General features: G+C 48.9%; 1 protein-coding gene across 1 annotated transcript; it reads right to left on the bottom strand.

The window, feature by feature from the left end:
* Nucleotides 1–31,300: 31,300 nt before the first annotated feature.
* On the bottom strand, nt 31,301–61,560 carry SLC27A5 (solute carrier family 27 member 5). Its single transcript, XM_074937135.1, has 10 exons — nt 60,971–61,560; nt 53,122–53,331; nt 50,449–50,607; nt 47,248–47,372; nt 44,477–44,671; nt 43,773–43,863; nt 36,926–37,124; nt 35,290–35,387; nt 33,756–33,886; nt 31,301–32,946 (listed from the first exon to the last, which is right to left on the bottom strand). Exons 1-10 carry the CDS (start codon nt 61,446–61,448, stop codon nt 32,770–32,772), a joined length of 1,863 nt encoding a protein of 620 aa, XP_074793236.1. The 5' UTR covers nt 61,449–61,560; the 3' UTR covers nt 31,301–32,769.
* Between the last annotated feature and the right edge of the window lie 10,230 nt (nt 61,561–71,790).

The raw sequence follows: 71,790 nt of genomic DNA, 5'->3' as shown, positions 1-71,790 counted from the left end.
ACTATATCCAAATAACCACACACAATCATATGCTCCTACTCAAATACACAGTCAAACACACAGAGAGATGTATGTACTCCCACATGTAGAAACAAAGGCCTGCTTCCTACATAAGGAAATTGACTGGCAGAACATAAAAGGTTGTTACAAGGAGGAGGGAGAAAAAATGTTCTTCTTAACCTCTTAGGATAGGACAAGAAACAATGGGCTTAAATTGCAGCAAGGACAGTTTAGGTTGGACATTAGGAAAAACTTCCTAACAGTCAGGGTTGTTAAAAACAGGAATAAGTTGCCTAGGAAGGTTGTGGAATCTCCATCACTGGAGATTTTTAAGAGCAGGTTAGATAAAACACCCCCTCAGGGATGCTCTAGATAATACTTAGTGCTGCCATGAGTGCAGGGGACTGGACTAGATGACCTCTCGAGGTCCCTTCCAGTCCTATGATGCTATGATACTATAACTATAGTGGTAATATAATATTGTTATGGCTCAATGTTATGGTCCAGAAGTACTCACTGTATAGCTATGATGTCATAACAGCCATGTGGACCCTCTATTCTGGAACAAAAGTGAAGCAAAGTAATTATTTCAGGATGAAGTCCTTTTATTCAGGAATAGTGTGTCCATGTGGGGAGTTACACCAGCATAATAATTATTCTGCTTTAGTTCTGCTGGCCAATTTTCCTTTTTAGACAGGCCCTTAGACTCCTTAGGCCTAGTCTACACTGCAGAGTTAGGTCGATGCAAGGCAACTTACATTGTCCTAACTATGGAAGTGTCTACACTTAAATTTTGCTCCTGCTGATGTAACTGCCCAGCTACACCAACTTAATAACTCTTCCTCCAAGGGTGAAGCTGGATGTAGTTAGGTCGATGCAGTATCAATGTAGACACTACATTAACTTATATTGACTGTTACTGGCTTTCAGAAGCCTTCCCACAGTGACCCACACTGACAGTACAATCGATACAACAGCATCTGGTGAGGACACACACCTCCGACATAAGAAGCAAAGTGTGGACCTGTAGAAATGATGTAATTACTGAGGCAGATGTATGCCGATGTATGTTAGGTCAACTTAATTTTGTGGTGTAGACATGGCGTTGGTCCCTTTGGAGTGTTTGAAAAGAGCTCTTCTTCCAGCCTGGTGTTTATCCCTTTGATGTATTTACAGAGAAGAATCAGATCCCCTCTTAGCTTTCTGCAAAGATTATAAAATATTATTATTTTTAACACACATATACATGCATCATTCATTGCTGAACTCTAATTTGAAATCCATGATCTAGATAATAATAAAGTTCTCTTTCTGTCATGAGTAAACATGTGTATAAATACAGGAGCTGTCATTTTTGCATTTGTCTGTATTTCTTTATAAGTAACATATTTTATTATAATTTTGTAGAAAACTAGGTCAATGAAAACTGCAAGTTTCTTTGGCATTTGGCTTTCATCTTCACACATCAATATAAAATCTACATATACAGAAAAGACTTGCTGTAGACAGTGTGCTATTGAGATGGGTTTTTCCTTATGCCATCACATTTTGCCTTATGCTTCCCCATCTCAAGATCTAAAATGAATTTGCATCTAGGTCTAACATGGATTGGAGCCTAATCTCCAGTGATTGAATGAGCTGTCGGGGGGGTGGGGGTGGGGGGTTGAGGGAGTTAGCACCGCATTGAAGGTTAACCAGCAGTTCAGTTTCACGCCCCTGTGACCTGGCTGGCTATGCCAGGCAATGAAGTGCATGTGGCTATTTCCTTTGCTGAATAAAGACCTAAATGGAGAGATATTGACCAGGACTGGTCTACACACAGATTTTGTACAGTTGAAGATCAGAAGATGATATCAGTCTCCTGGTGCAAACCAAGAGATTCCCAGGAACTATACCCAAACAACAGTGTGCACACATGCACAAACAAATTTATATAATCATTCACACATAAACTCCACAAACCACACACTCATAGACCCTAACAAGCCCCATGTGAGTGTCTGACTAATACAGGTGTGACACTCTGTACTTCAGAGTATAACCCTGGCACTCCCATATTCACCACTATGATATGATTATGATGTTTTGTACAATGCATGCCTTGTGAGGTATTATTTGAAGTCTTGATCTGTGGAATGATAATAACATGTTGGATTGTATGTGCTAACACTGTATGTAAAGTTATGAAGCGTTACTTTATGTGTTACTGAAATATGTTGTGAGGGTGGGAATACCCACAGCCAGCCTTTCAGTTACACAAAGGAGTAGTCATCAATATCCAGACAGGAATTAATGGCTCATCAACACACAATCCACTGCTCTAGAGACTTCTGGGTGAAGACATGTAACCCATGGGGATGGACTAACCCACATCACAGGAAAGATCTTTCCAGGAAACTGGAAGAAAGTATAAAAGAAAGACAGTGGCATAATCTCTTGGCCTCTCTTCTCTCCCTCCTCCCACAACTCAACACCTGGAAGAACATCTGGAGGAAAAAGACTTTGAACTTGGGAAGGGTGGTCCTAGCCTGGAAGGCAGTCCCAGCCTGTATATTGAGAAACTGTCACCTGCTTGAACCATCTGTCAGGGTGAGACATTGTTTGATTCAACACTTCCTTAGGCTAAAAGTTTAGGCTTTAGAATGCATGTTTAGTTTTCATTTTCTTAAGGTCACCACCTCTGACCATTCTGCCTACCACTTATATCACTTAAAATCTTTCTGGAATTAATAAATCTGTTTTATATTTTACCTAAAGCTGTGTATTTTGGTTGAAGTGCCTGGGAAATCTCAGCTCAGGTTAACAAGGGCTGTTGCAGGTCCACTACCCTTTTGTCAGAGTGGCAAACTAGGTAATGAGCTTACATGTGGAAGTCTGTGGACGTGCCTGTCAGAGGCTTGTAGCTTGACATCAGCAACACAGTGGCAACCAAGGTTGGGACCCCTGAGAGGGGTGTGTGAATTAGTCACTGTAGCCTATATCTCTTCAGTAACTGGTCTAAACTGGGCCAGAAGAGTAACTGTAATGCCCTTACAAGTTGCATCAACATTATGAGTATTTGCTTGAATAGCTGTACCAGCAAACTTTCCTAGCGCAGACAAGTCCTCAATCTGTAAAATGCATCCTTTTCAAGTATGGGGTTCAGTCTAAACCAGCAGTGATGGAATGGGGGAGCTGGCGAGGGGTTGACACCCCAGTGAAGTGTTTGGGGTGTTAGAAGGGTCAGTGCTCTTATTCCTGCTGTTTTCCGGTGGAGAACATTATTGCATATGCAGAACAGAGCAGCCCCATGTTGAAGGCTGGTAGATGTGTAAACGTACAGCAATCTATATACAGAGTGCAGAACAGGACCCCAAATTCCTGGTCACATGGCTTCTTTCTCTGCTGACTTTGCAACCAAGCTGATAACCCTGTACAACAATATCCCAGCGGATGAGGCTAATATCATATAGGCTTAAATCAAATGTATCTCAGTTACTCTTGCACCATCATACTCTGGTGCCACATGGCCTATAGATGCACAGAGTGCGGCACGCCCACACACAAACATGAACACAATCGCACATACACCTTTTCCCCAACAGACAAACGAATGAACCAGAAAACCACCCGAGTCCAGCAGGCAGATACAGTCACACAAAAATGTGCTTGGTTGTGCATGATGCTCTAGTGCGGAAACATATACACTCCCACATGAAATCAATGACACACTTGCATGAATAGACACTAAAATACCACCCAGAGATGTGTATGGCCTTGTGCCATCACATTTTTGGACTCTTAACCCCCTTCCCCAGCTCAGCAGCTAAACTATATTAAGTTCTAGCATGGATATGAGTCTACAACCTCACGGCCAGACTGGGAGAGTGGGAGGCTAAAAACCCCGTGAGCTGGAATAGCCCCTGTTGGAGTCTGGTTTATGTCAAAAAGTCCAGAATTGTGTGCCAAGAGCACAGAACAGGACCCCAAATTCCTATCCACATGGCTTCTCTTTCTGCTGGCTTTGGAAACCATTTGCTAGCCCCAACAAATAAGGTTTTCTGTGGGTGAGGCTTGTGTCCATGCAAAGTGGGGGTTTTCTTGGACATTTGCAACATCAGCTGATTTAATCAGCAGCTCAACCTGATGCTCCTTTGATCTGCAAATCCATGAAGACCATGTGGCAACTCCCTCTGTTGATTAAAGGGTGGAGGGGACTTGGGAGGGAGACACTGAGCAGGGACCTTAGTATATAAGAGAGGCTGGAAAGGCTGCTGGGCCAGGACACCACAAGACCTGGGAGAGACCATGCTGCCTCTGAGGCCCAGCTTTGCCAGAGCCCCTGACAAGATGATACTTTGCATGGAGACATCCCAGCCAGCCTGGACGTGGGGAGAATGAGACACACACTGACAGGTAAGTCCTGCTCTGCTTTGCAGACCTGACACTTGATTATTTGAACCTTAGCAGCATAGTTTGGAACACTGGTGCTTCTCCTGGGAAAAGGAAGCCACAGGATAGATCTATTTACCTGATGCTGGCCACTGTAAGCAGGCAATTAGACTAGATGGACTATAGATTTGTTTGTGTATGGTAATTTCCATTTGTTTGTTCTCCATCTTTTTTCTCAGCATCTCTCTCCTTATATCTCACTCATGTCTTTCTTTGTCTTTTGCTTTCTCTCCATCTAGCCTTCTGCCTGCCTTCCTTTCACTCTTTCCCTGTCTGTTTCTCTGACTATTCTGCTGTATGTGTTTAGCAATAGTTTTTAAATGGAAGGTGCTGCTTAGTTTGGATCTTGTTGAAAGAGACAAACTTCAAAGCACATTGCTCGGTTTTCCTGGTGAGATCCTCCTGTTAGTGGCTTCTACTCAAAATTGCCTTGGCAAATCACTTTTCTACATTTGATAGAAAAGCCAGTACAGGAGGTCACCTTTCCCCAAAGAAGCATGTTTAAACCAGACTGGAAGTACATTAGTTGTATACTTATGTCTGTGTGTAGAATATTTTCTTCTTGGGTTTCCTTTGAAAATCAGAGACATTCTCTCTCTCTCTCTTTCTTTTCACTCTCTCACTCTCCCTCTGCCCTCATGCCCCAGGAGGCACCCTGGTTTCAGAGAACTTTTCCCATTCATGAGAAGTCAAATACAAAGCATCCAAATGATTCATCACTGTCCTACTGCCCCAACGGGAGCACTTGCTGGAATATTGAGAAAGGTAAGTGCTCCTCTGTTGAGGCATAGGACAAGTGAAAACCTACAGACACCATTTCCCCTGCAAATTCCCAAGAACAATCTCCAAACACAGCTGGCACTCTCTGAAGAGGTAAAGCAGAAAGTGCTGCTCTGTCTGGGCATTTTTCTGCAGTGGAGTCCATCAGATGCTTCATACCTCCAAGAGAGTCCCTGGTTCCTGTGAGCATTTCCCCGTGGTCAGAAGAGGAACCCACAGAATCACAATGGAGCTTCACTGACTTTGCACCCTACAGGAGCACTGGCTGGAATATTGACAAGGGTACGTGCTCTCCTGTTGAGGCCTAGGTTAAGTGAAAAAATTACAGCATTTTCTCTGCACAGCATAAAATGGAGACTCTAATTCATATGTTTCCTCTCTCTCGAATGTTTTTTCTCTCACTGTTCCCTTTTCCATCAACTGTATGTTTAAATTCAGTGACCATTGTGAATTGCAGGGAGTCTTATCCAAAGACAAGTCTGAAGAACTGCACCTGAACTCCAGCGTAGAATGATCAGCAACCTCCACTGGGGAAATTCCCACCAATCATATCTAAACCACTGCACTGTCTGTTTTTTTCTGTAGGATAGTGCTGCCTGGTTTGGGTCTGGTTTCTTGAGAGAACAAGCACATTGCTGGGTTTCAAGGCAGAACTCCAATTTGTTGGTTTTGGGGTTTTTGCACAAATTATGCTCTTTTTCTCCAGAGAATGATTTCCCAGGCAGGGGCTGGCGGGCTCCCAACATTTACCCCAAACATTCCCTGGAACAATAGCCAAACACAGCTGGAGTTTCCTGAATAACTAAGTAAGAAAGTGTCAGTGTGTTTGGATGTTGTTTCTGGAGTTGACTTCTTCAGGGATTCCACCCCTTGCCCCCCTCCAACCTCCAGGAGAATCTCTGGTCTCTGAGAACTTTTCCTGTTGATGAGAAGTTAAATCCAAACCATCCAAATGGACCATCACTGACCACCACCCAAATGGGAGCACTTGCTGGAACACTGAGAAAGGTAAGTGCTCCCCTTCTGAGGCATTGGTCACATGAAAAACTGCAGCATTGTCCTCACACAGCACCAATCCACAATGTTTTAATCCTCCAGTGCTGAATTCGGAGCAACCACAAAATGGGAAATCCTAGCCAGTCATAACCACAGCACTCTTTGCTCGCTCTGTAGGGTGGTGCCACCTAGTTTGGATGTGGTTTTTGTGAAACACAAGCACATTGCTGGGTCTCCCTGGAGAACTTTTGTTTTGCACAGGCTAGAGTTTTCTCTTCCTAGAAGAATACTCTCCTGGATGTGGCTGGCTGGCTGCCAGCCACCATTTCCCCCCAAAATTCCCAGGAACAATATCCAAACACAGCTGGCACTCTCTGAAGAGCTATAGAAGAAAGTGCAGCTCTGTCTGGGCATTGTTTCTGCTTTGAAGTCTGTCAGATGCTTCCAACCTCTGTGAAAGTAGAATGAATTATATTGAAATTATAATTCAATAAAGAAATGCTACTTGAAGGGTTTGTTGAAATATAGTTGTCAGGAAGAGAAACATTAAGGAGTGTGAGAAAATGGGTCCTCAAACTAATTAACTTAGAGCTCCTACTGAGCTAGGAGATTGGTAAATGTTAGTATGCAAATAAGATATGTATGTATATTTGTCAGTTTCTGCTTTCTTTTGTCTCTTATGTTAAACTGGCTTTGGCTTAGCTGTATAAATAATGACAGGTTTCAGAGTAACAGCCGTGTTACTCTGTATCGCAAAAAGAAAAGGGGTACTTGTGGCACCTTAGAGACTAACCAATTTATTTGAGCATAAGCTTTCGTGAGCTATAGCTAGCTCACGAAAGCTTATGCTCAAATAAATTGGTTAGTCTCTAAGGTGCCACAAGTACTCCTTTTCTTTTTTTCTGCATAAATAAGTTATCTTGAGCCTCAGAGAGGGGCTCACATCTGGGTGCATTAGCAAAGCACTTTGCTAATAAACAGAGTGGTCTGACAAATTATGTGAGTCCTGAATCTGACTTTGACAATTTGGAGGTTCCACCAAGATGGCAACCGTCTTCTCTGGGGCTGTGCGACTCCTGACTGTTCTTAGGACGGCCGTGGCAAGCCGGCACCTGGGCATTTGGCCCGAGCAGTCCTCCGCCAGAACGGAAGGGTGCATGACCACAGTGAAGTCTACGCCATCGAACCTGTTGGTTCCCACTCTGTTCTGGTAGGGATCCCGGGATCTGACATCAGGAATCTGGTCAGGTAATTATTTCTGTGTTTTGTCCGGACTGAGGACTGTCTTGTCTCTGTGTCTATCCGTCCTCCCTGTGGTGTGTTTGAGTCTGGGCGCCGTCTCCGTCCGGGGAGCAGCTGACCAAAGGGTTCCTGTCCCCACGGTCTGAGTGAGTAAAATCGCAGCCGCACCGCACCTTGAGTAAACCCTTGGTGTGAAAGCAAGGGCGACTGAGGCAGTAGCCTGTGGCCTCCTTTTGTGTGTTGCACCGGGCATCACTCTGACAAACCCGACTTTCCTTCTTGTGTGATTGATGTGTAAAGTCCTCCTGTATGGGTAATCAGACATCTAAGTCAGGACAGTTCCCTAAAGGAACGCCGGCTCAGTTTATGTATTTTAGGAAGAGTCCGGACTCCTGTAAATTTCTGGAAAAACGGTCTAGGCGAAGGGGGTCAGGTCGAGTGGCTACTACCACCACTATGCTTCTGTCCCCAGAAGCCTTTGCAGCTATTCTGAGGGAAAATGGGCCCTTTTCCCACAGAAATGGTCTATAGGGGACTGCTGCAGGCAGAGAGAGAATCTGATCAAAATTGTCTGACTATTGGGTAATATAATCAAAATCACTAAAGGATGTAAGGGGTTTCTATTGGAACTTAACTTGGCTGCTTCTGGTTGTGTCTAGTTGTACAAGATGGAAGTGTAATCGGGGTACAGTTGTGTAAAAGAGTAATCACAGTGCAAGAGATGTTAGGCAAAAGAGAATTTTGTGTGCGTGTGTAGTGCTAAAATCTGAAGCTGTGTCTCAGCTATTATCTGAGAATAAACTTATAGCTTGGTACAGCAGAGAAACTATTGCAAACATGGTCTGTTGCACAAGAAGGGAAACTGAGGTACACCACCTCATGAATTTTATAAATGATCAGTGAGTGGGGTAATTCACCAGCCTGACTATAGAACAAAATAAGTACAGCCTGGAGGTAATTCTTCTGTTTTTCCTGCAATTAGCAAGGAAATTTGTAAAAGAAAGTGGTATTATTATGAAGCAATAATCTGTTCCCACCAGGGGGGTGGAAATTCTTTCTTTTGTTTTTAGACTCTACAAGCAAGCTGGTTCCAGTGGAAGAATAACTCAGAATACCATGGATCTATGTTTTGTGTTGTTTGTCTGTGGTGTTTGTCTTGTTGCTAGTATTGTTGTGTTTTAATGAACAGAAAACCTCATGACATGGGTGGGGGATGGCTTCAAAAGGCTGACCTTGGGGCGGGGGAAGATGTGTATGGGAATGCAAAAGGCTAACTCAGGAGAATCCCAAAATTCAGTGACCACTGTTAGGATCTTGGGACAAAGACCAAGTAGACGTCTTAAAAGACAAACTCGGCCAACCTAAAACTAAATTGGCAAAAGGAGAGGTTGATTGTTTCATGCAGTGGTGGGAAGAGGCAAATCAAAGGTGGACAGAATCAAAACTTGCCTCTCTCAAAGATTCTGGCTTCTATCCCACCAGATGCAACTCATTTTACTGTTGTTGATTTGTGCTCTGCCACAGGGGTATACTGAAAGCCTGTCACACTTTTCCCAAGCATTAGCCCGAGACCTTGCTGACCTTGTTTTCCCATCCAGGTCCACACTAGTCCAATATGTAGATGATCTACTCCTCTGTTCCCCTTCATTGTCTGCCTCTGAAACTGACTCTTTAGTGCTCCTTACTGCCCTAGCAAATAAGGGTCACAAAGCTTCTCGCTCTAAACTACAACTCTGCCAAGCTTCTGTCACATACCTTGGCTTTCTCCTCTCCCAGGGTTCCTGTGCACTTTCTCTCACCCACATTCAAGCTATCCTTAGCTTTCTCCGACCCCGCTCCCCACGCCAGGTCCGTAAGTTTTTAGGCATGGCTGGATTTTGCAGACAATGGATTCCCCAATATGCCTCCTTTGCAAAACCTCTCCAGGAACTCACTCGATTCTCTGTGCCTGACCCCATGCTGTGGCCCCCTGAGGCCAATTCTGCCTTTGTTTCCCTCAAACAGGGTTTGGCTTCTGCCCCTGCCTTAGGGCTGCCTGACTATTCTAAGCCTTTTACCCTTTTCTGCCACGAACAATCTGGGTGTGCACTTGGAGTTCTCACTCAGATGCACGGAGAAAAGAACCGCCCAGTGGCTTATTTCTCCGCCACTTTAGACCCTGTTGCCCAAAGCTTACCCCCCTGCCTGCGTGCTGTGGCTGCTGCAGGGCGCCTAGTCAAAATGTCTGATTCCCTTGTTCTCCACTCTCCTCTTATCCTCCTGGTCCCTCACTGACCTCACCCTGCTCCAAGACTCTGCCCCAGAAACCGAGAGAGTATCCTGGGTTGCCCAGGGTTGCTCTCTACATCCCGATTCCTTTTGGTGCTCGCCTACTGGCACCTATGTAGCCCCCTTTTCACTCTACCCATCTCTGGCTGCCCTGCTACACGGTGTTTCGCATGTTGGAAAGGAGGGGATGGTCTCTGCTGTAACTAAGACAGGATGGTGGGCCCCCCTGTTTTAGCTCTTTTGCAGCCCGCCACTGTGCAGCCTGTACCATTTGCCAAAGCCAGAATATTGGTAAACCTGTAAAAGTGGCCCAGGGGTTCCAGGGCCTGCCTCAAGCACTGTTCTTGCACAAATGCCTAAGTGTCAACAATATGAATTTATATTGTTTTATGGTATGTTTATTCTCCGGTTGGATTGAAGCCTTTCCTTGTCACAAGGCTGACTCACTGTCTGTTGCCAAATGTTTGTCAAATCATATTATGCCTGCCAAGGGAATTCCTGCTACTCTGTCCAGTGATCGGGGTACACATTTTACTGGACAACTTGTTCAACACCTGGACCGTATATTGCATATCAAACACCTATTGCACTGTCCCTACCACCCACAGAGTGCAGGTGCAGTTGAAAGACGAAATGGTGTACTTATAAGCTTGCTAAAATTTGTGACGCTATAGGATTAAGCTGGCCAGTAGCCCTTATGGACATGAGATCCACTCCATCCCAAAGGCATAAATTAAGTCCCTTTGAAATTGTTATGGGACGCCCTATGTGAGCTATGACTACCATTACTCCCGTTCCAGATTGGAACTTGACTCACAGTGCGCTCCTTCAGTATTGCAAGGGACTAATTCAAGCTGTAAGTCACTTCCATTCACAGGTTCGAGCCGCCTGGCCCACGGAACCCACTTCCGACGCTTGCCACAACCTCGAGCCAGGTGATTGGGTCTACATACGGCGCCATCATCGAGAGCACGCCTTGGAGCCCCGGTGGAAGGGTCCTCATCAGATACTGCTTACTACACAGACGGCTGTTAAACTATCTGGCATCGCAGCGTGGATACATGCTTCACAGTGTAAGAAGGCCCCATCCCCAGAGAACCAATCATCACCTCAGGACAACGCAGAGTCAATTTTGACTCCAGAAGAAGACGTAGAGGAACAGTCTGCAACACCTTACAATCTACGCTCTCGTAAGGGTTGCCAGAAGCAGACAACGAACAAAAAAAAGCAGTAGCGAGCCTAGCGCCTACTGCCTGGTGGGCGTAAAACCGTGACTGTGGTTCCCTCAGTTGAGGTTGTCAGAACCAGAAGAGCCTTGCCTCCAACACGCGCCTCTGCCTGTTCCTCGGCTGCTGGTGTCTTACGGTCTGGGGAGAACACGATGACAATTCTTTTATTGTCAGCAGGTGTGGATAGCTCAGACCCTGAATATTTCTAATTGCTGGGTCTGCAGCCACATCCCAGCCCACTCTCAAACTGGTGTTCCTGTCCTGGCTATCGCACTCAAGTCCCCAGACCTCACTGGAGGGCCTCGTCCGTTTAACAAAATATGGAACAGCAATGACACTTGGGAAGCGGTGGGAATAAATGCATCTAAATGGATAAGTGTGGTGGAGGGAAAAGGTCATTGGTGTTGGACGTGTAATGGGACAGGGCTGAATCTGGGGAAAAGCCGTTGCCTTCAGCATATTGTGGAGAATCTGTGGCCACCGAGAACTTTTCCTATTGGTGAAAAGTCAAATCCAAACCATCCCAATGGACCATCACTGCCCTACCGCCCCAATGGGAGCACTTGCTGGAATATTGAGAAAGGTAAATTCTCCTGGAGGCTGGAGGAAGTGAGAGGTGGAAACCCATAAGAAGTCTCTAATGGTAAGAGTACCTGCAGTTCACAATCATCATTGAACTTAAACTGTTGATGGAAAAGTAATACAGTGAGGAAAGAGTTGAGAGAGAGGAAACATATGAGTGAGAGTCACCATTGTGCTGTGTGGAGAAAATGCTGTATTTTTTCACTTGACCTAGGCCTCAGCAGGGGAGCACTTACTCCTGTAAATATTCCAGCAAGTGCTCCTGTTGGGGTGCAAGTCAGTGAAGCTGCATTGTGATTCTGTGGCTTCCTCTTCTGACCATAGCAAAATGTTCTCCAAAATAAGGGTCTCTCTTGGAGGTGTCAAAGTCAGATTCAGGACTCACATAATTTGTCAGACCACTCTGTTTATTAGCAAAGCGCTTTGCTAATGCACCCAGATGTGAGCCCCTCTCTGAGGGTCAAGGTAACTTATTTATACAGCTAAGCCAATTGAGGCATAGGTCAAGTGAAAAAGTACAGTGTGTCTCCCCCACCACCCCCCCACTCCCCGGCACCCAGCTCAAATCCACAAAACTAATTTTGTTTTCAGCCTCTGTCTCACTCTCAATATTCTCTTCTCCATGTCACTGATTGTTTCAAGGCAGTGATCCTTGTGAATGGCAGGCTGTCTCACTCTAAGATATGACAAAGAGCTGCACCTGCCCCCCAGTGCTGAATGCAGAATAACTTCAAAACAGGAAATTCTGACCAGTCCTGTCTTAACCACAGCACTCTGGTCATTCTGTAGGATAGCGCTGCCTGGTTTGGATCTGGTTTCTTGAGAGAACAAGCACATTGCTGGGTGTCCCTGGAGAACTCCTCACTTAGGTTTGCAAAGACTAATAGTTTCCTTTTTCTACAAGAACATTGACCTGTACGTGGCTGGCTGACAGCCACCATTTCCCCCCCAAATTCTCAGGAACAGTCTCCAGACACAGCTGGCACTCTCTGAAGAGCTAAATAAGGAAGTGCTGCTCTGTCTGGGCATTGTTTCTGCAGTGGAGTCCATACAGGGTCCTCTCTGTCGGATTCTTTGAACCTCCAAGAGAGTCCCTGATTTCTGAGAACATTTCCCAGTGGTCAGAAGAGAAAAGCACAGAACCGCAATGCAGCTTCACTGACTTTGCACCCCAACAGGAGCACCGGCTGGAATGTTGACGAGGATGAGTGCCCCCCGTTGAGGCCTAGGTTTAGTGAAAAAAACAAAGCACTTTTCTCCGCACAGCACAAAAAGGTGACTCTCAGTCAGATGTTTCCCCTCTCCCTAGTGTTGTCTCGCTGAATTTCCTTTTCCATCAACTGTTTAAATTCAAGATCACTGATCTGCAGGGAGTCTTATCCTAAGACAGGATAAAAAACTGCAACTCAGCATTGAATGATTTGCAACCTCCACTGGGGAAATTCCAACCAATCATATCTAAACCACGGCACCCTCCGGTTGTTCTGTAGGATAGTGCTGCTTGGTTTGGGTCTGGTTTCTTGAGAGAAACAGGCACACTGCTGGGTTACCATCTTTAACTCTTTTTTTAAAAAAAAACAACCCCACAAGCTTATTCTTTCTTTCCCTAGAGGAATATTTGTCAGGAAATTGCTGGTTCTCTGCACCCATTTCCCCAGAGAGTCTCAGGAACAGTAGCCAAACACAGCTGGCACTCTCTGAAGAACTAAATAAGAAAGTGCTGCTCTGTTTGGATCGTGTTGGCTCCCTTAGGGTCCCACCTGTCGAATTCTTCAGATCTCCAATAGTTTTCTGGAGAGCATTTCTCATCGATGGAGAGAGGAATCCAACTCAACCGAATGGCGCAGCACTCACCTACCTCCCCAATGGGAGCACTTGCTGGCTAAGTGCTGCTGAGGCAACAGGTAACTCCTTTCGAGGCATAGGTTAAGGGAAAAAATACAGCATGTTTTCTACACAGCAGAAATCCATAATGCTTATTCTGATGTTCTCTCTCTCTCTTGATTTCCTCTTCTCCATCCATTGAATCTTTATATTCAATTATCATAATGAACTGCAGGTAAAGTGACCCTGAGACAGGGGAAAGAACTGCACCCGCACTTCACAAGTGACAAGCGACCTCTACCCATGATATTTTGGCCTTTTCATATAAAATGTTCTGTCTGCCTAAGACATGGGCACCAAAAGCCTGCTCCATCTAAGTCTTCCCTTTTCCTCATCAATAAGGGGCAGGGCATGCCGGATGACCTCAGCAGCATCACCCAAGGCCAACATCAGGGCATCTACCTCGTATTCCCGTGCTTTCTCTGTTAAACCTTACAGAATTATTCATATAACGAACGCTGGGGCGTGGCTGCACCCTTCGCTTTCTTTTCTCCTCAGGGGTCCTGGTCCTGGGTTCATTCATAAAGGCCGCTGGGGCCTCCACCCAAGCAAACCTTTCCTAATGCTGAGAACCCAGAGGGCCTGTGACAGGGATGCTCCATTCACTGCTAAAATGGCACCTCCTCTGGTCACTCTGGGGAATACGCACAAGGTCAATGCTCCCTTCTCGCAGTTGCATGCTATCTCTCCACCTTTCTCTCTGGGTCTACCGCCCCATTCTTGCCCCAGGAGCTGCTGCTGCCTCTTCGTGACTTAGCCCTCTGGGCAGGTCATCAAATGTCTTCCCCTTCTGAGGCAGAAAAGTATCTTCCCACAAACAGGCTCCTATTCACTCCCCACTGTCACTCTACTCCAGGTTCTGGCTCAGGGACCCTCTAGCCAGCAGTCAAGGACTATTCCTTTCTAGACCTTGCTGCCTTTCCTTGAGCCCTGTCCTACCTTCCTGGCTTTGCCAGCCCAAACGCACCTCCCTTCTCCCAGGGAGTGACTGTAGACTTTCCCAGCAGCCCCCTTCTGCAGCCAATTTCCTGCCTTTTATAGCCTTAGCCCAGCTTGTTCCCCCTCAGCTGGGCCCCTTCACTCAGGCAGGGGGTTACTTCTTCACCTGATTCCCCTCAGTTGTGGCTTGTTGGGTCAATTAGCCCCCTTCTCAGTCTGCCTTAACCCTTTCAGGGAAAGTGTGGGGTGAACACCCCATTACAGGGCCTTATCCCTTTGGAAAATATTCAACACCCCATCTCCTTGCACAGAGGAATGAAAGTGAGAGCACACAAAAGTAAAATAGATATCACAATTCCCAGAGGAATAACCCAGCAACTGAAGCTCTATTAGATATGGGGAACTGTGATGGTGGTGTACTCTTACTCACCTGGGTGACGCCCCCTTCTGGTGATTCTGCGGATTAGCCCAGCATGGTTCAATGCTGCCTTGTACCTTTCCTCCCACTAACAGAGGCATCGTACAGCCTCTCATGACTCGGTACTCCAGCCAGGTCTCTTCTGTGTTTTCCCTTCCCTTCAAGCTCTCAAAGTCTCTCTCAGGGGTGGGGCAGTCCTCACACCCACTGCCCTGATTATTTCACTCCTGCAGTGACTCAGGCGGTCTTCCCGTTCACTGCCACTCTGCAGTGTATGGAAGGGGAACCCAGGCCCATCCTCTACTCTGGGTTCCAGTCCAGAGCTCTACTGTGGGCAGATAAGATCTGGTTCTTCCCGAAAAAGAACATAAGAATGGCCCTACTGGGTCAGACCAAAGGTCCATCTAGCCCAGTATCCTGTCTTCCAACAGTGGACAGTGCCAGGTGCCCCAGAGGGAATGAACAGAACAGGTAATTCAAGTGATCCAACCCCTGTTGCTCGTTCCCAGCTTCTGGGAAACAGAGGCTTGGGACACCCATTCCTGCCCATCCTGGCTAATAGCCATTGATGGACATATCCTCCATGAATTTATCTAGTTCTTTTTTGAACCCTGTTTTGGTCTTGGCCTTCACAACATCCTGTGGCAAGGAGTTCCACAGGACTGTGCATTGTGTGAAGAAATACTTCCTTTTGTTTGTTTTAAACCTGATGCCTATTAATTTCATTTGGTGACCCCTAGTTCTTGGGTTATGAGAAGCAGTAAACAACACTTCCTAATCTACTTTCTCTACCCCAGTCGTGATTTTATAGACCTCAACCATATCCCCCCATAGCCGTCTCTTTTCCAAGCTGAAAAGTCCCAGTTTTATTAATCTCTCCTTGTACAGAAGCTGTTCCATACCCCTCATCATTTTTGTTGCCCTTTTCTGAATCTTACTGCTCTCTTCCCTGGACTACTTCCCACCATACTTCTTTGAGCGTCTCCTTCACCAGCCTTCCTAATCGGGCTCCTCTCTCTGAATCCTTCCTCATGGATTCCTATCCCCCCTTCCTTCTCCCTTACCTCATAGACTGCAGGCTTCCTCCCTGCTTCCCCCCCCCCCCCCCCGCACGACAGTGTCACCAGCCTCCTGGTTTTATAGAATCCTTCCTGTCCCCTCACAGGCGAGTGCTTCTCTTTAGCGCTGTCCACACATCACCTCCGATGGCAGCTTTGTTCGGCTGATTTGGCCCACCTGGCCTCATTCTACTTGTTCAGGGCTGGGGTGGTGACTACATCCCATCACAGGAACTCAGGGGTAAAGGACAATGTGAAAAGGGGTCAGAATAATAGAAGACAAGACGAACAATACATGAACTCACCCCCCTCCCAACATTGACAGCAAATAGATATCACCTGGTTCCCTCCCAACACCTGCCTAGGCAAATGCTGGTTTAGACTCAAACTTGATCTATGCTACCAATTTATATTGGTATAACCATGTCTCTCAAGGGTGTGGAAAATCCACTTCCCCAGCAATGTTCTTATACTGACCTGACCCGCAGTGTAGCCAGCACTCTGTTGACACCAGGGCTCCTCCTAATCTTCTCCCTTGTGTTCTTCCGTCAACGTAGTTTCCGCCTCTTAGGGAGAAGCTGTCCTGTCAGCATAGGGAGTGTTTTCACTGAGCACTACAGTGGTTCTGCTGCAGGCTCGGATGGGTGGTACAGACCTGAACTCGGTGGCGGGAATAAAACACAATAATCAAATGAATAAGCAGGTGTGTTCTTACCAATTATCTACACCCTAGGATAGTAAGAGCATCCTCGTGGCTCCCTGGTCTGGAGTCAGCTGTGCAGTTAGCCTGGCTCTCGGTAGCCAAACCTTCACGCTCTCCTCAGTCTCCTGGCTGTCTGGTCTCTGCTGAGATGACACTGTTCAAGGTCCCAGAAATCCCTAAAGATTTTCCTAGGGTGGGAATGTGGAGAGTAGAAGGCTCCTCTCCGTCTGGGATGTTTCTCTCTCTGCTACGTTCCAAAAAGCAGCCAAAACCCAAAGTAAAACTAAACCCTTTGTCTCTGAGTTCTGGCTTACGACTGATTCCTGCAGTAGCTTCCAGCTTGTTCAGTCTCTGCCCTGGACTCTAGACAACCTGGGAATTGTAGTCCTGATCCTCTGCCACCATTACTGCTGTCGTCCAGGGTTCAGGCTTCACTTCAGGTATTTCAGGAGCACCCTCTGCAAGATGACAGTCACCAGCGTAGAAATGCAGCCTCGGCTCTACAGGAAGGGCTTCTGGTTTTAATCAACAAAAATCAATCATTGTTTATCCAATAAATGCTGGAAATGGTTACTCCATTCGTGCTGACTTCATCCCTTTCCCAGTGCAGTTTGTTAATAGGTCAGGTGTGGCCAAACCAAGGATCAAGAGCTGCATGTGGCTCTTTTACAGTTAAAGTGCGACTCGCGGATTACCCCCCCCCCATGGTCCCCAATTCTCTGCCTATTAGATTGGGGGGGGGGGGCGCCACACGGCTGCCATCCCCCCTCCAAGCCCTGGACCACTGGAGCGGGGGAGCGGGTGGCATGCCCTGGAGCGCCGGGTGGCCGGGCAATGTGGGCCCACCCTCCTCAGCCCCGGAGCGCAGGCCAGCCCCCTTTAGCTCCGTCCTTGGGCCCTGGCCACGGGGGGAAGAACCCCCCTGCCTCGCAGCACAGCGCCGAGAAGCAGGAATGGGTCTGCGGACAGAGTCTCAATGGAGCCATCCAAGGCTGTTTGGGGAGGCTCGGCCTTCCCTTCCCTTCGATACCCATTGCCCATGCATCCAGTGTTTACTGACAAAACAGTACCCAATTCCTTCCTGGCCTTGTTTCAATTTAAAACTGATCTGTTTTCAGACTCTAATCCAGAGCCAGTTTATTTCCTTAGGGAAACACTGTCCACCAGGGAGTAAAAATCCCAGCAACAATTATCAGTTGAAGTCTCTGGGGTCATTTGGAAGAAATTAGATTCCTCCTTCCTTGGCAATGTCATTGATTTCTTTTCAAGAGGTTGGAGAGACAAGTAGCCCCATCTGATTTCAGGTATGTACCGGCACGTATGAGAACTTGGCATCTTTATTAGTGTGGTAGGGTTTCTCTTCCTTTCTATTCAAGTTTTCTTTACTGGTAACATAGGATACATCTACACTGCAACTAGACACCCATGGCTGGCCCACGCCAGCTGACTTGGGTTCATGGGGCTCAAACTGCAGGGCTGTTTCATTACTGTGTAGATTTCTGGATTTGGGCTGGAGCCTGAGCTCTGGGAACCTCCCCCTCGGCAGGGTCCTACAGCCCAGGCTCCAGCCTGAGCCTGGAAGTCTACACAGCAATAAAACAGTCCCACAGCCCAAGCCCTGCAACCCCGAGTTGGCTGGCATGGGCTAGCCGTGGCTTTTCCTTTGCTATGCAGACACACCCATAGGGACTACATGCTGGTACAAACCCGGTCCTATGCCCAGGTGCATTAGAAGAGGGTGAAAACACAGAACCTTTTGGGGCCCTTGGTGATAGTTCGTTTATGGCCTGAGACTGAGTGTCATTAACATAAACATTTTTATCAATGACGGGGAAGAATCCATAAAATCATCGCTGAAAAAGTCTGCGGATGACACATGACTTGGGGGAGTGGTAAATAATGAAGTGGACGCGTCACTGATTCAGAGTGATCCGGATCACTTGGTAAACTGGGAGCAAGCAAATGATGTGCGTTTTAATCTGGCTAAATGCAAATCTATACATCTAGGAACCCAGAATGCTGTCCATAGGTACAGCATGGGGGACTTCACCCTGGGGAGCAGCGACTCTGAAAAAGTTTGGAGGCTCGTGGTGGATAATCAGCTGAACACAAGCTCCCAGTGCAACACTGTGGCCAAAAGAGGGAATACGATCCTGGGATGCATGAGCAGGGGAATCTGGAGTAGGCACAGAGAGGTTATTTTACCTCTGCATTTGTCACTCGTGTGACTGCTGCTGGAATCCTGTGTCCAGTTCTGGGGCCCACCATTCAAGAAGGATGTCGATAAATTAGAGAAGGTTCAGAGAAGAGCCACAAGAATGATTAAAGGGTTAGAAAACCTGCCTGAGAGTGACAGACTCACGGAGCTCCATCTATTTAGCTTAACAAAGCAAAGGTGACTTCATCCCAGTCTCTCACTACCTCCGCGGGGAACAAATATTTAACAATGGGCTCTTCAATCTAGCAGAGAAAGGTTGAACCCAATCCAATGGCTGAAAGTTGAAGCTAGACAAATTCAGACTGGAAATAAAGCACACATTTTTCACTGTGAGAGTAATTAACAATTGGGACAACTTACCAAGGGTCATGGTGGATTCTTCATCCCTGATCATTTTAAAATCAAGATGGGATGTTTTTCTGCTCGAGGGATTATCATGGGGCAGTTCCACCGGGGGTGAGTCTATATGACCACAATGGTCCTTTCTGGCCTTGGAATCTATGAATAACTGTGGGGCATCTGGCTCCTCTGCTTTGCACTTTGTGTGATCATTTGCACTCGTGTAAAATGCCACCCCTTTGCACACATGTAAAGACTACAGAAGGTGAAGAGCAGGAAAAAAATGCAGTCCCCTAATTCCTTTTTTCCCCTTCTAAATTATTAGATTTATTTTACATGGTGTTAAAAATCTAGACTGGACTGATGCTAATAATATACAGCTCTTTCATCCACAGATCTCAAAGCGCTTGACCAAGGAGGTGAGTATCATATTGCCCTTTATACAGATGGGAAACTGAGGCACAACTAGGGGAAGTGACTGTCCCAAGAGCACCAGAATAGACCCCAGGTCTGCTGCGTCCCACTTCAGTACATTATCCACTAGTCCACACTGCTTCCCTGGACACTAACTCATCTGCACAGCTGACTTCAGTGCAGGGTGAACAGCCCTGGCCTGCTTTATGTGGGTTAGTGTGCGGGAGGCACGTAGTAGTGAGGGCCCAAACCAAGGGTTCTGGGTTTAAGTCACTGCTCTGACACAGACTTCGTGTATGACCGGTCACTTAAGGCTGGATTCACCAAAGGATTTAGGCACCTAGCTGCCCACTTGAAACACCTAAATCCCAGACTCAGGCCCCAATGTAATTCACAAAGCCCCCGCACAGTAGCCACTGAACTTCGCAGGTGCTAAAACTTTCCTGACACCAAAATTCTTGAAGTCAGACCTCCCTGCCCCTGCCTTCGAGCCTACGCATGGCAGCCCCATGCCAGGTGTCCAGCTGCCTAGGCCCCAGAGCGATTCACAAACTGGGGGCAGACTGGCATTCCTCCTCCTAACACAGTGGAGGGGCACAACCCTGTAAGTGTGCACTGAGCTCACCTACCAGATCAGGCCCCCATGGGCAAGCCTACACAAAATGCAGGGCTGGGGAGGGGAGTCCCTGCCTCATAACTTGCAGCCCAATGGTTAGGGCTGGCTCAAGTCCCCGCTCCACCTGAGGGGAGAAGAAAGGGTTTGAATGCAAGGGGCTGGACTAGAGGACCTCTCGAGGTCCCTTCAAATCCTACACTTCTGTGATTCTGTGAAATGCCCTTTTATAACACTGTTGCATGGGCACCAGCTATATAGCACCCATGGGAAAAAAATAGTGGGTGCTCAGCACCCACCGGCAGCCAGCTCCCCATCTTCCCACCCCAGCTCCTCCCATCTGCCAGCAGCCCTGCCAATCAGCTCCTCCCTGTCCCTCCCAGCGCTTCCTGCCTGCCGCGATCAGCTGTTCCCTGGCCTGCAGGAGGCGCTGGGGGGGGGCAGGGAGAGGAGCGGGGACGCTCGGGGGAGGGGGCAGAAATGGGCAGGAAGAGGTGGGGCAGGGGTGGGGGTTTGGGAGAAGCAGGGGTCTGGGGCCAAGATGGGGTGGGAAGAGGCGGGGGGAGCTTGGGGGAAGGGGGTGGGTGGGGAACAGGAAAATAGGATCTGGGGAAGGCAGGGGATAAGGTTCATGAATCATTATTGATAAAGAAGCCAGTCACCTACCATCTAACACACACAAACTCCTCCCATCCCAGCTTCCTCCCCATCGCTTTCCCGAGGCAGATGGTATGCTGACGCTGCGTGTCCTGAGATGGTGTGTTGTGGTGCCAGCCGGCTTAAACAAAAGTCTCCTTGTCACGGATCCACAGGATTTGGGTTACCTCCCAGCTTTTCCAAAGTTCCTTCAGTGGGCCAGCCCCAATAGGGGTCCCACTCTTCCTTCAGGGCAGGACTCGTGGCCTCAAGGCCTCCGAGACTGAGCCCCATGGCTCCTACCCTCCAGCTCAGCAAATCCTCCTGAGATAGACGGCTGGTCAGAGACTTGTTCCCTCTTCAGGGCTCGTTGCACCTCCATAGGGTGACCAGATGTCCCAATTTTATAGGGACAGTCCTGATTTTGGCGTCTTTTTCTTATATAGGCTCCTATTACCTTCCACCCCCTGACCGGATTTTTCACATTTGCTGTCTGGTCACCCTACTCCATGAGTATTTGCAGAGACACCAAGCAGCTCTGCCAAGCAGAGCGGGCTTTGTTACTCAGCCGGGACCCAGCACAGGGAAGTCCGTAATTTAGCACAGAGGAGCTTAAGCTATCATCCACATCAGCCAAGTCAGGGTTCCCTTGAGCCGTGCCACTGATGAAACTGTCTTGGCTTCCTCCCTTGGTCGCCCAATCCCAGGGGAGCTCCCCAGTCTCTACAAAAGCCAGGTCTTATTCTAGCCTCCTGTCACCCTTTGGTCCATTGTCCTCCTCCTGCAGACCCCTGCTGAGTTCACACGCTCCGCCTGCCTGGAGCATCCCATCGCTAGGTGTCAATTGTGCAGTCACTGTGGCTTCTATTGTCTTCATCGGACTTTTAGCCAGTCCTTTAACGACCCGCTCATTCCACCCCAGACAGTCTTGTGACCTGCACATCCTCAAACCTCCCACTCTGCCCCATGAGCAGCTCTTTAATCCTTTAGCACCCCATTTTGTAGCAATTCCTTGTCAAGTCCATCCCTGCCATGCATATCGCGCATTAAAATACTACAGAAAATTCCCACTTCCTCACCCGCCTTTCTTTATCTTCACGCTGGGGTGAGGTCCTCTTCTGACTCCAGCCAGGCTCACTGGTTCCCCCAATCTGGACTCCTCCTGGGGTCTCAGTGGGCTCTCAGTAGACAGTGCCGGTCGGATGCTGGATGCTGGTGACGGCGGTGCTGGAGCTGCCGGATCTGTGCATCTAGAATCTCAGAGCAGGGCAACCTCACTTCGGGGAGAAGGGGGAATTCAGCAGGGACTCGCCGAGCTGTGCTGTCACTCTCCCAGCATCCACACTCAACCCTTCGTGCTGGGAACTGGAATGAGTTGGGAAGGGGGGGCATCTGAATTGTCGTCCTTTTTTGGCGGGACCTCTTAGAAGCCCAGACCAGGGAAAGAGCAATGAGAACTGAGACAGTGGAGACCTTGTTTGCTGACTATAGGGTCCCTGGGCTGGAACATAAAAGCAGCCAGACTGGGTCAGACCAATGGTCCCTCCAGCCCAGTTTCCTGTCTTCCGACAGTGGCCACTGTCAGGTGCTTCAGAGGGAATGAACAGAACAGGGCGACTATCGAGTGATCTATCCCCTGTCGTCCAGTCCCAGCCTCTGGCAGTCAGAGATTTAGGGACACCCAGAGCATGGGGTTGGTCCTAGATCATCTTGGCTAATATCTATTGATGGACCGATCCTCCAGGAACTTATCTCGTTCTTTTCTGAACCCAGTTATAGTTTTGGCCTTCCCATCGTCCCCTCGCAAGGAGTTCCACAGGTTGATTGGATCCTGGGGTAGTGGAAGGACCCGGGTTTCACTACCAGCCATTGGGAAGTGCTGCAGGACTCATGAAAGTCACCCAGAAAGCTGGTCCAGTGAGACTTTGATATCCCAGAAAGGGAAAACTACATAGTGACCAGGCCGGAGGGCTAAGTCACAAAGAGAGAACACCCTGAGTCCCAGAGAGCAAGAGGAGCCATGGGGGGAGTGAGCAAAGGCAGGGGTTGCTAGACCAGGCAAGAGCTGATCCCCAGACCCAGCCACAAGGGGGCATCCCCAATGGTGAGTGAGTGAACCCTGTTACTGGTGGTCACAAGACATGTGGGCCCCGCCCCTGCGCCTGCCACCACCTCACTGCACAGCATCTGCCATGCAGCGCTGTGACCTGTCAGCACGTTCTCACCACAGTACAGGAGAAAGGGGGCTGACCCAAGCCAAAACCAGCCCATGTACTCAGGTCCCACTGGGCTGCAGGGCTGTAGTACCCCCGGGGGTTGTGTGAACAGAGGTGAGCACAGCATGAAGGCATTTGGGAGCCACTGGTTTACAAAAGAGGAAGTTCCTTGCCCTGGGGACTGCAGAGAAAACCATGAAACTGTGACCTAAGCGAGCACCTGAAACTCAGAAACCAGGAAGGTGAAGAAATCTATTTATTTATTTATTTATTAATCTCACGATGGTTTTAGCCAGTCTTGTGGGGTTTTTTTGCCCGCCTCACACATTGTTGAGCTTATGCGCAAATAAATTGGTTAGTCTCTAAGGTGCCACAAGTCCTCCTTTTCACATTGTTTTTGAACATTCAGAGTTGGCAGTACTAGGGAGAGGGGAGACAGTGCAGCCTAGTGGCGAGCACAGCATCCCGGGACTCAGCAGACCTGGGACCTAGTCCCTAATAGGTTTTATTTATTTCAGTCCCTAATAGGTTTTAAGTATACTTATGGTTTAAGTTACATTTGTATTGAATTATAATGTTAGCTGCGTATTAATGTATAATTAGTGTGTGATGGGGGGTTCTTAATTTTCAATAGTGTTCACCCCATCAAAGCCAATAATTTCATTTAATGGATTTATTGTTTTGGTTAGGTATAATCAATTAATGAGTGATGATGTTAAGTATATAAACCAAGTAATGTTGTCGTTCAAGGCCTACAGGCTAAGGCCTGTAAGATTTCAGCTTAGCCACACTAGGCCTCAGGCCTACGGCGGGTTGACATAAGTAGGTGACCCAGGAATAACCCTGTATGAGTAAAGTTACAAGATGGCTGTAAAGAATGTGCCAATAGGTGATGTCTGGGAAGGTACGTCACAATGTATCCGTCTAGTCCACAAGACGCCTGATTATACCATCATGGGAAATTCCGCTCTCACCGCAGATTACCATGGGGATGTGTGTACATAGATGCTAATGAGACTAAGGGGAACGAAGAGGACAACCTATGAAAAACGGGGCACCCTGAAGTTGATGGGTGTAGAAGTACAGGGGGGGGGGTGGAACTGTCATGCATATGTATAAATAGGGCCCTACCAATTTCACAGCCATGAAAAATGTGTCACAGACCGTGAAATAAGCCCTTCCCCATGAAATCTGATCTCCCCCATATTGCTGGGAGCACCCCAGTCAGGGGCTCCTAGCTGCGAGTCCCTGCCAAGATGGGGAGGGACAGGACTTGTCCTTCCCCTGCATGGTCGCTCTCAGAGGGAGATCAGACCCATCTCCGGGTGCCTCCCCCTGCTGCAGGAAGCTCTGAAGGCAGCACAGAAGTGATGGTGGCAATCCCATGACCCCCATACAACAGATTTGCGGGGAAAAATCCCCACCCCGTCCCCTTTTGGGTCGGGACCCCCACAGTTACATCACCATGAAATTTCAGATTTAAACATCTGAAAACGTGAAATTTGCCAATTTTCAAATCCTATGGCAGTGAAATTGACCAGAATGGACTGTGAATTTGGTAGGGCCCTATGTATAAGTATGGTAGAAGTAAAAAGAAAAGGAGTACTTGTGGCACCTTAGAGACTAACCAATTTATTTGAGCATAAGCTTTCGTGAGCTACAGCTCACTTCATCAGATGCATGCATCCGATGAAGTGAGCTGTAGCTCACGAAAGCTGATGCTCAAATAAATTGGTTAGTCTCTAAGGTGCCACAAGTACTCCTTTTCTTTTTGCGAATACAGACTAACACGGCTGTTACTCTGAAACCTATGGTAGGAGTGGGCATAACACAGGATAAAAACATTTCCCTGATCCAGATAGGGTAGGAAGACCCCATCAGGAGACTCACACACACACTTCCACTGATGACAACCTGTTGAGAGATCCACCTGACTCTATAATATCTTTGGGGATGTGAGTATGAATACACTGCTGGCTATTGTATGGGCCCTCTCAGGTTTTGTATATGTGTTTGTGATTGTAACCTGAATTATCTGCACAATGAAGCTTATAATACAGAGAAAATTCCCTAAATTCAATGTAAATAAAGGCCACATGTGAAACCTGTGCTAACAGCCCCAGGCTACTCATGATGGCTTGTTTCCATGGCTAGTAAAATCTCAGGCTCCACTTCTGGTGAAAAATTCTTCCATGCTAACCACACAGTCGGAAAACAGCATCCTTTTGGGTGGAGAGTGACCACCTTTCCTGAACGGAAAGAGGGGAAAGCCACATGAGAAACAAGGGACAATGCTTTATTTGAAGGGATGTCTTAGGGAAACACCGTTTCTCTTGGCATATCATATTTTTTCTCTCACACATACATTTCTACTGTCCAATGCAATTAGCATAAGCTTCAATTTAATGTTTAAATGGTATTTTATCGTATTTAATACATTTTAATACATCTTATCATAAAGGACAGGTGGTGTCTCTAAGAGACAAATCAATTAAACCAGGGACGGTCCCTTAAAATAAAGGACATGTGGTCACCCTACTTGGGTGCATACTATTACCGGATATCACCGTTGCAGTTCATTTCTTACATTAGCAAGGATTCATGTATTCCACGCCGAGCAGCATCCCGATTCTGCCGCATAGTCGCATGGCTTCTGTAGCCTGGCCGCCTGGATTCTGCAGCAATCCGGTGTGCCAGGCTGGAAATTTTACATCAGCTTTGCCGTTGTGCTGGAGGGAGCTAGTGGCTGCCAATAGGTGGGTCTCCGGTCCAAGAACAATCACAGCCCATCAGAAGGCTCAATCTAGTCCCTTTATGTGGTTAAAAACAGCTGGGGTGGCAGGGGAAAGAGGTGGGTAGCGACCACCCAAGGCACCAGGCCGTATGGCCGGGCGGAGCTAGGTCGTGCAGATGGAGGGCTGTCCCTGCTTACAGATATGGGGCCTGGGATATGGGGCACAGGCTGTGGGGCTTGGGGGCAGGAAGCCGGGAGGGGGAGTGTGACTCTGAGAGGAAGCAGGGACGGAGCTTCTTGGGGACAGAGCTTGCTGGAGGGGGCAGACATGGGGATTTCGCAGCCAGGAAGCTGCCTGCTGCAGTTTGTTTCTACTCTCTTCAAGGACACCGGACTTTTTTTTTCAGTAAATAGAGATTACACCAAGAATATCCCTGACTCGTCTCATCCATTTCTCTCCCTGATGGAAACAAGGCCTCAAGTTTTGGCTAACCGCTCCGGCCAACTGGGCAGCAATATTTAAATTCTTTTCAGTGGAGGAGTGTCGCGAAATAAATAGGAGATTGGCACAGTGGGCTGCCTTATTTATTGTGATGTTCCATTCATTTCACATGGTCTTCACGTTTGCAGTGTTCTGCAGACCCCTGTATTGAGAAGGCATAACTAGAAGGCATGTGGTGGAAGCCGGGGAATGTGGCAGCTGGGCAGGTAACACATATGGCTTTTGTTACCTGGTGAGCAGGGCCGGATTAACTTTTTGTGGGCCCGGCACCAAACATAATTGTGGGCCCCCCGGGGAATGATTGTAAAAGGGGCCGGGGGCAAAAGCACAGCGGGACGGGAGCTAGGGTTGGTCCCTGGAGCAAGGGAGGGGCCAGGGGTAAACTGCAAGCGCAGCAGGGCTGGGGAGGGGGTAAACAGGATCCCCCACGCGCCCCTGCCCACATAGAGCGGGTACCTACCTGGTTCTAGCCCAGTCTCTTCGTCTCTCTCTGCATGGAGCTGCCCCCCTCCCGCAGCAGCAGGACCGGTTCTCTTCCAGTCCTCTGGGGTGGGTGTTGGGAGTGGGAGGAGCGGAGGCTAATGTGGTTACTCCTATAACCGGACTTTTAGTTTCCAGTCAGCGCTGCTAACCGGACACTCAGGTCCCGTTTTCTACTGGAGTTTCCAGTCTAAAACTGGATACCTGGCAACAGGGCTGCCAGAAATGCCCCGGGGGTGGGGGGGAGGGCAAGCAATCATTTTTAAGCGGGGTGGGGAAGCAAGTGGTGGGTGGGCTGGGGAGTGGAGAGGAGCTAGTGGGCAGGGCCATGTCTGCTGTACTGCCCAGGTAGGTTGGAGACTGTGCGGATCAGCTGACACAGTATCCCCAGCCCAGGTGATGTGACCGCCAGGGGTGGATTTAGAGTTAGTGGGGTCCCCTGGCCCTGAGCTCAGCTTCATCTTTGGGACCCCTCCATGGGACCCAGCCAAGAAAAAAGAACATTCTCTCTTATCTCCCCCCCGCCCCCGTTTTTCATTCTTTTTTTCTTCATCCTCCTCCTATAAGTAATAGCAAGTCAATGAAAATAAAGTGAGGCACCTTGGTTGTTCCTGTAATCTCACTTATTTTTCCACAGACCACTGGAAAATCGCTGGGGGTCTCAACGGACCATTTAATGATCTTTCCACATATTGTTTGTACCATTAGCTAACTACTGTAAAGCGCTTTGGAAGAGCGCTTTAGAAAAAAAATGTAAAAAACATTGGGGGTGCGGGGTCTGGCCAGGAGCTAGGGCGAGGGAGGGGGCTCAGGGTTGGGGCAGGAGGTTGGGGTGTGGAGCGCTTACCTGGGGCTGGTGTGAGGGGTGCAGGTGGGAATGGGGTGTGCAGGAGCTCCCGTTTGGTGCTCAGGGTCGGGGAGGGTGCAGGAGTCAGGGCATGGAGTGTGAGGGGGGGGGGCTGGGTATGTGTGGGGGGTGCAGGAGTCAGGACAGGGGGCTGGGGAGGTGTGAGGAGGTGCAGGGGTCAGGGCAAGGGGCTGAGGGTGTGGGCTGGGGTCATGGGGGTGCTCACAGCAAGGGGCTGGAGGGGGTAGCCCCGATTCCAGCCCCTTCCCCAAGGTCCCACCCCCGCCTCTTCTCCACCTCCTCCTCCTCCCTGGAGCAGTGAGCATGCTGAGGCTCTGCTCTTCCCCCTCCCTTCTGCCAGCAAACAGCTGATCAGCGGCAGGGAGAGGGGGAGGGGAGGGAACGCAGCACGCTAGGAGAAGAGGCGGGGGAGGAACTTGGCTGCCCGTGGAGTCTGCCCTGCTGCAGCAGGAGCCGGCAGCATCAAGCTTCTGTCCCCACAGGAGAGAGCGGGGGGCAGAGAAGAGCGGGCCAGGCCGGGGCCCCTTTGGACTGTGGGCCCGGCGCCATGGTAAATCCAGTACTGCTGGTGGGACATAGGAGCTGATTGGGATAAGCATAGACACCAGCTGTTTCTTGAAAAGTGATCCGTAATGTCGTAGAACAGCACTGAAATTTAAATAATCATCATTAGGTTTCAGAGTTAACATCCATTTGAACTGCATAGAGACCATTCCTGTTCCTCAGAGTTATGCTTTCAGGCTGTCTGCGGATTCACTGCATTGGTTGTCTTAAAATTACTTTCACCTCCACAAAGGATGGAAATATATATTGATGACAGCTTGGATTCAAAAAGATAGTTTGAAGGCAAGTGGTGAGAGAAAAACAAATTCCATGGAAATTGTGATGAAATCACACAAAACAGAGCTCTGGCATTGTGTTCCCAATATGTCTGGCTAGAGCAGATTCAGAGATAGTAACAGATGCTGGCTTGATTGTCCTGGGAATTAACATGCTTTCATTTTTCAACACACACGATGCTGGGGAACCGTCAGTACTGATGGAAATAAACCTGAGGTTTACGTTGCAGAGACACTCTCTAGGTGGGAGAGGTTAGTGCAGAGTGCGTGAAACTCTCCACTGAAACTTTTTGCTGGTGTTTTTGACTAAATGAAACATTTTATTTTGTTGAAAAAAACAAAAATTTTTGGCCACCCCTCCCCTCCAAAAAATGTAATTGGTCGATGAAAAATTGAAATTTTCCTTGCGGAAAAGTATAACCATCTTCTGAGCCACTCTAGTGCAGAGAACAAGGTCATTCTGTACATGTTTCAATTCGGTATTGTAACTCTCTTCCCAGAGATATAGATTTTTAAGGCCAGGAGAGACCTTTAGATGATCCAGTCTGACTGGTTGTACAGCACAGACCAGTGAATTTCACCCAATTACCCTGTATCGAGCCCAGTCACTTGTGTTTCACTGAAATATGTCTTCCCGAAAGGCATCCAGTACTGATCTATTGACATCAAGTAATGGCAAATCCACTTCCAAAGGTTAATCACCCTCACTGATACAAACATGTACCTAATTTCTAATTTGGATTTGCCATCTTCTGCCCATTGGTTCTTGCTCTGCCTTTCTGCACCAGATTATACAGCCCTTTATTACCCATCGGGGTATGGAAATTGTATGGCGGGCCATGAATGCTCACAAAATTGGGGGTTGAGGGGTGGGAGGGCGCGAGGGCTTCGGCTGGGGGTGCGGGCTCTGGGGTGGGGCAAGAAATGAAGAGTTCAGGGTGCGGGAGGGGGCTCTGGGCTGGGGCAGGGAGTTGGGGCGGGGGGGCGGAGGGCTCTAGCTGGGGAGGCGGGGCTGGGCAGGGGGTTGGGGTGTGGGAGGAGGTTGGGGTGCAGGAGGGTGCTCCGGGCTGGAACAAGGGGTTTGGAGGGCAGGAGGGGGATCAGGGCTGGGTCAGGGGGTTGGGGCATGGAAGGGGGTCAGAGATGCAGGCTCTGGGTGGTGCTTACCTCAAGCAGCTCCCAGAAGCAGCGGCATGTCCCCTCTCCGGCTCTTATGTGGAGGCACAGCCAGGCAGCTCTGCACACTGCCCTGTCCGTAGGCGCTGTCCCTACAGCTCCCACTGGCTGTGGTTCCCAGCCAATGGGAGCTGTGGGGGCGGCACTTGGAGTGGGAGCAGAATGCAGAGCCTCCAGGCAGCTACTATAGGTAGGACCCAGAGGGGGGACATGCTGCTGCTTCTGGGAGCCATGCGGCGTGGGGCAAACCCCCTACCCCACTCCCCAGCTGGAGCGCCAGAGCACCAGAGCGGGGAAAGCCCCAGACCCTGCTCCCCAGCGGGAGCTCAAGGGCCAGATTAAAACATCTGGAGGGCTGGATGTGGCTCCTGGGCCACAGTTTGCCCACCCCTGCCTTAACTCATTACTGTGATCCTTCTCTGCACCCTCTCCAGTTTCCACTAGGGGTCTCTGCTGGCATAGCTATACTGGCCAAGGCTCTGTAGTGTAGACAAGCCCTAAGTCCACTTTGGAATGAGAGTGTCCACCCCTGCGGGAGCTTACTGTGCTTTAATTTATGCACATCAACTTCCCCTGTAGTTAATTCATCTTAACAAGCCCTGAGAACGGACTCACGCTCAGAGAAATGTCCCCAGGATCTGGCTCTTTGAAATGAAGTCCTCCATTTACCTACCCAAAGCAGAAAAGCAAATACTTAAGACCTTTTCTCCTTAACCAGGCTTGGGCATCCCTTTTAAAAAAGCCAGGAGCAGAAGCGAAGGCTGGTGCGGGCGAAAGTTTTGCACAGAAGGAGACCTGCGGCTGGGCTTAAGAGCAGGTCTGCTGAGCCCCTCAGCCTCTCAGGTAGTCGAGCCCCAATGCCTGGCTTGACTTGAGAAACTAGATAGGGGCGAGGCCACTTTTCTCAGGAAGCATGACTGGGCAGGTAAAGGGCTCAGCCGGCTGGAGACGGGACGTGTGTATTAGCTAAGAGGAGGGGGACAGTTTACAAAGGAGAAGATAACAATGGACCACATACACACGCAACGTAAGGGGAGGTAAAGCGGAAGTAGTGTGTAGACAGAGCACGCTGTACGGGAACCGGCCCCGACAACGTAATGACCTGTGATGTAACGCAGTAATTCTCAATCCGGGGTCCAGGGCCCCCTAGCAGGCCTCGAGCAGGTTTCACTGCAGCCTCCGAGGAGGGCCAGCGTTAGACTCGCTGGGGCCCAGGGCAGAAAGCTGAAGCCCACCGCATGGGGCTGAAGCCCGGGGCCCTGAGCCCCTCCACTGGGGGCTGACACTGAAGGCCGAGCACTGTAGCTTTGTGGGGGGACCCGGGGCATGGGGCCCCCAGGCAACCACCCTGCTTGCTACCCCTTAATGCCGGCCCTGGCTTTTACATGCAGAAAAGACCAGTTACTGTGGCACAGGTGGGCCATGGAGTTTTTATAGCATGTTGGGGGGGGGGGGGGGGCTCAGAGAGAAAAAGGTTGAGAGCCCCTGATGTAACATGCGCAACGCAATGTGTGAGCAAATGCATGTAAAGGAAGAAGGTTCCTGCATCACTTTGGATCTGCATCCGCCCACTGAGCGTGAGTCTGATCAACTCCGAACTGCTTTGCTGTAGGCCGCATAAAGGTACGTGAGCAACGACATCCAGAGTCGAACTGAATTTTTGGGAAGCCGAGGAGAAAAAGGGGTTGGAGGGAAGCCCAACAAGGTCAGTCAGGTGCCTAAATTGGCAGCCAGCTGCGCCATTACACTGTGAGGCGGTTAAGCTAGCAGGTAACCAGACTAGCTGTGGGTTCTCACTCCTGCCAGGTATCCAAACCAGAAAATTAAAAATAAACAAAACAAAACTGGGTTTGGTTCAAACTGAAACTGATGTTTTTTTTGGCTCATCGAAACAAACCTCCAAAAACTCCATTCAGGTCAGACAGAACATTTCAAATGAATTCAAAATGACATTAACTATCGATTCCGAATGGAGAGATCAGATGGGTGAGGTAATATCTTTTATGGGACCAGTTTCTGCCGGTGGGAGAGACACGCTTTCGAGCCACACAGAGTGCTTCTTCAGGTCTGGGAAAGGTCCTCCGGGTGGCACAGCTCAAAGTGAACCATTTTAACCGTTCTGAAATTTTGGTTTTCGGGGATTTTTTTTGGCCAAACCTATTCACTGAATTTGTGGACAAATCGGAGAGAGAGTCCCAAGGAGAGGAACAAAAATGACCAAAGGTTGAGAACACCTGACCTAGGAGGAAAGGTTGAAATAACTGGACATGTTTGGTCTTGAGAAAAGAAGCCTGAAGGGGGGACCTGATAACAGTCTCCAAATTTGCTAAGGACTGTTATAAAGAGGACGGGGATTGGTTGTTCTGCCTGTCCACTGAAGGTAGGATAAGAACTAATGGGCTTAATCTGCAGCAAGGGAGGTTTAGGTTAGTTATTAGGAGAAACTTGCTAACTGAAAGGGTAGTTAAGCTGTGGAACAGGTTGTAGCATCCCCGTCACTGGAGGTTATTAAGAACGGGTTGGACAAACAACTGTCAGGGGTGATCTAGGTTTACTTGATCCTACCTCAGCGTGGAGGGCCGGACCTGATGACCTCTTGGGGTCCTTCCTCCCCTACTTTTCTATGAACTTGACTGGAATTTGCAAATAGTTTCAGTGCCACGAAAAATGCATTGGGGGGAGGGATTTACTATCCACCCCCCCTCCCCCCCCGCAAATTCTCACTTAGAATCATAGAATCATAGAATATCAGGGTTGGAAGGGACCCCAGAAGGTCATCTAGTCCAACCCCCTGCTCGAAGCAGGACCAATTCCCAGTTAAATCATCCCAGCCAGGGCTTTGTCAAGCCTGACCTTAAAAACCTCTAAGGAAGGAGATTCTACTTCTATAATCACAAATCTTTTCCACATCATGGAGTTCAATATGAGCTACAACAGAGGGTGAGAGGTTTCAAGGGTGAAATTCACATGTAAAGAACCTCCCCCCTGCCAAAAAAAACCCTCTATATTTTCTGCAAGATTCTCAGAGAGCAGAATGATGCACAAAGCCATCATTACAAAATCATGAGATTATCACCAGATTAGAACAGAACTGGAGGCAATTACCCCTCCTTGGATGGATCCTGAGAAACCCAAATTGGGGGCATCCTGGCTTCACTGCTAGGACCGTTAACGCATTAGTTACAGAAGGCAGCAGCAAGACCCTTAGAGTTTCAGTTTCATGTCCAGGATGGAGCTGTAGATCTGAGGGCTCATGGGCACAAAACGCTTCTCTGATTCGTCCAGGAAGAACAGGGCGTCCTTGATGAGAGCTGGATTGAACCCCTCTTTCACCAGCTGCCCTTTGCACTGCTTGAACGTCCCCGTGACCTCCAGAGCGTCCTGTGTAACAAAACACACAAAGTGCTGCAGGAGCCAGCTCACTCTTTGCCACATAAGAGGATAAGAGTCTACTGCAGCTGCCTGCTAGTGGAGTCACTGCTTTAGCTCAAAGAGGTGGAGGCTGATGCTTTTAGCTCTAGAATTTTAGCTTTGTCCCTGCTCATCCCCCATGGAGGAGGGGAACAGCATTACTCAGAGCACTGGCTGGTTTAGCTATGCCCGCACAGCTCCCAAGTGGAGATGCAACAGAAGAAGTTCTGCAGTGCTGGACCAGGTTACCTAGGTAGAAAGCTGACTGGTTAAATCTAGTCTCACATGACATACACAGCAGTACCTTTTACTTGTAAAGAGGCAGGGTGTACAAAGACAGCCTTACGCGGGTAACTCGGGAACACAATTTCTGTGTAAGGTGAATGTAAGAGGGGATGGATCACGCGATAAATTGCCCTGTTCTGTTCATTCCCTCTGAACCATCTGGCACTGGCCACTGTCGGAAGACAGGATACTGGGCTAGATGCACCATTGGTCCGACCCAGTGTGGCCGTTCTTATGTTTAGGTTCTAACAATGCCGCATGAGATGGTTTTCCGGAGACTGGTATCACACCGAACTTTTTCCTTGTACTGTGGTACTGTTGGCTTATAGCAATAAACCTGACTGACATTGGTTATTTGGCCTCTTGAGTACATTTCATAACGAACCACAGTGTGGTCAAGCCTTTGGCCATACAATTTACCTACTGAGTCAGGGTCCTTCAGCCCCCCCCCCCCCCCCCCCCGGCTTAAAGGGCCAGGCAAAAGGATCTCTTACCTGCAGGCGGACAAAGCGAGGAATGGCGTAGTTTGGCAAGAAATCCTTGGCGTGTGTGCAGAGTTTTTCACCATCAAAAACCATCCCCTCCTTCAGTCGTATTGCTGCCATTCCAATCTTGCCTTCGTGACCTGAAACACACGCACAAAGTGTCGGGCTTTGTCCAGACTAGGCGTTTTAAGGCATTATGTGAAGCAGGCATTAGCTGGCCCAGGTTAACTTTGGCTCTGTCTACACTGCACAATTATCCCGGGTCTGAGCACCTGGGTTAGCCTAGCCTGGGTGAGAGCCTCTCTACGGCAAAGCCCTACTGGAGTTACTGTCTCTGCACTCACTCACGTCTGTGTCTGGGGGCACAGCCCATGGTTCTTTGCTCTCAGAGGCTCTAGGCTTCTTTCCCAGTCTATAACATCAGTGGCAGGAGAGCTTGTCTGTCCTTCGGGGGGAATTGTGGGAAGGGCACTGGAGGACTTTCCACATTCAAGTGATTTAGCCTCACTGTAAAGCAGAAAGGTTCCAGCCCGAGTTAAAGCAGAGCCCGGGCTCTAACCCGACCCTGCAGCTGCGTCAGTGGGCCCAGACTGAAAGCGCTTCCGGACCCAGGCCAGAGATTTGTTCTGTGTGAACTGGAGAGACTTTTGAGCTAAAACCAGGGTGGGAGCCCAGGTTAGCTGGGCAGTGTAGACATACCCTGTGAAGTGCTAACATAACACTTGGGTAACCTAGCCTAGGCGAGGCCAGGTGATCAATTTTAAACTCAGAATGAACATTATGACCATCTAGTCTGATCTCTTGAGAAACCTGGGCCAGAGAATTTTACCCACCATTCCTGCATGAAGTCTACAACTTCTGTTCAAGCTACAGCAGATCCTTTAGAAAGAGACATTTAGACTTCAAGTGATGGAGAATCTACCACGTCCCTAGACCAGTTGCTCCACTGGTAAATTCCCCTCACTCTTAAACACTTGCATCTTATCACTAGCCTGAGTTTGTCTAGCGTCCAGCCATCGGAGGAGCCTTTTGGTGCTAGATGAAAGAGCCATAGGCTTTGTAGGCTTTGCTCATGGCACCTCATTTCTTGGATAAACTCAGCAGACAGAGTTGTTTTCGTCTCTCACTATAAGGCTGGTTTTCCAGACCTCAGATCATTGGGTTTGACCAGAAACAATTTTTTTATTGTATTTTTCAGAACTGCCAGTGAACTAAAATCTCCATGATTTGCACAGCTCTAATGACCATATGCTGAGACCTGGGCACAGATTGTTCATGGAAGGATCCGTAAATTTTTCAGGCCACTCTGAGCATCAGGCCTCACCTCCTGAATAACACAGTGATTTCTGCAGTGGAGAGAACTATTCCTCCAGGCTTTGCATGGCTTTCTTCAATCCCAGGGTCCCTCCCCACCCAAAGAAAGACACAGACCCCGACACAGACACGCTACGCAACGGCTTTTAAAAGCTGCCTCAGGATGGATGCTCCCGTGGTGAGCCACAGTGTGAAGGTGACATGAGATGTCCTGCTGCTGGGTACGCACCTGGGACCGGCACCCCGTAGACGTTGACTTCTTGAATGAACTGCACTGCCGCCAGCGTCGTCTCCACCTCTGTCGTGGCAACGTTCTCTCCTTTCCAGCTGACGAGAGAGAACAGAGGAATCTATTTTTCCATCCATCCATGCATCCATCCATCCACCCACCCACATGGATTAATAGATTTCAAGGCCAGAAGGGACCACTGTGATCATCTAGGCTAGCCTCCTCTAGGATTAGAAGGTAAATGATGGTACACAAACCGACGAAAAAATATTTCCATCAATAATAATCTAAATTTACGATCGGCAAAGTAAGAAATATGCTGCTCATTAGAATCACAATCCAGGGATGTAGCCTTTTGAAATGGATGCACAATAAAACCAGGTATTTTTTGTTGATTTAAGGATATTTACTTTGTTGATTTTGACACGCGATGTTGATCATTTGTTCTTTAGTGGTTTATAAAGCTTTTAACTTTTTGAACCTCAACATCTACTGACACTAAATAATTGTCAAACCCTCCCCCCTGCAGGATTTTGTGCAGCTGTGAAAATTTAAATGGATAAACATCTAAAAAAAAGTCTTTAAAAGAAACATCGCTATCATCCGTTGAAATAATAAAAAAATTAAGAATTGAATTCTGCCAGGCCCCACTATGGTTTAACGCCTTCTGTCGACATACACTGTGTCTCCAGCAGGGGGCTCTGCTGTCATGGGTATACCAGTAAAGCATGTGTAGTGTATTGTAGACAAGCCCTAGATCGCTTTTCCAAATAACACATAGGGTACGTCTACACAAGCACAAAGAGACCCACAGCAGCAAGTTTTGAAGCCCAGGTCAACTGATTTGGTTTCATGGGGCTAAACATAGCCGTGTAGCTATTTGCGCTCGGCTGGAATGGGGTGAAAGGTGAGGATCTTGGAGCCTGGGTTCCAGCCCGAGCCCGAATCTCTACACTGCTCATTTTAGCCTGGCAGCGTTAGCCCTGCAAGCCCAAACCAGTTGATCTGGGCTCTAAACTCAATGCCACGGAGTATGTATTTTATTTATTTATTCAATTATTTCTTTCTTTATTTTTGCTGTGCAGACATAAGTCCCTCCTAAGTTACTTTAGTGCTTTTGACAGTTTTTCCCGCGGGCTTTATTTTATCTTCTATGGCTGATTCTTCCACCTCCTGCTTGCACTTGCCTATTGGGGTCAGGCACACAAGAGCAATCTGAGTTAGGCTCCTGAAAACCCAGCCAGACCCAGACAGTAAATTCTTTGGCTCCTGGACCATCTTTTTGTAGCTGAGGGGAGGCAATGTGGCCTAGCAGATGTAGCACCCTACTGGGACTGAGAAGACCTGGGTTTTGTTCCAAGGTCTGCTGCTGGGTGACGTTGGACCTGTCACGCTCCCTCTCTGTGCCTCAGTTTCCCCATCTATAAAATGGAGGCAATGAGCCCTATCGCTGTTGTAAATTTCTCTGTGAGAACTAGTTACTGTTATATCTGTGAGTACAGCACATCACCCAATAGGGTCCCAGCCCCTTGTAGGGTTTTATAGGTGCTACCAGCATCAGGCTCCCCAGTTCATCCCACCCGTGAGGGGATAGCGGCTGGATCAAAGGAGGTTAATGGCTTGCCGCGGAACCTACCGGAACGTGTCTCCCACCCGGTCCTGGAAATATATGAAGCCCTCATGGTCTACCATGAGGAGGTCTCCGCTGTTGAAATAGAGGTCTCCCTTCTTCATCACGTCCCTCAGGACCTTCTTCTCCGATTTCTGGCGGTTGCCCGCGTAGCCGTGGAATGGGGCGCTCTTCGTGATCTTCACCACCAGCAGCCCCGCCTCGCCTGGAAGGGAGAAGAGAATCCCGGTGGATATCCCCCTACGTAGCACAGCCCATCCCGGCCAGCTTTCAGAGTCTTCCAATTGGCATAGGTAATCCACCTCCATGAGAGGAGGTATCTAGCGTGATGGAAGGGTCTACACCGGCTTAACTATGTTGCTCGGGGGGGGGGGGTGGCTTTTTCACACCACTGACCAATGTAGCTGGGTCAACCTAACTTTTTAGTGTAGGCCGGCCTAAGAAAGGAGGGAGTTTCACTGACTCTGAGTAAACGTGAGTCATCATGCCAATAGAAAGAAACAAAAAGGGGGGACAGCTTGTGCCTAAGGTTTTTTTATCCAGAAACTGGGGGGCAGCCGAAGCGGGAAGCTGCTCATGAAACACTGGATCCCTTCAGTGATGACGTGGGTATGCTGGGAACCCAGTCAGAGGCAATAGGTAACGTCTGCTAGAAAAGAGAATTTAGCTAATATAGAGGCATAAAGCCTGAAGATGCATCCTGATGTTTATTTTTGGTGTAACTGTTACCCGGGGTCTCCCAGGAGTAACTAAACTGTCTTACTCCAGGAGGTGTCAGGAACAAATGAGTGGGGACACAGCAATTTCCGTCTGATAAATGATTGATACAAGTGAGCATGCTCTTATCTAAAACTACTATTTACTAGCTATTAAGCACACACACATACACATAGGCAATAGGTATATGACATCCCAGATATAGTTACCCACAGTCTGAGATGGTTTTGAGTAATCACCAGCCGGACTTCCAAGGGGCCATCTTTCCCTCCATAGAATCAAAGAATCATAGGAGATTAGGGTTAGAATAGACCACAGGAGGTCATCAAGTCCAACCCCCTGCTCAAAGCAGGACCAACCCCAACTAAATCATCCCAGCCAGGGCTCTGTCAAGCCGGGACTTAGAAACTTCTAAGGATGGAGATTCCCCCGCCTCCCTAGGTAACCCAATCCAGTGCTTCACCACCCTCCTAGTGAAATAGTGTTTCCTAATATCCAACCCAGACCTCTCCCACTGCAACTTGAGACCATTACGCTTTGTTCTGTGATCTGCCACCACTGAGAACAGCCGAGCTCCATCCTCTTTGGAACCCCCCTTCAGGTAGTTGAAGGCTTCTATCAAATCCCCCCTCACTCTTCTCTTCTGCAGACTAAACAAGCCCAGTTCCCTCAGCCTCTCCTCATAAGTCATTTGCTCCAGCCCCCTGATCATTTTCAGTGCCCTCCACTGGACTCTCCAATTTCTCCACATCCTTTCTGTAGTGGGAGGCCCAAAACTGGATGCAATAATCCAGATGTGTTCTCACCAGTGCCGAATAGAGGGGACTAATCACTTCCCTTGACCTGCTGGCAATGCTCCTACTAATGCAGTCCAATATGCCATTAGCCTTCTTGGCAACAAAGGCACACTGCTGACTCATATCCAGCTTCTCATCCACTGTAATCCCCAGGTCCTTTTCTGCAGAACTGCTGCTTAGCCAGTTGGTCCCCAGCCTGTAGCAGTGCATGGGATTCTTCTGTCCTAAGTGCAGGACTCTGCACTTGTCCTTGTTGAACCTTATCAGATTTCTTTTGGCCCAATCCTCCAACAATATGGACTAGGTCACTCTGGTCCATACCCCTACCCTCCAGCATATCTATCTCTCCTCCCAGCTTAGTATCATCTGCAAACTTGCTGAGGGTGCAGTCCATCCCATCATCCAGATCATTAATGAAGATGTTGAACAAAACCGGCCCCAGGACTGACCCCTGGGGCACTCTGCTTGATACCGGCTGCCAACTAGACATCGAGCCACTGATCACTATCCGTTGAGCCCGACAATCTAGCCAGCTTTCTATCCACCTTATAGTCCATTCATTCAATCCATACTTTTTTAACTTGCTGGCAAGAATACTGTGGGAGATCGTCCAGATATATCACATCCACTGCTTTCCCCATAGCCACAGAGCCAGTTATCTCATCATAGAAGGCAATCAGGTTGGTCAGGCATAACTTGCCCTTGGTGAATCCATGTTGACTGTTCCTGATCATCTTCCTCTCCTCCAAGTGCTTCAAAATGGACTCCTTGAGGACCTGCTCCATGGTTTTTCCAGGGACTGAGGTGAGGCTGACTGGCCTGTAGTTCCCAGGATCCTCCTTCTTCCCTTTTTTAAAGATGAGCACTATGTTTGCCTTTTTCCAATCGTCTGGGACCTCCCCTGATCGCCAGGAGTTTTCAAAGATAATGGCCAATGGCTCTGTAATCACATCAGCCAACTCCCTCAGCACACTTGGATGCATTGGATCTGGTCCCATGGACTTGTGCATTTCCAGCTTTTCTAAATAGTCCTTAACCTGTTCTTTCACCACTGAGGGCTGCTCACCTCCTCCCCATACTGTGTTGCTCAGGACAGCTGACCTTGTCTGTGAGGACCAAGGCAAAAAAGCATTGAGTACTTCAGCTTTTTTCACATCATCTGTCACTAGGTTGCCTCTCCCATTCAGTAAGGGTCCCACACTTTCCCTCACCTTTTTCTTGTTGCTACCATACCTGTAGAAAACCTTCCTGTTACCCTTCACATCCCTTGCTAGCTGCAACTCCAGTTGTGTTTTGGCCTTCCTGATTACACCCCTGCATGCTTGAGCAATATTTTTATTCTCCTCCCTAGTCATCTGACCAAGTTTCCACTTCTTGTAAACTTCATTTTTGTGTTTAAGCTCACCGAAGATTTCTCTGTTAAGCCAAGCTGGTCGCCTGCCATATTTCCTGTTCTTTCTGCACATCGGGATGGTTTGTTCCTGCACCCTCAATAACACTTCTTTAAAATACAGTCAGCTTTCCTGGACTCCTTTCCCCCTCATATTAGCCTCCCAGGGGATCCTGCCCCTCAGTTCCCTAAGTGAGTCAAAGTCTGCTTTTCTGAAGTCCAGGGTCTGTATTTTGCTACTTTCCTTTCTTCCTTTTGTGAGGATCCTGAACTCAACCATCTCATGGTCACTGCTGCCCAGTTTGCCACCCACTTCTACTTCCCCTACCAATTTTTCCCTGTATGTTAGCAGCAGGTCAAGAGGAAAACGGCCCCTCGTTGGTTCCTCCAGCACTCGCACCAAGAAGTTGTCCCCAACACTCTCCAAAAACTTCCTGGATTGTCTTGCATTGCTGGATTGCTCCCCCAGCAGATGTCAGGGTGATTGAAGTCCCCCATGAGAACCAGGGCCCGTGTTCTGGAAACTTCAGTTAATTGTCCGAAGAAATACTCATCCTCCTGGTCCGGTGGTCTATAGCAGATGCCCACCACGACATCACCCTTGTTGCTCTCACCTCTAAAATTAACCCAAAATTAACACCCCACGTGGTGTTCTGTTTTCCCTTGGGGAAATATGGTCACCCTAATAAGACTTCCCTACCTCACATGGGTTGCGTTTGGATAAATGCATCAAAGCCCATGAGGTGGTCAGATACAAGTAATGGGGACCAAAAGACCTTTGCTAGATGTTCTATCATGCCCGTTAGCTGGGAAATTTGACTGAGTGGACACAGGCAGAATGAAATCCAGTGTCTGGAAACTGAACCCAGACAAATTCAGGCTAGAACCAGGCATAAAATCTGAAGCAAGGTTAATTAGCCACTGGCAGCATAGCAAATATAGGGCAGTGTACCCCTTTCAATAGCATCTGAGTCTGCTAGGGGCACTCATGACAATGTGGTAATTTTCAGTCATGTTTTTATGATGCCCATGTATGCCTCAGTTTCCCCTCTATTTTGCACTGCTCTCTGGAGGGGCAAAAAGGTACTCTGGGGGAAGCGCAGGAGATGTAAGGTGTGTATGACCCCCTCGCTGCCCAGGATGCAATCAACGGGACCATTAAGGAAACCTATTGGCCAGAGGGAGATGGATTCCCACCCCCAGCAGGGAAGCTGAGCAGAAGTCCCAGCTTGAGAGCAAAGGACCAGTGGCAGGCTGGGGAGGAGGAGTCGGCTTTCGGGAGCGGCTGAGCACGGAGCCTGGAATGGAGCCCATAGAAGCTTCGCTTGGCCAGAGGGACGATGTCTTAACCATTGTCTCCCTGTGCTGAATCAAGGACTGAGTTCCAGTTCGCCAATGAACCCAACGGTTTTGGAAACGCTGCCTGGTGTCACTGCAGATACTTGCTGAGGTGCCTAGACTCCAGCTGAGAGACTTTTCCCCTCTTCGTGCCTCAGTTGGACATGCTGGGCAGCGCTCATGATGTGAAGCAGGAGGGCCGAAGCGCAGAGATTCAGTCTAGAAGAGGGTGAGGCCTGGCCTGACGGAAGGAGCTACCCTGGGGCACTGAGGGGTTCCACCAAGGGACTGTTTAAAAGCGGGGACGCAGCCTTGGTCCTGTGGCTCCAGGACAGCACTCGCTGTGTTCTGTAGCAGTGTGGGAGTAACTAGGCCCAGCATGGTTGTGTACAGCTTGACAACACCATTGTGTGGGAGCTCAACTGTGCCAAGATCCTGTCTTCCTATTGCGTTGTCGTGTAAAGAACAACAGACACAACAGGAGCAACTTGCCATGGGAGGTAAAGTGGATTGTGTGTCACTGGATCAAAGCTAGCCCGGGGGTGTCTACACATACTGCGAACACCCCTGCAGCCTAGATCTTGGAGTCTCTTAATCAAGACTGGGGGTATGTCTACATGGCAACTAGACACCCATGGCTGGCCCGTTCCAGTTGACTCGGGCTGCAGGCTGTTTCATTGTTTTGACTTCTGGGCTCGGCCTGGAGCCTGGGCTCTGGGACCCGCCCTCCTCACAGCAATGAAACCGCCCCACACCCCGAGCCCCACGAGCCGGAGTCAGCTGCCACGGGCCAGCAGCAGGTGTCTAGTTGCCGTGCAGACATACCCTGGATGATTGTCTATAATGTCACCCTGTAACTCAATCAGACGTTCTGGGCTTGATGAAGGAATTACTTGGTGATGATCTCTGGCCTGTGATATGGAAGAGGTCAGACTAGACTATGTTAATATTGTGTTCTTCTTCTCTATTTAACTCTCGTGATTCTTTGACCAAAAAATTCTGGAATCTTTTCTGTGTTAAACCAAAGTGCTGTCTAAACTCTAGCGTGGCCAGGTGCCTGGTTTTAGTCTGGAAAGTCAGATCTACTGACCGGACACCCAAAGTCTGGTTACTGCAAGCCAGGGAGGCAAGGAAGCACTGGGTCATCATCTGTGCCAGCCCATATTCAGCCAGGGCCGTCTCCTACCTTCATTAGGCAGCTGCAGCTCCCAGCCCCGGCTCCACAGGCAAATCCCTCCTTACCCAGGCAGGGGTAGGGAGTAGGAGGGGAAAAGTGACGAGCGACAGGGGGAGGGAGCAAGAGGAGTGGGCGAGGGTGGGGCCTCAGGAGAAGAAGCGGGGCAGGGGCAGGGCTTTGGGAGGAATAGGTGAGACGGGGGTGGGACCTCACAGGGGAAAAGGCAGGGCAGGGGAGGTTCCAGCACTCCTGCTGGAGTGTCCGGTTTTTAAATATTACCAACTGTAATGCCAAAGACTGTTTTGTTTTAGACTAATGGATGTCTCTAATTTAAAGTAGGACTGTATTTAACCATCTCATCTGCTTTTCCGCTGACCTTGCTGACCTAGTCCACATGCCTGTTAACTTCGATGTGTGTTGTAGTGGACAAGATGGCGTAATTGATGAAGGATGGCTATAAATGACAACATGTAATTGATAAATCGCACAGGGCACGTTTGGTACAGCAGATGTGTTCTATAATGAATGTCACAGCATTGAGTAACGTATTGACTGATGTCCGAGTCATTAAGAGCTAATTATGGAGACAGATGGTCTCAGTACAGATACAGTAGTTATACCTGTCATTGGCTTATTGATTCAGTAAATTGATAATTTTCCAAATAAGATCAGAGCATGAGAAAGAAAGATTTTGAAGGATTTTCTTTCTCCAAAATCAGTATATAAGGCATGACTTTGGGGGAGTTAGAAGCGAAGTGAAGTGAAACGCGATGCCTAATTTCTCCAGTTTTGGATCGGTATGTACGTTTCCTTTCTGTATTCTGTACAGTGCTGTATCAAGTATTTGATTGACTTTCTTAAATGACACTTCAACCAAATTAGCTATTTGACATCACACCCTATTAAATTTGAACGTGCCAGGAAATCTGTTAAAACCTTGTCTATTTGATGTGTGCATGCAATGGCTTAAAACCCCCGAGGACAGGGCTGGTGACGTTGAACTAATTTTGCCATCCCCTCTCTGAAAAAAACAGGGCATGAGTTTTGCAGATTCTGCAGCTCCGTGGCTCTTATTCATCCCTGCTATCAACTATTCCACTCTCTAATTAGGGGACTTATATGGCTGCTGTGAGTACTGGAGTGTCTCACAGTCTTTTAATGCTCTGATTCTTACAATTCCCCCTGTAAGGTAGGGCTGGGCTATTAGCCGCATTTCACTAAAGAGCAACCAAGGCACAGATCCTCAATGGTATTTAGGCACCGAGTTTCCCTTATGCTCAATGGATCTGGGCCTAGGTGACTCACCTGAGGTTGGGAGTTGAATTCAGGTCTCTGAAGTGCCAGGCCAAGACTGTGACCGCTGCACCATGCTTCCTCCCCAAGAGGCCCGCTCCCCCCATCAGTGCCTCCTGATGGCCAGCTTTTAATTCTTACCTGGGGGGACTCGGATGCAGCACCCTCTCTCATCTCGCACGGGTTCATCCCGCTCCACGTTGTACCGGATGAACTCGAAGGGCGCGAGCATCTGGAGAGCAACGGGGCGACAAAGACGGAAATCAGCTGGAAAAATGACACCAGCATCCCTCGTGTGCCCATTATCAGGATCTGCCACCTTCCCTCCCCACAGCTAGTGATTCCGTCTGGTCCTCGAGTGATTTTCACCTGCACGCAGCCCCACAGCTGTGAGACTGCAGCTATCAAAATGTTGTGTTTTGATTTGGGGCGTATTGTAAAACTTCCAAAGTGAATTAAACTAAACCTAATTAAGGCCACTTTCATTCTGAATAACAGCACCCACACAGGGATTTAATGTGGTTTAACTAATCCACATCAAATTCACACCTCTAGTTAGTTCGGATTAATTTTCCTGGATGTCCATGCGTAGACGAGCCCTCAGTTTAGTTTAATTCCCTTCCAAAGCGAATAAAGGCAAGACAAATTAAGGCTACAGTACTTTAATTCTGAATGAAAGTGTCTACACAGTGTCTTAATCTGGTTTAACTAATCCACTTTAATTCAGATTACATGCCTCCATGGAGATGAACACTAATACATCATTGACTATGGTCTATGGCCAATGAACCACACTGATTAGCGTGGGTTGACCATTGTAGGGGAGGCAGAATAGCATTCCTCACCTTGTGGACGAAGTTGACCCTTCCCACGGCTCCAATCTTCCCCGTGTAGTTAACAAACCCAGTGTTCCCCTCCGTGGCCCCATAGAACTCGCAGATGCGGATGGGCCCAAAGCGCTGGAGGAATTCCTTCCAGACCTCCACCCTCAGGCCATTACCCACAGCCAGCCGCACTTGGTGCTCTCGTTCATTCTCCCTCTGCAAGGCAAACGGGGCGGGGTTCCAGGAGCGGCACAGAGAGGAGGCCAGGTCTCGCCCTGGGTCTCACGCTTGTTCAGGCAGCTACCAAGGGGCCCATGCACCATACATTCCCCCATGTAAGGGGCCAGTGGCAGCCATCCAGGGAGTGGGCGCTGAACATTCGCTTTCAATATCAAAAGAAGGAGAAACCCAGCCCCTTTATGTGGCAATAACAGCTGTGGGGCGACCACCCAAGGCAGCAGGCCACGTGGCAGGGCAGAGCTAGGATGTGGGGCAATGAGAGGGAGGTTCCCTGGTTGCAAACGTGGGGGCTGGGCTGTGGGAGCAAAAAGCCAGGAGGAAAAGAGCGGGTGTGACTCTGGGACGAAGCAGGGATGGAGCTTCTTGGGCACAGAGCTCGCTGGAGGGGCAGACATGGGGATCTTGCAGCCAGGAAGCTGCCTACTGCTGTTTGTTCCCACAGTGCTCAGGGAAACAGGACTTGGCATGTTTGTTTGTTGTGGGGGGTGGGGTTGGTGAATAAACAAGATCACACCGAGAATATCCCTGACTCGACTCATTGATTTATCATCCTCGCGGAAACACCCCTGTAAGACCCCGGACTGGGGCTAAAGTAGCAACGGTGCCACAGAAACCCTATTTTGAGGCCAACACAAGCCAGAGCTCCAGCGTGCTGCATAGGACAAGGGACCTTAGCTAGGAACCTAGAGGGCCTTACAGGTGAAATCTCCCCGTGCACATTTGACAGCTACCCTCTTGGCTGACACACCAGAGACTGAACCAGCGACCTCGGCACTAAAAGCAGGAGCTGCTACAGCTTAAGACTGTAACAGACTCATAGCCATTGTAGGTTGGCATGGGGGGCAGGACTTGTAACATACACTCACCAGTGGTTACACAGAGAACTGCCACCATAAGGCATCGATACCCCTTAAACCACTATTTTGACCATTCAGGTGGGACATACATGGCCTGATCTACATCGATGTCTGATTCACAGAGGGCCTATTACAGCTTCCAGAGTCTGGCCCCTTTCGCTCAAGCTCTAGGGGATTCTGATTTTTAGCTCTGAAAAATCCCAGTGGAGTTGCTTGAAAAATGTTTGTTCGTTTGTTTACTGTTGGAAAAATGGCAAACAATGTGACTACTGAAAAATTTCAGCGCAAGCCCAAATACTTCAGTTCTGAAATTTTGCTGTGGTGTTCATAGGACAGCTGCCTCTAGCTGAACTACTTCTCCCATAATGCACCATGATGACAGAGAAGAGACAGTAGGTGCATCATGGGAGTCCCTGGTTGTTGTGCATCATGAGAAACACAGTCCAGGTGCCTGATACTCCCATTCTCCTCCACAGGTTGGGCTCCTTGGTTAGACTACGTCTCCGATGATGCATCATGATACCCCTCTTGGAGAGGGGAGGCTAGATGCATCATGGGAGTTCCTGGTTGTAATGCATCATGGGAGATGTAGTCCACTGGGGAGCCTGACCTATAGAGGAACATTGGAACAAGAAGCAACTAAACTATAACTCCCATGTGGCACCGTGGAAGCATTTCAGAATCAAATATTTCAGTTTTCAGCTGAAATTTTTCGATTTTTGGGCTTGGTTTTTTTGACAAAAAATACCAGTTTTCCACAGAAAATAGACACTTTCTGTTAAAAAAAATTGCTTAGTCAAAAAAACAATTTTTGTCCATCAAAAAACAGTTTAGAGAGAACATTTTGGACCAGGCCTAACAATGGTTCATTCTCTGTAGTTGGTCAAGATGGTGGCCTTGAACTCATCTCTGAATTTTACCCTCAGGTGACGGATTGGATAGGTATATAAAGGGTTAAATTAGCTTGGCTAATGACTATATCACCCTTGCCAATTTGTGTCAAGAAGTTCTGGGAAGGCCTGGAGAAATCGTGTTGGAAATACTGAACTTAAAAAGCCCCAATTACCAGGGATGGTCCTAACCAGTTTTAGCAAAGAACGGAATTCAAGGAGCAGTGACAATAGTCACGTAGGTTCCAGTCAGGAGCGGTGGAAGCTCCCTACAAGTGGGGGACCCACTGGCGCCTGAACCATGGCCCCGCCTCCACACCACCTTTTCCCCCCTGAGGTCTCACCCCCTGTTCACTCCTCTTCGCCCCCTCTACCCCATCACTTGTCCTTGTGGCCAGTGGGAAGGATGTTCCAGCACCCCTGGTTCCAGTAGACAAGGCATAAAAAGGTGAACTCTTAAAACATTTGTTGCTGGTATCTGTCTGACCAGTTGGCACCAGCCAACGTGGGTTTAAACTAATTCTGTTATAAGTTGCCGATCAAAACTTATCACTGCACGTTATTGTATGGAGGTGATGACTGCCTAGGCGTTTAAGGCTAGTTTGGAGCAGTTGTGGCCTTGGCCTTCTGGATTTAATAAAAGATTCTGTGGTTAAATTGGTGCCGTGTTGGTATCCTGTATTAATAATAATAATAACAACACGACGTAGCGGACTCCATACTGCTTCACCCCACCTCCCCCATTGGGATTAGCAACCAAGGACAATCTAGCATCCCCCCATCCCGGAGAAAGGCGTTGGGTTACCTTGGGCGCGTTGCACAGATAGCGCATCACCTCCCCTACGTACTGGATCACAGAGACACGGTATCGCCGGCAGTCATCCCAGAACTGGGAGACGGAGAACTTGGGACGCAAGATGCAGGTGGCTCCTAGGGGAGAGGGAAGGAGAGGTGATGGGGGGCATGTGAGCCCCACTGAATACAGCCTTTCCAGTCTACCCTAACCCAATAATGGCACTGAAGAGGCAACTGGTACATTGCTTATCCCACTGATTTGAATCGTCCAGCTATTGCCTTATGTTCTGCCTGACAATTTGTTAAATCCACTTGTTGTATCTCCTCTTATACTCCTTGGGGCCGGGACCATCTCTTTGTTCTGTGTTTGTACAGCGCCTAGCACAACAGAGCTACAACACCTAGGTGACATCATAAAACAAACAATAATAATAATATGGCAGGAGTCACCAGGTGGCACTGCTGCATATAGGCGTTTTCTTGGTGTTAGAGCAAATGGTTAGTCTTTGGAGACATGTCTGAATTATGGTTAGTTTTGTGAAGCAGTTTCTTTTTAGGGGGAGCTGTGAGTTTCTTTCTGACTAAAGCTGATTTTTGAGGCATAGTTAGTTGCTCCCAGTACACCGATCATTGGTGGCAGACTGAGATTTCTGAAAGAAAGGATTTCCCCTGCATGCTGACCACTGTTGTAATAATTGGGACTATAAATTTGTCCTATTTTTAAGCCCAACTATAAAAAGTATGTAGAAGTTCATAAAATGTCACAATAACCTACAATAACAAATGTCAGTGGGAAAAGGAAAACTGAGGTAGTCTAAACAAAAAGTCCCATGGAGATAACTCAAGGACTGTCTTAAAGTCATGCTTGGTAAACCCAGAAGACGTGGAACTGTCAATTAATGAACCAAAATTGTGTGTCAGAAACTAGGCCTAACTGGTGGTCAGAATAATGAGGGGACTGGCTGTTCCACTCATGACTCCCTTTGTGCATCCTTAAAGAAAGAGATTTGCGGTGGGGGAATAGAAAAAGAACAGATGGAGGCTATGTAGAAAGCTTCACCATCATGGCTGCCACCCCCACCATCTCCTGGGACATCTGGCCTCTGCTCTAATCCTCACAGGTGTCCGGGTCAGAGAGAGGAACCCAGATGATATCACCACCCATACTGGCTCCAGCTGAACCCCACACACAACCTGAGATGAAACAGGATGAGATTCGAACATCAGCGGCAACAACCACAGCTCCAGCCCACCTCAGCTAACGTGATCTCTTTTCCCCAGAAGGATACTTACCATTTTTGGTACCATCGGAGAGACTGTCAAGCAAGCGGTGCTCTCCTTTAAAACTCTCCAGATAAAGGGAAAGGGGACAGGACGTGTTCACGTGAAAGCCCTACTCAATACTTTACATTTCAAAGGCGTTAGCTGGTTTTCCTTCCTTTCTGTATCTTTAATAGCAGGTTAAAAAAAAATTGACTGTGCGTTTGCCGTGGCCCTAAGCAGGCTGAGCTCTCTGGATGCCAAACCCTGAATCTTGTTTAGCACTGTTTAATGTTGGACAGCGACTGGGTTGTGTTAACACCTTTGGCCCACATATTCCATCTAAATTAATACAACACCATCTCTGTGCAAGGCCTGGCATATATAATGTAAAAATAAACAACATGCCTTTAAGAATGTATCTCCTCCAGTGGAAAGCCAAGTTGTGAGGCTCTACAGCTTAAGAAACTTAAGGAACATAAGTATGGCCATCCTGGGTCAAACTATTTGTCCGTCAAGCCCAGTATCCTGTCCTCAGTGGCCAGTGCCAGATGCTTCGGGGGAATAAACAGAACAGGGCAATTATTGACTGATCCATCCCTTGTTGTCCAGTCCCAGCATCTGGCCGTAACAGTCTTAGCCATCCTGGCTAATAGCCACTGATGGACCTCTCCTCCGTGAACTTATCTAATTCTTTTTTAATCCATTTATGCCTTTGGCCATCCCTTGGCAGTGAGTTCCACAGGTTGACAACTGCGTTGTGTGAAGGAGTACTTGGCAAAGGGGTGACAATAACCTGAACAAATGGGTTTCACAGGAGCTAAATTCCACGTGGTTTAAACTTCACGCCCAGAGAAGAGTTTTAGAGTCCAGCTCGGCAGAATTAGCAATAACTTAGGTGGGAAGGGAAGGGCCCATCTCTTTGTTCCGTGACTGTACAGCGCCTAGCCCAGCGGGATTCTGAGCCACGGCTGGGGCTCAGGGTCATAGAGTTTTAAGCTAGAAAGGACCATCTGATCACCTCTCTGAGCTCCTGTATGTCACAGGGCCACCCACTCCACCAAGCACCTGCCCGCTAAACCCAACAACTGAAATGGGACCAGTATATTACAGCCCACAGGAGACATGGTGTGTGCCACAGGCAGAGAATAGGAGGGACCCTATGCAAGGCCCCGCAATGGCAGTGAAATGGTTAAGTGAGATACACCCAGATAATTCTGGCATGTGAGCCACAAGCTGCAGTGGAAGGTGAAAAACCCCTAAGGTCCCTGCCAATCTGAGCTGGGGAAAAACTCCTTCCCCACCCCACCTAATGCAATCAGTTTAACCCTGAGCACGTGAGCAAGAACCATCCAGCCAAGCACCTGAGAGAGAGAATACTCAGTGCCACCTCAGAGCCCTGTCCTGTGTCCCATCTCCAGCTGCAGCCATCCCTGCTGCTTCAGAGGAAGGCGATAAAAACAAAACAACAGAAACAAAAAACAGAATACACTGGGTGGGGGGGGACGGCAAGGGGGTATCCTTTCCTGACCCCTGCCGCTGGTCGGTTGAGACCTTGAAGCATAACCTTTCAGGAGCATAAAACATAAACCGGCAGTGAGCCTCAACTCCTTCTGGGCAGCTGTCCCAGAACCTCACCCCTCTGATGGTTAGAAACCATCTTCTAATTTCCAACCCAAATTTGTTCAAGGCCAGTTTATATCCATATCTAGATAATAATAATAAAAATTAAGAATTAAGAATGATGTTTCCTTAAAGATGACCTGACATGGGAAAAATGCACTTTTTTGCATATTTATCTATCTACCTAGCTATCTATCTATCCCCATCCACCCCATCTATCTATCTATCTATCTCCATCCCCAACCACCTCTCCATCCATCCACCTCTCCCAGTGACGCACCCCTGCACCGTCTGTGTCTTTAGACCCGTGCTGACACTCTGTACATACCAACCTCCAAGCATCCTCCAAGTCCGACGAGCAGCGCAGCCGAGTGGTACAGCGGCAGAGGGGTGTAGATCACGTCCTTGGCTGTGACGCCACTTATGTATAACATGGTCACCATGTTGCACAGCTTCAAGTGGGTGATGATGGCAGCTTTCGGGAGTCCTTGTAGGACAAAGGGATTGTGTTTAGTGATTCCTCGTGGGTTTTGTAGTGCAGTTACCTCATGGACCCCTTCTCCTTTATGACCCAGGCTCCTTGGTTGAACTACATCTCCCATGATGCACCACAGCCAGGCATTCCCATGGTGCACCACTTCCCCTGTCCAAGAGGGCATAGGTGCTGACTTTTATTTTTCCCTGTGGGTGCTCCACCCCTGCTCCACCCTGAGGCCTCACCCCCTTTCCACCTCTTCCCCTGAGGCCCTACCTTCTCTCTACTTCGTCCTTCCCCTGCTCCACCCCCTCCCCTAAGGTGCCCTGCCCACTCACTGCTCTCCACCCTCCCTCAAGCGCCTCCTGCTAGCCACCAAGCAGCTGATTGGCGGCACCACCAGACAGCTGTGGCTGGTGGGTGCTGAGCACCCGCTATGTTTTTTCTGTGGGTGCTTGAGTCCCCGAGCACCCATGGAGTCAGCGCCTATGCAAGTGGAGGCCTGAACTACAACTCCCATGAGGCACCATGCTGGTATTTCAGAATAAAAATATTTGGTGCTTTGGCCAAAATATTTCAGTATTTGAATTTTCATTGGTCAAAATCAAAATTTGACTTTTTTTTTTTTTGCCAAAAATCATGAACAATTTAGAGGAAAACAATTTTTTTTTGTTTTCATCCCAAAAAAATTCCATTTTCCAACCCTCTCTAGTGCTGATCCATATTTTGAAACTGGAAATGGATGCCATTTCCCAAAATGCCAGCACTTATTCCTATTAAAGCATCTCCTGGTCCCTTAGGTAGCATGCAAAGTTTACAGATGCAGAAGACTCCTGTTTAGGGCTGAGGGGAAACACGTTTTTTCCTCCCATGAAAACTGTCAGCAATTTGAAAAGTATTCCTGTCCCAAACTTTCAAAATATCAACAAAAAATTATGAACCAAAAATTTTAAAAAATTGGTTCCAAGCAAATCAAAATTCCATCTTGATCAGTTCAAAACGTTTCATTCTGATGTTGACCTTTTCTTAACCTTTTGTGTGTGTGCAAAGTAAGGAATGTACCGGGAAAAAAGCCATTCCTGTGGCATATTGAAAATTGTGTTAAAATTGCAAACTCTCTCTTTAAGTGTCACGGGGTTTCCTGCTTGCAGCGTAGGGGGGTCTGTAGGGAAGCGTGCAATTTGGAGCTTGAGCAAGCAGCCTGCAGAAAGCCAGACTAGAGCCAGGTGAGATGAGCTGGGCCTGTCTTCCTCTGTCTCTCTCTGCTTTTGGTTCTTGCGTGTTCTCGGTCTGCATTCTACGAAATAACGTTGTGTGATGCTGCACATTTCCCAACCATCTCGAGTGCCGATCAACATTTTACATCCAGGGACGGCCGCCCTCTTCCAAGATGACTGCGCTTTTCCTATTACGAGAATCTTGAATGCCATCTCTTGTCCCCTTCCCTATTAATAGGCTTGGCAAAATTTGGGTTTTTTTTTAATCATGTTGACAGAGATTTATTTTTAAGCATTTTTAAATTTTTTTTATTGATTTAAATTTTCACAGTTGCACAAAAATTATGGGTTTTAAGCATCTTCATTTGATTTTTTTATCGATTTAAATTTTCACAGTTGTGGGAAATTAGGGGCTGACTTTTGTTTTTGCCAGTGTGTGCTCCTCTCCGCCCCACTGTGAGAGCAGTGGGCAGGGCCTCGGGGGGAAGAAGCCGAGCAGGGGTGGGGCTTCGGAGCTGAGCGCAGGAGGAGCAGTGGGCGGGGCCCCACGCTGGGGCCCACAAAAGATTAATCCAGCTCTGGAGGTGCTGAGCACCCCCTATTTTCTTAGATGGGTGCTTGAGCCCAGGAGCACCCACAGAGTCAGCAGCTATGGGCGGTCAGACAAAAGGCAGGTCAGACCACAATTATTTATTGGCAACAGATGCTAAGATTCAAAAACTTTAAAGCTTTATAACCATTCAAAGACAAACTGTCAGCATCACATGTCAACATGCACAAAGGAAATATCCTTAAATCAAACTCGACTGCATTTTCAAGCAGCATTTTTCATACTTTGTCAATCTGACAATTATCAATGGAAATATTGTTTCCTCGGCTTGGGCCTGTATGATGAAATTGACGTTTGTCGACATTTACCAATAAACATCTAATCATAGAAATGATTGATTGGAAGGAACCTCAATAGTCCAGTCCCCTGTGCTGAGGAAGGACTAAGTATTATCTAGACCATCCCTGAGAGGTGTTTGTCCAACCTGTCCTTAAAAACCTCCAACGATGGATATTCGGATACCACAACCTCCCTAGGTAATTTATTCCGGTGTGTAACTACCCTGATAGTTAGGAAGATTTCCCTAATGTCCAACCTAAACCTCCCTTGCTGCAATTTAAGCCCATTGCTTCTGGTCCTATCCTCAGAGGATAAAGGTAACAAAGGTATCACACTCCTCTTTATAACAACAATCTTTCCAAGCCTACTTAACAGCCAGGTACAGCTGCTCAGCACTCCCATCACAACTCCCCTCCTCACCTGTGGTGCCCGAGGTGTAAATGTAGAGTGCGGTGGATTTGCCGGTGACATTGGCTCGGAAAGCGACGGGGATCGGCTCCTCGGATGCGGCATCTATCTGGCCCTGGAGAGGCTCCACACCAGTGGTGGGGGACTCGGCGCTCAGGTAGAAAACCCGGAGCCCTTTCTGTTGCAGGCTGGGCAGGATGTCCTCAATAGCGGCTTTGAGGTCTGAAGCGGGGGTGAGAAAGGTGTTTTTCCCCACTGAGGAACGTGGATCCCTGCATCACGTGCACCCAGAGGCATATGGAGGAGACACAGACACAGCTGTGCACGCCAGGCAGGCACACACAGATACACACACAAACGCGGAGCAGGCAGACGGACACAGCACACACATGCCGAGGCGCCCTGTGACACACTGTGCCCCACGTTCCCCCCTGTACCCCCGTGTTCACCACCGCGAGATGGCTGGGGGATGGTTTGTACACAGCATGCCTCGTGAGGTATCATGGGCAAAGCCTGAACTGAATGAACCTCGTTATCCTGTTGAAAGGCATGTGTGTCATCCTTGGGCATGCAGCTGTGAGAAACGCCCACGGGCCAGCCCCTCGGAGAGGACAGAGAAACAGCAAACACAGAGGCCGTACGTGCCAAAGCTCATGTCGATCAGGAGTGGAGGAAGCTCCCTAAAAGTGGGGAGCCACTGTCGCCCTGAACCCCGTCTCCACCCTCATGCCACCCCATCTCCCTGAGTCCTGCCCCCCACACCACCCCTCCCCCCAAGGCCCTGCCCCACACCAGCCCTCCTCCGCCAAGTCCTGCCCCTGCTCTGCCCCTTCTCCCTGAGCCCTGCCCCCTGCACCACCCCTCTACCTGAGGCCTCACCCTCACACTTCCCATTCCCCCCCGAGCCCCCACCCGCACCCCACCCCTCCCCCCCAAGGCCCCACCCCACCCCTCCTCCCCCAAGGCCTGCTCCTGCACCGCCCCTTCTCCCTGAGCCCTGTCCCCTGCACCACCCCTCTCCCCGCCCCATTCGCTCCTGTCCAACCGTCCCCATCCCGTCGCTCACCCTTACGGCCCCGTAAAAAGTGATGGGGCCCTGCCCCCCCACCCTCCTCCCCACATTCTGGTGCCCCTGAGTAGACAAAAGGCGCAAGCAACAAAGTGCAATTCATAATGAAGAAAATGGTCAGCAGCTCACATCCCCCACGAGGCTTGCCCAACCCCGTGACACCGCATGGATTTTTCCAGCACCCGGAGAAAAGCATAAATGAGGGACAGCGACATCACCGTGGCCTGCCTCTTCCCCCATCTCTACACAGGGAAGCAAGATCACCTGGAAAACAAAGAGCTCCCCATTGAGACTTTGGTAGGGGCTGGACCTACCTGGAAGGCGTTCCACTTAGCATGGACTGCTGTAACGTTTTGGGGGAGAGAAATCTCTTGCTTTTAGAATGATAAGCCTGGTAAAGTTTAGGCTTTAAGTTGTGGTTTTGCCATTTTATTTCCTTTTGTAACCAGTTCTAATCTTCTATGCCACTGCCCCTTAAAAACTTAAAATCCCTGTTTCTCTAGTTAATTCACTTCTTCTGATGTCGAATCTAAACCAGTGAGTTTTTCTAAGTGTTTGGGGGATTTGCTCATGTCCACTACCCTTTGAAGAAGTAGCAAACTAATGAATGCGCTTGCATTGATCAAGGAAGTCTTGAGCAGTGTAAGACACACATTTCCGGGGGGAAAGGCTGGGGGAACTTGCTCCATGTAGTGCAGTTGATGAGTGGCTGGACGCGTTTTCATGTAACTTTGCTAGGTGTGTGTCTGCATGCTGCTCTCTGAGTGAACAGAGCCTAGTGGGATTTGCAGTTCAGTAGCGTAGCAGCGTAGGAGACACCCTGGCCAGGAGAGTTAAAGGGCGCGCAGGGGTTCCACAGTCCAGGGACATGTCACACACACGCAGATACAAAGTTCAACACACATCTATACCTAACTCAGGCACAGACACATACACAAGGGCACCAGAAAAATACACCAAGTCAACCACGTTGACTCCAAGGGAGCAGGGCCGATTCACGCCAATGGAGTTGCAATGATTTACACCACCTAGGGATCTAGCTCATTTTATTGATGGGGAAACTGAGGCACAGAGCAGGGACATGAGTCATCCCAAACCACACAGCAAGTCAGGGCTAGAACTGTGATAGAGTCCAGGGCTCCTGGCCCTCTGTAGGCATCTATAGATAGATGTAAAGGCCTAAATTGAGACCTTCGGGGTTGAAAATTATGGCTCTAAATTATTGAGCCAATGGTTACAGGTTCTGCATCCAGGATCAGTTCGTGATAAGGGGGAAGAAGGGGTTCATTTGCATCCATCCCGGGTGCACCTGGTTTTTGGTTCTTGTGAGTTATCATTCTGGCTTCTAAGAAATAAAAGTTGTGTTACATTGCAGCCTTCCAGCAAAAGAATTTTATACTTTTATCCAACTTCTCAGTGTCTGTGCTGTGAAGATAACAATGTTCCCTCTCTGGGCCTCATCTTCCCCTCCCACCTCTTGTCTATGTAAAGTGTCAGCTGTTTGGGGCGGGGACTGTCCCTGTGGCGTCCCCATCACTGACAATTTTTAAATCAAGCTGGGATGTTTTTCTGGAAGATCTGCTCCAGGGGTACTGTGGGGACGTCCTCTGGCCCGTGCTAGACAAGAGGCCAGACTAGAGGCTCACAACGGTCCCGCCTGGCCTTGCAATCCATGTATGCAGGCTTGATCTCATCTGGAGTCTCTCTGGGGGCTCCTGAGATAACAACCATGGAAGGAAGAAAAAGCAGCTTTTTCCCTATTGCACGGGGCTAATTCCCAGATCAAAGCCAGCATTAGATTTGCCCTCTGCCTTTTACTGTTGATTCTAACTACACCAGGAAGATTCTGGCAGGGGAGTGTCCTAAGCCCCCAGTAGCTAGGGAAGGGGGTGTCTGCTTATTGCTTTATGATCCTTTTATAGTTGTCCCATTATCCTGATCCTGATCAGCACCACCTCTCATCTGAGCCTGAGGATGATTAACTAGAGGTCATTTCTCCCTGCTGATCTTGCAAACACACAAAGAAACCTTTCACAGAACTTGTCCTTAGGCATTTATATGACGCTAATTCACTAGGGGCCTATTATAGGTCTCCCACTGACTTCAGATGGGGCAAAGATAGCTGTCGGGGACCTACAGATCATGGGGAGATTTGAACCCTCATTGCTGGTGCCAGAGAGCCAAGGATTAAAAACGCAGGGGAACAGACTTACAGCCTGCCTGGGTGTATGATTAATTGTATTCCACCAAGGTTAGGAGAGCCTGGGGTGGGGGTTACTTGGAAAGTGCTGGATTATTCTCTGGCTCCGTGTTGTGTAAGAGGTCAGGGTCGATCTAGTGGCTCCTTCAGGCCAAGGGGGTTGTAAACCAGGCTGGAGGTTCAGCAGCAGTTTCACTGCAATGAGGCTTTCACCAAATTCAATAGGAATTTAAAGCTATCAGTCCAGGGGCCCTGGAGTTTGACAGCAAATCCCATTTTATGCTGCCTTGGCCATGTGCTGGAATTCTGGCGAACTTCAGGCATCCAGTGGTCACCTCCCTGTCTCTGCAAGCAGGATCCCAGCATGCTGGGTGGAGAGCGCATCTGTTTAGCTTGGTACTTGGAGCCCACCCGTCAGGCAGGGAAATGGCTTTTCATTGCTGTTTTGCAGCAGGGAAACTGAGGCACGCTGCAAGATCAAGGCCAGAATTTCCAGACCAGCTCCCCTCCCATCTATGAACAGCACACTGCACCAGGCAGGGGGAGGAGGGGTCAGGACACCTGGGTTCTATCCCCCAAATTTGCCCTGGACCTGATGCATGAAGCTGGACAAATGTGGATGAGCTGTTTCCCCTTCCGCCCTTTGTCTCTCTAGGCTAGGAGCTCTTTCAGACAGGAGCTGCCTCTAATTATGTACCCGTGCAGTGCCCAGCATAATAAAATATACTATCTAGGTCCGTTCACCAAGCAGCCTGAAAGCACTTCACAAAGATATCTTTATTCCCATTCCACACTTCGGGAAACTGAGGCACAGGGTGTGGAAGCCCAGGATCAACCACCAAGACAGTGTAGACCCCAGATCCCAGATCAGAGTTCAGGCCACTAGGCCACATAACCCAACAGGACCCTGATCTGACGAGACCCTCTACCTGCTACCATAACAATTGTAATTTAGGCCTCAAAGATAAGAGGCCAGATTTTCAATTGTGGGACTAGTGTAAAAATCTGCTCATGAGTCTCACAACTGGGAGCTCTGCTGGATGCATATGAGAAAAAACACCCTTGCTGAGATGCCAAAGCTCAGATCCCCAAAGATATTTCAGACACCTAACTCACTTCATCGGATGCATGCAAGCTTATGCTCAAATAAATTGGTTAGCCTCTAAGGTGCCACAAGTCCTCCTTTTCATTTTGCGAATACAGACTAACACGGCTGCTACTCTGAAACCAATAATTTTTTTGTTGCTCTTCTCTGGACTTTCTCCAATTTGTCCACATCTGCCCTGAAACGTGGTGCCCAGAACGGGACACAATACTCTAGTTGAGGCCTAATCAGCGAAGAGTAGAGCAGAAATGTTTGGGCAAAGTTGAAACTAGACAAAATCAGGCTGGAAAGAAGGCTTCTGCACCTTTACCAGTGAGGGTGATTAAGCATTGGAGTAACTTACCGAGGATAGGTGGGAAATGCTCCGTCACTGGCAGTTTTTAAATCAGGATTGGATGTTTTTTTAAAAGATACGCTCTAGTTCACGCAGGGATTAGATCAGGGGAGTTCTAGGCCTGTGTTCTTGGACCTGTGTTATACAGAGCTAAAACCAGATAATTACAATGGTCCCTTCTGGCTGGAACCCATGAATTTATAAAACAGCCATCGCACGTGAGTATGGTTAAAAGCGTTCAAGGCTACAGGGCCCAATTAGGACAAGCAACTGGAGCCAGGAGAGGCAGGATTTAATGGCTGTGCAGCCTTGGGCAGGTCGCTGACCCACTTTGTGCCTCAGTTTCCCCCTGTCAATGCCCTCCCGGTAGCCTGGGATTAGTCTTAATAGCTGTGGAGTTTTATTGCCTCTATTAGGTGCCAAAGGTGGGCATGTATGTGTATGCAGGGGTGTGGCTGTCATCATAACCTCTGTCCTCGAACTCTGAGAGAGGCATTATACTCCGAGGGGACTTTAGCATGAGTAGATCAGGGGTTCTCAAACTGGGGGTCGGGACCCCTCAGGGGGTAACGAAGTTATTACATGGGGGAGTCGCGAGCTGTCAGCCTCCACCCCAAACCCTGCTTTGCCTCCAGCATTTATAATGGTGTTAAATATATAAAAAAGTGTTTTTAATGTATAAGGGAGGGTCGCACTCAGAGGCTTGCTGTGTGAGAGGGGTCACCAGTACAAAAGTCTGAGAACCCCTGAGCTAGATAGTCCCCGCCAAACACACGCACACACAGACACACACACAGATATATACACAGGTGCACACAAATACACACGCAAGAGACACACACAAATACAGACACACAAACTAATGTATACACATGCATGCACAAAAACACATGTGGACGAGACACACAACAATAGACACACACAGGCATACACACAAATACATACCCATGCAGGTGCACTTGCAGATAGACCCACAAAAACATTCAGGTGCACACACCCATGAAAAAATGCACACACACCAACGCCTACACACACACAGAAGAACACACACATTCAAACACACACAGGCACCCAATGATGCACACAAATGCACGCTTACTTTCTCACACATACACAAAACAAATAGATGCATCCATACACACGCACAGAACAATAATAGGAATCCCTGGTGAATCACTTTTCATCTGTAGAAACAGACACTGGACGGGACTGGCCAAATATCACCCATCAGGCACACACAGGCATTAAAAAAGAACACACACACAAATGCATGCACACACGCACATACACAAACACCAGCACACACCTCTAGACCAGCACACATGCATATAAATCCCCACAAACGCACACACAAATGCACTCGTGCACACATACACAAACACACACTAAACACGCACACCTAAACCAGCGCGCATGCACATTAACAACCACACACAAATGCATGAACACACACATGCAAACACACACTAACACGCACCTCTAGACCAGCACACATGTACATAAATACCCACAAACACCCACACACACACAAACGCACACTACCATGCACACCTAGACCAGCACACAAACACACAAAGATACACATCCATGCTTCCAGGCACATGCTCCCAGACAAATGTGCACACACCCCTGCCCAAACACACATGCAGGGAACAGCCACACACACAAACCACACGCACACACCACTGCAAACAGCCACACACAAACACGTGCGTGCGCACACACAAAAGCACAGCGGCAAGTGCTTTGAACTGCTAAACCTTTTCCTTGTCCTCTTAACCCTTGTTCCCTGAGCCTTTGCCTTGACTCAGTCTGGGCGTGATCTCTCTGCACTATCCCCTAGAAACTGAATAAACACGCAACTTAACTCCTTCGCTGGCAAGCTGGGACGGGGGATTCGCGAGAATGGTCACAGGCCTGAGAAAATTACCGTATGGAGAGAGACTGGAACTGGGGACCTGGCACTGACCTAGAGCAGTGGGGGATGCTGGGAGCCAGGACTCCTGGATTCTATCCCTGGCTCTGGGAGGGAAGTGGGGGCTAGTGGTTAGAGCAGGGGGGCTGGGAGCCAGGACTCCTGGGTTCTATCCCTGGCTCTGGGGGTCTAGCAATTTAGAGCAGGAGGCAGAGGAGGGCTGCCCCCAAATCCCTGCCAGGTTTCCCACGGAGCACAGTGCCTGCTCTTGGTTTGGTTGGCTCCAAAGTGCTGGTACCCGCGCCATGCAGCTGTGATCCAGGCACACCCACAGTTGGGTGCCTCCCGCTCCCTCAACTGGCAGGGCTTTGATGTAAGGAGCAGGACAAATGCCCTGTGTGCAGCCGGGGCCCTGCTCACCACCCTCACTCTGCAGTCGTTGACCGCTGTGCGAACAATCCAGAAATCCTGGCTCCCAGCCCCACTCTGCTCTAACCACTAGATCCCTCTCCCCTCCCAGAGCTGGGGACAAAACCCAAGAGTCCTGGCTCCCAACCCCCCTGCTGTAATCACTGCAGCCTACCCCAGAGGTGAAAGTAAGCTGGTATGGTATGGCGTACCAGTAAGAGCCGGTACACAGCCAACCATATCGGCAGGGCCGCTGATGCGGGGGGGGGGGAGCCAAAAGGGGCAGCTTCCCAGGGGCCTGGCAATTTAAAGGGGCTGGGGCTCCTGGCAGTGGCCCGAGCCCTTTAAATCACTGCCGGGCCACGATGAAGGGTAGGCTGGCTGGGGAAGTCTGCCCCCAACCCCACCCCTTCTGCCCAAGGTCCCACCCAGTTGAGCCCCCTGCCCTGTTCAGGACCAAAGCAGCCCTGCATACTGGTAAGTCCCTTAAGTTATTTTCACCCCTGCCCCACTCCCCTTCCAGAGCCAAGATAGAACCCAGGTGTCCTGGTTCCTAGCGCACTGGGCTCTAATCACTTCACCCAGCTGAGATGAGAGGTCAGACCCCCTAAGGCAGTGAAGTTGTGAATTGCCCCTAAGCCGGTAGAGGTCGCATGCCTCTGCCCCTGGGGTGGATCAGAGACCCAACCAGCATGGGCGGTCCCCTGCCCCCTTGCTGCAGGAACTCCTTGCACTGCGATGGAGCTCACTGTGGAGCGCATCCCTGGGATGCAGCTGGTCCCAGCTCACCAGGAGACGAGATCCAAGGTGGTAGCAGCCTCCCCACTCACCTGGGGTGGTCAGCAGCACCGTGGCCCCGCAGGCGCCGAGCGAATGCAGCAGGGAGTTGGCGCGTATGTTGGTGTTCAGGCAAGCCATGGCACAGCCGATCTTCGCCAGCCCCAGCCAAACCCAGAGGTAGGCAGGGGTGTTCAGCAGGAAGACGGCCACCGAGTCCCCTTCCCGCAGCCCCACGCCGTCCCGCAGGACCCGAGCTGCCTGGCTGCTGCGCCGGTCTATGTCCCGGTAGGTGTAGACCTGCTCCCCGAAAACCAGCAGGGCTTTCTCCGGGTGGCTCTGCACCTTCTCCAAGAAGGTATCAAGCAGGGTGAGGGGAGGGCGGCATTGGAGCCGACGCAGACATCTGTATCCCCTGTGGACGATGGACAGCGATATGGCCAGGTCCTGCCACCAGTAGGGGAAAAGCAGGTTCCCCAGCAGGGGCAGCAGGAGCAGCAGCCCGGCTAGGGCTGTGCACAGAGCAAGCATGGCTCGGCTGGCCTCTGGGACCCAGGGCTCCACTGCAACCTCCCAAAAGCTCTGCTGTGCGTGTGCATAAAACTGACAAAGTGCTGGGAGTTGCCAGCTTTCCACTCCCCCCCTTCACATGAGGCTGATTCGAGGATGGCCTGGCTGGGAGTCAAGGCCTTGGGTTATTCACAGTGGACGGGGCGGGAGAGCTACCAAAGTCCCTCCCGCTGACTGCTCCTTGCACCCAGGTCAGGCTGTGAGCGGGGTGGGGCATTCCAGAGGTGGTGTCGGGCCGAGGGGCACCTTGTGGGTCGCTCTCCCGCCAGCAGGGGATATCTAGGCTGCCGCAGAGGGGAGAGTTTTTTCCAAGCCGTCTAGTGAATGAGGATGTGCAGTCCTCAAAAATTCAAATAGGAATTGGTAATTTGGAAAGTCTCAAGCTCAATTTCACCCCCTTCTCTCCCCCCGCCCCCAAATATACAACCTTCTGCAAATGTGTGTGTCTCCTTTGCACACACACACACACACACAACCTCCTGCAATTCTCCTTTGCACAGACACACACACACATCCTGTACACTCTCTCTCTTGCAGTGACTCACACACACACAAAATGTCCTGCACATTCTCTCTCTCTCTCATACACACACGTACACAATCTCCTACAAGTTCTCTTTTGCAAAGACACTCACACACGATCTTGCAAACTCTCTCTTTCTCTGGCAGTCCACCACATTATCTCGCTACTGTTCTCTCTCTGCCTCTTTTTTGTCTCACGCAGTTTCCTGAAGATTCTCTTTCTCTTACATGCAACACACTCCCTCTGCTTTGACATACACATTCTCGGGCAGACTTTTGCCCTTTCTGCACTGGCTGGGCATGGAGCAGTAAGGCAGCTGCTACACCACCAAAAAGGGAGGTTGGGGGTGGCATGGACTTCCTGGGAGGGAATTCTGGCTGAATCTTCCTGAACTCCCCCGGAACAAGGCTAACGTGCTCCTCCTAGTGTCCAGCTAGCTCTCCTGTGTCTAAGGGGTAGTCAGTGGCTCTCAACCTTTCCCCACTACTGTACCCCTTTCAGGAGGCTGGTATGTCTTGCATATCCCCAAGTTTCACCTCCCTTAAAAGCAACATGCTTACAAAATCAGACATAAAAATACAAAAGTGTCACAGCCACACTAGTACTGATAAATGGCTGACTTTCTCATTTTTAACGTATCATTAGCAAATAAATCAAACGGAATATATATATTGTATTTACATTTCAGTGTGTCGTATACAGAGCAGTATAAACAAGTCATTGGCTGTATGAAATTTTAATTTGTACTAACTTGCCAATGCTTTTTATGTAGCCTGTTGTAAAACTAGGCAAATAGCTAGATGAGTTGATGTACTCCTTGGAAGACCTCTGCATGCCCCAGGGGGTACGCGTACTCCTAGCTGAGAACCACTGTTTAGATAGTCTGTGAGCCCTCTGGTGCTCATGGTGTTCTGTGCTGAAGACGCTGCTGGAAACCAGGCAGAGGAACAGCGTGCGTGTAGCTAGCTAGGGAGGTCACGTTGTTAATAGATACAATGAATACACAACTTTCTTTCCGTCCATCCATCCCTCCACCCAATCCTTCTGTCCATCCTTCCATCCATCCATCCAACACCTCCATCCCTCCACCCAACCCCTCTATCCATCCATCCCTTTATCCAGCCATCCAAATATACACCCCTCTATCCATCCCTCCACCTTACTCCTCCATCCATCCATCCATCCATCCATCCATCCATCCAAATACACAACCCTTTATCCATCCATACATACATATATACATCCAAATACATACCCCTCAATCCATCCATCCATCCCTCTGCTCAACCCCTCCATCCATCCACATACACACCCCGTATCCATCCACACATCTACACATCTAAACCCATACACACCCCTTTCCATCCATCCATCCATCCTACATATCTAACTCCATACACATCCCTCTACTTCCATCCATCTAAATACACACCCCTCTCTATCCATCCATCCCCCAAAATACCTATATATTTATCTGTCTATTTCCATACACACCCCTCTATCCATCCGTCTTTCCCCTTACACTCCTGTGTCTATCTATCCATCTATCTGACTATCTGTCTGTCTGTCTGTCTGTCTATCCCCATATACCCATCCATCTAGCTAGCTAGCTAGGATTTCTATATTGCCCATCACTGTGGTATCTCTGTACATGCCAGTAGATTAGCTCAGCCTGGGAAGGCATCTACTGTAGATCACTTCCTTGGTCTAGGAAGGTCATTTGGAGAGCATCCAGCAGCTGCATCCTGGCACAGTTGTTAAGTTGGGGGTGTTGCTGACGTACACCTCACCACTAGCACCCCAGAGCTGGGCGTTCTGCGTTCTTCCCCACGGGGCCACTGGGGTTGCCAAAGCTGATTGTTCTCAGTGAACCCTACTTGCCTGGCCCTGGCCCTGGGGTAATTTTGGAGGCATGTATGTGTTGTTGTGGGGGTGAGAGAGGAAGCAGGTTATTGTTGTTTTAATAATGGGGGACACTTTGTGGCTGCTCCACCATTTGGAGGGTTGGAATATGGGCCGGGGGGTGACACTGGGGGGCTGTGGGTGGGTGAAATAGACCTTGGGGCCAGATGAATTCATTGAAGTGTGGGCATTGTCACAGCCACCCATGGTGTGTCTCTACACAGAGCCAGTTGTGCTCTCCCACGGCAGAATATTCATGTCTTCATGCCATCGAGGCTGGGGTAGGTGGGGGGGCTCTTCTCTGTTGACTTCACGTCCTCCTGTCGGTTCTGTATGCAGATGGGGCTTCTATTGTATTAACCCATGGTGCTTAATTTACACTGGGGAGAGGGCTAGATGAATAGAAAAGCTTTGTCTGGCGGAAAACCAGCTTGTCACCTCTGTGTTGTTACAGACATTACAATCTATTTTTCAGTGAATGCACATAACTCCTTGTAGAGGGTCAGTACACGCATTGCACTAGGACGTGAACGACCTGGGCATCACCGGCTTTCATCTGACACCTCACACGACGCCATTCACGGATAAAGACCGTGAAAGTGGGGTGTTAGGTGCAGTGAGGAGTTTGTCAGGCCTGTGAGGAGCTGCTGATCTACAACCGGGACCCCAGTTGGCTTTGGGGGGTTCTCAGGGTCATGTTAACATCTTGCTTCATGAAAGCTTATGCCCAAATAAATCTGCTAGTCTTTAACTTGCCACCAGACTCCTCGTTGTTGTTGTTTTTTGCTTTGCATGGGGGCATTGAGGTCATGCCGGGGCAACGGGAATGCCAAGCTCTTATCTGGAGATTTTAATCTGTAGATCTCCAAGTGCTTCACACCAGAGGTCAGTGTCATTATTCCCATTTTACAGATAGGAAAGCTGGAGCACAGGGGCAAGGGGGGAGTGGCCAACATCACCCACAGGGCAGACCTGGGAATAGAAACTGGATCTTCTGGCACAGTTCTCCAGCCACTAGGCTCCCCTCTGTCTATCGCTCATAGCCAGACAGATGCTAGCTCTGGTTTTATGCTGAGCTATTTGGCACATGGCCCAGCATGTTACTATATGCTTGTACGACATCTCCCCTGGGTGCTGCCATGTTTTTGGTAGTAATTATAATAATTAGATTAAGGATCATCTTCAAGCTCAGCCTCTCTTTTTTGATCACAGGGAGTAGGAACACAGCCAAGCTCTGTTATTATATTGCCACCCCGCAGGCCCGAGCAGAGAGCCAATATTTGGGCTTTGCCAGGGTCTTGCCATTCAGAGGAGAAATTGACGATGTGAGAGTGACCATGAGGGTGTAGACGTCCCAAGGGGAGGACAGCAGGTTTAACCCCCCCGAGGAGCAGTTTAACTGGTTGCCTGTGTTATACTATAAAACTATATGGGATGAAGTCCTATTTGAAAGCTTGTCATGCTCTGCATTTGATGGTCCGTATGAGCTATGTTGGGGCTATGAATCTATGTCTTCGTGCATATAGAAAATTGGGCTCAGAATCTGTGAGCTTTGCTGCTCACCAGGGCAAGCAGACACAGGTACTTCCCAAACCTGTCGTTTACACAAAAGCGGTTTTGAGTTTCTCTCCATCACCCAGTCCCAGGGTAAGACAATGGTGGGCCATTAGACCAAACAGAAACCATGGGAGAAAACCTCGAAATTGCAAAGCGCACCGAGTCAGGAGAGAGTTTCTCCGTTTTGATTAACCAGGCATCACCGTGGGTAGAGATAATAAAAAAAAAAACCCAAACCCTAGGACTTTTTAAAACAGCCTTGGGATGGAGGGTTTGGATCCAGAGCTTGAGGGACAGTCTCGAGATGGGAGGGTGCCCGTGAATGCTGAATCCTTTCAGGGTAAGCTGGGAAACTCATTTCAGGCCATAGATATCACGAGAAATGGGATTTCATCTAATAGGAAAGTGTCATGCCTGAAGCTGCAGCTTTTAGTTTATATTCTATGTCACCTGTATGTTGTTGCTTTCCTGTCTCTGAATCTGGGAGTTCTCTATTCAATAAATGTTGTGTTTATTTTCATCCCAAGCGGATCTCTGAGGGGAAAACGGCATGGCCTGGGTGCGCCAAAGTAAGCTCGTGGCTGGGGGACTAGTTTCACATCTTCAGAACTGACAAACAGCAGAGGAACAGTCTGAATGTCTGGTAAGTAAGACCTCAGGGAGGATGGATTTGGGGAGACTCAGCACTGTTGTCCCCCTACAAAGATTAACAGGGCTGGTGAGAGCCAGGGGGAGACCTTGGCTTGTGGGCTGGCTACTGGTGTTGGAGATCTGCAGCAGAGCCCCATGGCACAAAGGCTTACAGCTCAGGCAGTGACAGACCCCCTTACTGGTCTGGAAACTCCCCAGAACGTCACAGCTGGTCAGGTGTTTCCTTGTTTGTTTATAGATGGTAAACACAAGGGCCTTGTTTCCCCAAATACAGTAGGAACAAAGAACAGGCAGCTTTCTTGCTCAGAAATCCACGTCTGGCTCGCCAGCCAGTCCTGTATGCCGGAAGATCTCTGTCCAGGCTTCCTTCCAGGGCCATGTTCACAACGGCTCCTCTGGCTGTCTGCTGGCTTTCTGCCTCTCTCTCACAGAAACACAATCAATTGGTCCCCACGCTCCTGCTTTTGTAATCAGGGAAATCCCTCAGACCAAGTGTCTCACCTCTGTGGCCCAGTGCCTTGGGCGGTAGCTTCCAATTGTTCTAGCTATCACTACACACAGGGGCATGTAATTGCTCCTTCCTTTTAGCCTGAAAGAAGGGTGCATAGCTTGGGCTTTAACCAGGTTTGTGGTTGCCTGTAAATCAAAGACCCACTTGATGGCAGGCATGAACACCCTCCAGCAACAATGTTCTACAATGATAAATCTCGTTGTTTAAAGTGCTGTCATTTTAAGGGAATGTCTACACTGCAATCTGACATGCGACCGCAGCACAGCTAGACTGGACAAGCATCCTGGAATCTTATTAGAGAGATACAAGGCCTGGCTACGTACACCCACTGCTGATTGGTTGGGTCGGGTGGCTTCTGCCCCCCTCCTCCCCACCCCCGAGGAGAGGAATGGCCCTGAAGGGAGCTCAAACTACTTAGAGAGATCCTGCCCCAATTCTGGTACACTACAACCCCCAAATGCACCCACGCCGAACCTCCAGCCAACAACTTCTGCGGAAGCAGAACAAAAGCTGAAAACCTAGTGGCAGTGTCATAGGTGCTGACTCTGTGGGTGCTCTGGGGCTCAAGCATCCAAGGGAAAAAAAATACAGGGTGCTCAGCACCCACTGGCAACAGTGGTTCCGCCGCTGGCCCGCGGCTGGCCTCAGACCAGCTGTTAGGAGGCCCCACCTGCTGATCAGCTGTTCCGCGGCTCAACCGATCAGCTGTTCTGCGGCCCCACCCAGCAGCTGTTTGACAGCTCCCGCCACTCAGTCCTCTCCACCCCCTCCCCTCATCACCCACCCTTAAGGCAGGAGGGGGCAGAAAGGAGCAAGCAGCGGGCGAGCGGGCAGGGTGGCCTCTGGGGAGGGGGCAGAGAGGAGCAGGCGGGAGGCACTCAGGGCAGGCGCTCTTGGGGGAGGGGGCAGGAAGAGGTGGAGAGGAGGCGGAGCATTGGGGGAGGGGGCGGGGCAGAGATGGGACACCCACTGGCAAAACCAAAAGTCAGCACCTGTGGGCAGCGTGGTGTCGACCAAGATGAATATCAAAATGAAAAATTTGGAAGGGGACTGTGTTTGTATTTGCTTTACAAGCCCAGGCGCCTTCATCTTTGAAGCATTTCAGAGTCAGAGGTGCAAAGCACCAGGTTTTCCAAAGAGCTCAGCTCCCATTAAGGGGCCTAAATGAAGTAGCCGGCTTTTCAAAAGTACTCAGGACTAGGTTGGGGTGGCATTCCTGGCCCGTGAAAACGTTGGACATTTTGAAAAATGTTCCCATCCCCAATCAGGATGAAAACGCAGGCATTGCAGTGTCTAACTTTCGGCCAGCGCCTACACTCCCTATATAATGAAAAGGGAGAGACGGGCCCCTGAGAATGGGCTCCACAAAAGCCAGCATGCTGGGCAGGCAGGGGTCTGTCTACCCTGCAGTGTAAGCCCAGGGTTAGTAGAACTCGAGTTAGCAGACCGGGGTTTGTTAACCTAGGGCTTGAGCATCTACACTGCATTCCGTGGGCCCGAGTCCAACCACCCGTATCCCAGACTTCCTACCGCCCTCCCAAAATGTGGCTATTCCAGCCCTTTGCTCATGGTGCAGTGTGGGAGACCCTGACTGTCCACCAAATTTCACTGTCCAGAGGACAAAGAAAGTCAGCCCATGGATTGTGGAATACTTTTGATGGACTCGCAGAGCAGGAGTCTGGTGGGGCTGTGTCTACACTGCAAAGCAATAGGGCTTGAAACCTGGCTGGATTCCTGGCTTGACTAAGGCTCAGATCCTCCACCCTCTTGGGGTCCTAGGAGCCTAGGACCAAGCCACGGGTTAGCATGATTTGCGTGTAGACAGAAGAGAGGGTGAGGCTTGAGTTTGAGTTCCAACCCTGGGCTTACACTGTAGTGTAGACATCCCCTCAGGGAATTAGGTGCCTAAAATCTGGGCTTCATGGGAGGCACGTATCTCAGGAGTTAGGTGTGAGGCAGGCAAGGATGGGTCTTTTATAACCCATAGCCAAATGGGTAGGATCCTCCCCTGGCCTGTGGAAAACCCCAGTTCAATTCTCCCCTCTGGTTGATAAAGAATGGGGGCTTCCCACATCTTCAGTGAGAACCATGGAGTCATTCTCATTCTTCCTCCACACCCCTATTCATATGCAACGTGAAACAGCTCAATCAAGAGAGACCTGTTGGGATAACGGGGCCTACAAGTCTACCCTAGTTGTGAGCTCAAATGTAAGTAGGCAAGCAACTAGTCTGGTTTTAAGTCACACAGTCCTGGTTTCAGAAAGGTTTGTCCCTGTGGTTCTGTCCAGGATCATTGTGGTGTAGACTATAGGGTGGTTTAGGTTAAGACACAAGTAGAAGTTAGGTTTGAGGCCCAAGTTAGCTTAAGTGTAGAGGAGTACGGGAAACTGAAGGTGCTCGTATGAGAAAAGTCCAAGTTACGTTGGAGACTGTGTTTTGGGAAAGGGAGAGTTGAATTTCAGAAAAATAATTTTATTTCTTATTAGCATACAGTTAACTCCTATCAAGTATTCTATACACAATTGAGTTGAACAACTACTGTTGTGATGTACAAAGATAGATTAAGACACGTGAAGCTGCTCTTTTACAAAATGATTGCTTTTATTTCTCCACATGTCTTTGGTACATCTTGAACATGCCACATCATTGGTAGATATTCAATTCTGTGATAATAAGTTATCTATAAGACAAGACTATTCATTCCTCTGGAACTGTAAGCTAGTATTTAGCAAGGACATGCTAACGGTTTATGCAAGGGGCCCCCATGCTAAAGCGTTATGTCACGATTACGTTTTGCTTATAACGGGTTTTAAAAAAGGTTTTAATCAGTGTTTTTGAGAATTGTGATCATAGGCGCTGCCTTTTTGTTTTTGCCGGTGGGTGCTTTCGAAGAGGGGTGTGTGTTTGGGAGGGGGGAGGGGGCACTCTGCCAGTTTAGAGAGGAAGCTATTTTTAGCATATTTATACACTTCTTTCACATTCTAGCTATTGAATGTGTCTATCATTGGTATCTTTACTATTTTAATAATGATTCAATTGTTATGACTACATAATTACACTATCAAGAATTACAGTGTGTTGAGATCATTGCCATCACCTACAAGCTGTCTTCACTAACGCCCCAGTTTAAAGACGGTAAGTCTCACTGTAGCTTTCTGGATGAAACGGTCAGCAATCTTATTCCCATCACTGCAGTGCAGTCAAATTTACCACTTTGACTGCAGTTAGCACCAGGGAAGGGTGCACCCCACAGTCTATCAGGGGTGCATTTCCTCATGGGCAACAAGAGCTGGTTTTTCATGCTGCCCATGCCAAAAGTTTGTGTTGACTGCACATTGCCACCTGCAATAGCCTTGTATGGACACTAGATGGCAGAAAGAAAAGGAGGACTTGCGGCACCTTAGAGACTAACAAATTTATTTGAGCATCAGCTTTCGTGAGCTACAGCTCACTTCATCGGATGCATTCAGTGGAAAATACAGTGGGGAGATTTATATCCATAGAGAACATGAAACAATGGGTGTTACCATACACACTGTAACCAGAGTGATCATTTAAGGTGAGCTATTACCAGCAGGAGAGTGGGGGTGTGTCAAGGTTCCTTCCCCACTTTGAACTCTAGGGTACAAATGTGGGGACCTGCATGAAAACCTCCTAAGCTTATTTTTACCAGCTTAGGTTAAAACTTCCCCAAGGTACAAACTATTTTACCCTTTGCCATTGGTTTTCCACTGCCACCACCAAATGTTTCTCTGGGCTCCTGAGAACGCATTGTTTGCAAACGTCTTTCCCCCCAAAAATCCTCCCAACCCTTGCACCCTACTTCTTGGGGAAGGTTTGGTAAAAATCCTCACCAATTTGCATAGGTGACCACAGACCCAAGCCCTTGGATCTTAGAACAATGAAAAAAACATTCATTTCTTGAAAAGAAACATTTTAATAGAAGAAACAGTAAAAAGAAAAGGATCACCTCTGTAAGATCAGGATGGTAAATACCTTACAGGGTAATTAGATTCAAAACATAGAGAATCCCTCTAGCAAAACCTTAGGTTACAAAAAGACACACAGACAAGAATATTCATTCTATTCAGCACAGCTTATTTTCTCAGCCATTTAAAGAAATCATAATCTAACGCATATCTAGCTAGATTATTTACTAAATTCTAAAACTCCATTCCTGTTCTGTCCCCGGCAAAAGCCTCACCCAGACGGACACAGACCCTTTGATGTTCTCCCTCTTCCTAGCTTTTGAAAGTATCTTGTCTCCTCATTGGTCATTTTGGTCAGGTGCCACTGAGGTTATCCCAGCTTCTTAACCCTTTACAGGTGAAAGGGTTTTTTCCTCTGGCCAGGAGGGATTTAAAGGTGGTTAGCCTTCCCTTTATATTTATGACAGGGTGAAAAAACCTTTTGTAGTGATTCTTGGTGTAAAGAACCTTCTGTCCCCAAGACAGGCTGACCTGGGTGGCAGATCGGAGGACCCGGGGGAATATCGGTGGCTCCATGTTAAGGCTGCTACATGCCTGAAGAGGTTACACGGGGTAATTGGTTGGGGACAGCTAATTATAGAGCTCCCAGCCAACTCAGGGTTTGTGTTTTGCTTCCTGACAGTCTGTCCGGAGATCGGCACGCACGCTCTTCAGCCAGGGCTGGCAGCCTTACAGACCAACACGGCCACAACACTGCAGAAGCTGGTGTTAGGGGGGAGCTGTATCTGGGGAACCCCTTGGTGAAATGGCTCCAAATTAGGGTCACTCACCTGACCCCAGACCCCCATGTATCACAACAAATTTCAAGGTCATCCAAGGAAACATGGAGATTTCAGAGCACTTTTAGACGTGAAGTGGTGTCTCAATCTTGCCCTGCAATAATGGTCCCTTCTGGGAACCAAGGAGTTTGCAATGGGAGCTGCCTTCTACGGCTGTAACCCTGGTGTTTGGTTCCCAGGTGCGGCTCCTGTCAGCTGGGGGAGCAGAGAGCGGGGCTGGGAGCTCTGTCCCCCCTCATGCGCCAGGTGCCCCACATCCCCAGGGGATCGGGGCTGTCTTCTCAGGGGATCCCCGCCCAGGGAGCAGGGGATGGGGGTTCTAGGGATGGGGAGGGGAACACTCAGGGGCTCTGGCTCCAGTTAAACCCAAGCTGCCTCCCAGCCTGCCTGT

Source organism: Natator depressus, chromosome 23 (assembly GCF_965152275.1).
Source record: "Natator depressus isolate rNatDep1 chromosome 23, rNatDep2.hap1, whole genome shotgun sequence".
NCBI lineage: Eukaryota > Metazoa > Chordata > Testudines > Cheloniidae > Natator > Natator depressus.
Note: the sequence above shows the minus strand (reverse complement) of the source record. Positions and strands in the feature narration are given on the sequence as shown.

Bases quoted from the DNA above. Each gene is read 5' to 3' on its own strand.
- SLC27A5 (XM_074937135.1), bottom strand. From the start codon at position 61,448: ATGCTTGCTCTGTGCACAGCCCTAGCCGGGCTGCTGCTCCTGCTGCCC. The intron at 44,672-47,247 runs GTAACCCAACGC...TTTGCCTTGCAG, and splicing joins ATCTGTGCAACGCGCCCAAG to AGGGAGAATGAACGAGAGCA. The intron at 37,125-43,772 runs GTAAGAATTAAA...TCTCCCTTCCAG, and splicing joins CTGCATCCGAGTCCCCCCAG to GCGAGGCGGGGCTGCTGGTG.